The sequence below is a fragment of the Eulemur rufifrons genome, chromosome 29 (assembly GCF_041146395.1).
Source record: "Eulemur rufifrons isolate Redbay chromosome 29, OSU_ERuf_1, whole genome shotgun sequence".
NCBI lineage: Eukaryota > Metazoa > Chordata > Mammalia > Primates > Lemuridae > Eulemur > Eulemur rufifrons.
This window is the reverse complement of record NC_091011.1, coordinates 23,112,367-23,165,205: the sequence shown is the minus strand read 5'-3', so window position 1 is coordinate 23,165,205 and position 52,839 is coordinate 23,112,367. Positions and strand designations below refer to the sequence as shown.

Here is a 52,839-nt window from a genome sequence, read left to right as displayed (position 1 = left end):
AGATAGAGGCTTTGAGAGCATAGCTTATATACAGAGCCTTGCACTAGCATTTTTGCCAATAGTCCAACTATGTTTAAGGTTTTGGCATTTGGTCGACCTCAGAGCGAAAGCTAGTTGAAGATTCAGTAAGTGGCCTGGGCACAGTGGCTCACTCCTGTAACCTGAGCACTTTGGGAGGCCTAGGCAGGAGGATCCCTTGAGCCCAGGAGTTTAAGACCAGCCTGGACAACATAACAAGACCCTGTCTCTTTAAAAAAAAAAAAAAAAATTCAGTAAGTGAATAGATGAATAATTATGTTGTGCCTCAAAATTCACCTCTGGTTATTGGGCTGCCTCTAAGCAATAATTGTGTTAAGACCATGTGGATGGAATGAATGTCTCCTCCAGAAATTGGGATATGATTTGGGAGAGTCACCAAGGATTGCCTGAGAGCAGCAGCCTGCAGCCCTGCCCTCCAGCCTAAGGGCCCCTTCACTTGTGCTGGTGACATGCTCCCCTCTCAGCTGGCCAGGTTATCTTCCTCGCATGTTAAAGGACACACCTTTTTAAACCGCTAGCCTCAGTGGAAGATGTTGGAACAGCGGTTCTCAGCCCTGGCTGCCCATTAGAATCATTTGAGCCTTGGAGATTATTCAAGTCTGGGCCCCACCTCAAACCAATGGAAGGAGTTTCTCTAGGGTAGGGCCTGGGCGTCAGTATTTTAAGTCCCTGAGGAGAACCGCTGCTACTGCTTTGCACCTTGTGAACTTTCTTGCCATGTGAAAGACTGGACTCATTGCTCCCTCCCAAAAGCGGTTTCCTCTGAGAAAATGAATTTGTGAGACCTTGTCCAGTGAGACCATTAGGGAAGCAGATTGTGGCGGTGGGGAAGTGAGCAGTGTTATTTGCATTTCCCGTGGTAATCTTGCAGAGCCACATTGTTGCTGGAGGCCGAGGTGTGGTGGGGATGAAGAGCAGAGGGGTGCTGTGAGCTCTGGGCTGGCCACAAAGCAAGCCAGCTTCTAGTCCTGTGGCTTCTAACATCTAGCTGGGCTAGCTGCGCTAACCCTCCAAGCCTCCGTCCCTGGGCCTGAACCTAATGGCAGTCTCAGGATTGTGAGGCTGGGAAGAGGAAGCCCTTCTCTCTTTGGGAGCCAAAGCTCTCTGCCCTGCTTTTTATAATGTGCAAGACGTAGTGTAGAAGTGAGCGGGCACAGAATTTTTGCCAGCCTGTGCCTGCTTTTGTTAGGTCTTGAAACTCACATCACCAACAATTAGCACTTAGCAGTTAGCAGTTATGCTAACTAAAACAATTTGGGCTAATTAAAACCTTTCTTGGCTCATCAAAACTCACTGTTCTGCATCTGAGTGTGAATTAATTGACAGTGAGATTAAGTACAATGAAATTGTGAGGAAGAAAAAACCCACTGACAAACTTTTAAAAATCTTTATTAACATTTAAAAAAAAACAAGAACCCAGACTTTCCATTTCTGGAAAGGAACTGAGGCAAGCGTGCAAATACGCTCCACTGACCTGTTCCCTCGGTGACAGCTCCTGGGTGCCAGGTTGCTCCTCTGCCTCTCCCATGCCACGTCCAGGCCAGCAGCGCCATCTGCACTCTGTGTCCAGGATTGGGCCACTTCTCACCACCTGCATGGCCGCCACCTCGGGCCGAGCCACATCGTCACCCACCTGGTTTATTGCAAAAGACTCATCCGGGCTCCCTGCTTGAACCCTCACGCCTTCACGTTCTCTTTCTGTCTAGCGCCAGAGTGGCCCCTCTCGTCCTCGAATGGAGTGGCTTTCTTCTTACTCAAGAGTAGCATCTTCTTGGTGACAGGATAAGCACTGTCCAAATTAAAAAAATAAAATAAAAAGAGTAGCACTTGCACGGCCTACATACACACCCCCTGCCACCCGGCCAGCCACACTCACTCTGGCCCTTTCCCCACGGCCCCAGCGTGCCCAGGGCAGGACCGTGGCACCCGCCACTCTATCTGCCTGCAGTGCTCCTCTCGCAACCTGTCACCTCCTCAGGACTTTATTCCACAGTCGCCTCAGTGAGGCCTTCCTTGGCCACGTCACTTAAACTTTCAACATGGTGCTGCCCCCACCTGCAGGCACATACGCCTCATGTATCCTTTGTTTCCTTTTCTTCTTTAGCACTAACCACTTGATAACCTCTTTTATTTTTGTTTAATTTTCAGCCTCTTCATTAGAATGTCCCATGGGGACAAAGATTTGGGTCTGTTTTGTTCTTATTGCCTAGAGAAGTGCCTGGCACTTAATAGATGCTCAGTAAATAATTGAATGACTTAGTGAATGAACGAATCCTGTCCTGCAGGGCAGCTCCCACATTCCGTAGTTTGATGTGAAAACTGGCTTGTTTCTAAACGACTACCCGTGACGTATGTACGTACTAACGTGCACCTCAGCCCTTGGCTCGAAACCCAGGTGTCCACTCTGCGCAAGGCCCACAGCCACTGCGTGCTTGGGTACCAAGCGGGGCCCACACTCAGCACAGTGCCGCCCTTGTTGAAGGAAACAACCTCAAAGCCCCCTGGAGTACACCAGGAATCCCCCTTTTGAGGAACTTTAACTAACGTTGTGTACTTACTGTAAAACCATCTTTCCACTTGACACTATGAAAAAGATGTTTTGTAACTAGTGAGCTTTTTTAAGATTATCACTAAAATAAAAGTAGTGAATTTAAAAATCCTTTCCAAACCTGTAGACTCTGGGAAGAGGTTCCAGGCAGAGAAACTGTAAGGCTTCATGGTCTTTTAGGGACAAGAGTTCTGGGGCTGGGTGAGGCCCCCTGAAGGGAACAGCGACGCCGGCTTCCTGGTGTTTATAATTCCAACCTGAACCAGGCACAACCCTGCCCGCCAGCCCCTCACGAGCTGACGGTGGAGGCCTAAGCTTGCACACAGTGAGTGTGGCCACCGAGGGGCGCTTGGCCCGAGCCAGAAAGGTGGAGTCGCCCATGCAGAGAGGAGGTGGGCACAGGGCCAGTGAAGGGCCTTGAGAGCCGCTCCTGCAGCCTGGTCAGAGTGCGAGTCCGCACCTCCCGAGACGTGTTTCAGGAGGTCTGGGGTGGGGCTCAGAAGCCAGTGTGGTCTGAAGTTCTCTGGTGCTTCTCATACACAGCTAGGCCCGAGCACCACCAGCTTAGGGAATTATTAGCTAAATTAGAGCATCACAATTTTCCCTTGAGGTCAGGGGCTTGTAAGTTTGGGTCCCTTAAATGTCATGCATTATTTTATATAAATTTGCATTTTTCTAGGGAAATGGATCTATGGCATTTCTGAGGGGCCAGCTACCCAAATGAATCCAGGTCTGGCTGCAGGCCGTGGGAGGGCCTCTTTCTCCTGATGGAATCCCTTATGGGGAACCCCCCAGCATCGTCACCCCATTCCTTCAGACATGAAGACCTTCACATTCAAGTCTGCCATTAAGGGGGCCTGGGGGATGGCCCAGAATTTGTTCCAAGCTGAGGAATGAGATGGAGACACCACGGTTGAGGCTGGTCATTTGCTTGGGAACTGGGCCACGGCCGCCACAGAGCACGCTGGAAAGCCCTGAACGGGCAGGTGGGACTACGGCCTCTCCTTGCAAGTCGAAGGCACAGTATTTGGGCAGGCCGGGAAGAACAGGGAAAGGAGGCAGCTGCCGGGCTGCTCCCGGGGCCCCCCACTGGCCTTCCCCAGGGGACACAGGGACTGGAACTGGGGTTGGAAGGAGAAATGATGTCTTCGGGCCTCTGTGGGGATCCGAGATGCTGTATTGTTTATTATGGTCGGGCCTCGGGGAGCCAGAGGGGGCCTTACTCGGTGCCCTGCAGAGCTAATTAAGAGGCACAATTAATTACTTTGTTATATTCGCTGCAGAGGCTGAGGGACAGTTTTCTTCCAGAGCTATAATCTAGCTCCTACCTGCCCCTGCTCACTCCCTTGCCCAACAAGCAGATACTGAGATGGAACTTGGGATTCAGCCTCGGAAGGTCCCTTCTACCGGTTTCTCTCTCCCGAGTGCAGTAGCTACACTGAGAATGTTCCGCGGGTCTGGCTTTCATCATTTATTCAAGCAGCATTTGTGGCCCTTACTGTGTAGTCAAATATGGGGTTTAAGTAGGGTGATCATACAGTTTATTGTCCAAACCAGGGCTCTTCTGAGAGGGAAAGGTATGCTGCTAATGACACCAGGACAGCAGGAGGAAGCCGGGACTAGCTGGGCCAGACCATGTCGTCCCACACTGAGGGCTGGTGAAGGACAGGCTGCGTCGCTGGCCAGTGGGAAGTCGAGACCCATCGAGGCCGGGGGCCCCTCGGAGTGGGGTAATCTGGGGACACCGGCAGGAGGGTCCGCAGGATGTGGCGAGGGCTCTCCTCCTCCCGTCCGCTGTCTTATGTCTGAAGTGGAGTGGGGGGCTCAGTCTGCGCTGGCCCTTGGGCTCAGGTGGGGCAGGGTGGGGTACGGAGGCCGAGAATGGCATCTCTCTCTCTCAGGCCTGGGTGGCACAGCCCCCTCAGGAAAATTCGTGGTGGCTTCGGGGCAGCGCCCAGAACCCCACGGGGCATGCTGATGAGTAAATTCACATGTTTTAAATGCGTCTCCTCCTCTCCTGCTGTAGCTGCCTTCCCTTAGAGGTTTCCAGAAGGGCAAGTCACTCACCTTTACTTTCCGCAGCACACCTTCCGCACTGTGAGCGGGAAGAAGAGGCGGGATGTCTGCTCGCCCACCGGCTCCCTCACCACGGCACTCCCAGCCCTGGGGACGGGGGCTGGTTAGAAGTGTAGACTCCTGGGCCCCACCTAGCCTGACGCCCCAAGCCTGCCTTCCGGCACCTCCCAGTTGGTGCCAATGAGAGGCCCAGGAGTGCTCTCAGCAGTGGCCCCTGGCCAGACCCCCTGCCAGAGGGAACCCCCTCCTGTGCCCACTGCCACCCCCAGCCACCAGTTCCACTGAGGGACAGCTCTTAACCACCAGACTCCTCCAGTGGCTGAAATGTCACTCTAGGAAAGGTCTCACAGACCCAGGCCTGGTCCCCCAGGCCCCACGACATGTGCAGGGGATGCCTTGTCCTCCTGAGTGTGCCCTTTTCCCTCCTAGGACAGCCCGGCCCCCTTCCCATCTGTGTCCCCCACCGCACGTGCCCCCACCGGCCATGGGCCTGGGAAGACCCCCGGGGAAGCAGGAGCGGCACAGCCGGGCTTCTCCCCCACCTCTCCCTCTGCCGCCATGCGGGAGCCCCAGGCCTGGATGATGGGATGGAGGAAAGAAGTGGGGAGAGCAGCTGAGGCCCTTGTGCCCAGCGCCTTGTCTGGCTTGAGGCCGCCATGGGTGTGGGCTGGAGACGGACAGAGCAGGGGCCTGAGGACAGGTGCAGGCCACCGGGCCCACCTGCTCCTCCCCTCCGTGGTGTACAGACATGAACGCGGACAGGCCCAGCCAGGCGGAGGCGCAGAGGCACCAGTCCTGCGCTGCGTGTTCCTCGCGCTGTTCCCAGGGCCCTTACTTCTCAACTAGATTTTGAGTTGCTTGGAACAAGAACGCTGTCATAGTCCTGTCATCTCCACACCTGGCGCAGCGTGGCGTTTTGTAAACGGGGAATGAATGACGGAGGGATGTGTGTGCGTTTCCGTCTCTGGGGCTACTCGTGTGTTCCTACGGGTCTCTCTCTGTTCACGCACTTGAGTCATGTCCATCTGGGCCTTCCTCTCTGTGGCCCAGGGTGTGCCTCCATCTCTGCGGAAGTCTGTGTGCTGGTGGCTTCTGCGGGTGTCTTGGCCGCACCACAAGTCCCCTCCTGGCTGCCACCCTCCACGGGGCCTGGGCTTCAGGCCCTCGGGCAGCACCTGCACTGTGGCCCCCGGGAGGGAAACGCCATCCTCACCTTTGGCTTCACCCCGCAGATGCTCCATCACCTGCCAGTCCTGCTGCCATCTGTGTCGTGGACCCGCCCGCAGCCCAGCAGGCACTTTCTTGCCCTGCCCCGATGCTGGCCCAGGGCGCGGGGTGTGCTGGGGGCAGGGCCCTGCCGTGGTCTCTCACTGGGAGTGGGCCCGGGAGGCTGGTGTGCGGGATCCCCCAGGGGGCCCACGTCTTCAGCTTTGTGAATCAGGGTGGGTGGCAGGGTTCAACACGAGGGCCTGAGCGCCCGCGGGGCCTGGGTGCTGGAACTTGCCCGCTGCGGAGAAGGACAGTCTGCTAATGAGGCTGCTTTCCAGGAAGGGCAGCTCAGGGAAGGGCTGCCAACGCCGAGGCCGACGCTAATGAGCACTGGCTTGGTGGCAAGGAACAAGTGCCTGAGTTAACGAGGGGGGACCCAGAGAGATGGCCTAATGGCTCCAGTGGCATTTCAAGGACAGAGCTCGGCCAGGGCCATGACCAGGAGCCCGGGGAGTGAGGGGATCCAGGGTGGGACCAAGGAGGAGCCTCCTGGGAACTGGAGCTGGAGCAGGTCACACTGCCTGCTGGACAAAGGTTAGCGACTCTGACCCCTGGGCATGCCCCGGGCCTGGCCAGGGAGCAGAGGGCAGGCGGGATAATGAGCCAAGGGCTGCATCTGAGGAGCAGCGATGAGTGGCCGGGCATGGCACCAAGGCCCTGTGGTGTCTGCTCTGATGAGCGCCCACTCAGCCTCTCCTGACAGCTCTCCAAGTGGCCTCTCGGGGCCAGGCCATTTGCAGCTCCCTGCTCTGTTCGAGTCCCCATGATGCTCGTGGATGTGGCCATCACTCTGCCACTGCGTGCACAGGAAGACTTTCTAAGACACGCCTGCGTCTTGCCTCCTGAGAAAACAAAATCAGGGAGCCCCCACCCGCCCCCCTGACAGGAGAAGCAGAGGCGCACGCAGCCCACCGTGCTCTGGCTGGGGCCAGTGGGGAGAAATGGGACGAGCTGAAGTCATGGGCAGCCAAGCCGCCCGAAAGTCTGATCATTTTCACTTTTTTTCATCCAAATTTAAAGAGGACTTAATCAAACGGCCAGCTGACAGATCATTTTTGAGGACAGATCACTGCAATTTGGGTCATACATCTCAGAAGTACAGAGTGACACTGACATTGCTGGACCATCTACTTATTTATCTGCAAAGGCTTCTCAGCACATGGAGTATAAACAATGAAAAAAGGAAAAGAATTGATGCAGAGTCCTGATTCATCCTAGCAATCAATATTCACCCATAGATTCAGGAACAATTAAATGCCTCTCCATTTCATTCAGAGGTGTTTTCACGAAATTTTCCTTTTCAGGTTTAACGGTTAATTACTTATAAAAACGTTCAGTATCTATGTTTTAATCAATTGTTCATTACATTTTCATATTAAAAAATAGGTATAATAACTCAATCCAGAAGACTCTTTAAAAAACCCTTAGAACCTCTAGTCACAGGAAATGAAATATTTTAATTTCAATTTGTAAATGTATTTTGTGGCAGAGAAGTATGATAGGTAAGCAATAAAAGATTTTCAACCACAAAAATACTGCATTAGTATAAAATTCTACAGGGGCAATGGGATAAAGAGACAATAAAAAGAAAGAGAACAATGTAAAATTTCCAATCGTCAAAGAAGAGCTGAGTCACGTGTTTTTAAAACAGATGAGGGTGGGTGTTAAATGACTGTGTTTAGATTCCATTTGTTATAGTTTGAAGTGTTGTGGCAGTTTTGTTTCAAAATGTAAATATCTACCAAATGCCAGAAATCACATCCTTTACACCTTTTAAAACTTAAGTGAAAAACATTAGATGTCAACTTAAAAATGTGCAAGATGTGGTACATCATTTTTCAAAATTTATTTTTGTAGGGGTACCTAGAGCAGAAGCCCCCTTGGAAGCTTGCTGGCTTCTCCCCAGCTGGCCTCCTGACGCTCTGCTGGGGCACGGGGAGGGAAGCCAGGCCCGGAAGCTGCCCTGTTGGTTGCTGCTCACGGAGACCGAGGGGCTCGGCTGCCCTTCCCACCAGCTTCCAGCACCTGGGCCTTGGGGACAAGCGCTGGCGCTGGGTGAGCTGCTGCCCTTGGCTGGGGGCTGGGGCCAGATGTTAGCCTGGGGGGCGTGATAGGGACAGACCTGCCTGCAGGCACTTTGACCATAAAGACCCAACCCTACCAGGTCAGAGAGGGAGACCAGGCCCCAGGCCAGGGCAGAGTCTCTGCTAAGCAGGAAGGATGTGGCCCGCAGACCCAGCCCCGGTCCTGGGCCCACACCACCCTTCCCATGCCTAGCTGACTTGACCTGCGGAGAGGCCACTTCCAAGATGGGTGGTTTATTTCACAGAGAGCAGAGATGTTTCTGGAGAGGAGGCTGCAGCCGGTCTGGGGGAGGGGCGCTGGGGCATTGGTTCCAATCTCCAAAGATATACTGTGGGTTTTGTTTTCCGCAACCCCCCCCCCCCCCGCCCCTGCCAGCTTCTGTTCATTTTGTCCTGCCCTATGTGTTCTGCTGGCCTAAGCATGTGGCTGCCCTGACCTACCATGTCTTCTTCCTCACCCGCACCTCCCCATGCCTCAGTTAGTGGACCAGGCAGAGAGGTCTCCCAGGACGGGCACCCAGGCCCGGAAGCCAGCATCCTTCACAGAGCCCCCCAGGGGCAGGAGGATGGCCGGGGAAGGGATGGAGGGACAGCCTGGTTGGGGTGGGGTACACGTGAGGCTTCCTTAGGTGAGAGCCCTGGGAGGAGGCCGGCCTTTGGGCCTGTGGGCGCACCTCCACCCGACTGCAGAGGGCAGGGCCAAGGCCCCACCCAGCTGCCGGCAGTCTGCCCTTCCCTGCTCTGGGCCTCGGCTTCCTCATCCTTGGATGGGGTATGGGAGGCTCTGGCGAGAGGAGCTGGGATAGGCAACACCTGAAGACATCCGACTCGCTCTGCTCGGGGGCTCCTGTGACTCCCTTGCTCCTGTCGCACACAGCCTGTGGCCCTCCCGGCTGGCCCTGGTCCCACGGAGTCCCCTTTTGCTGCTCTGCCACCTGTTCCCTGCCAGGCTGGAGCCCTGGTGGCTGCCCTGCCTGCCCCTGCCCCACCAGAGCCTGCACAGCAAGGACAGCCCAGAGGGCGGCGGAGGACGGGGAGCAGTGATGGGACAGGCGGCCAAGGAGTCACACGGTGGCCGTCTGCTTGATGCTATGGAAGCTGATCCGCGTGGGTGACGTGGGGATGGACATGGCCCGAGCCACGGGGACTCGGAGGGAGTGATGGTCCTGCCAGCGGTGCCACCTCTTCCTAATGGCCGAGCGCACCTGTGGGAGGGAGAGGCTCAGCGGGCCGTGGGGGCCAACCCTGGGCTTCTGGGACTGTCCCTTTTCCTGCCCCCTGCCCTGTACCCTTGCATCAAGAAGTTGACAGCTCCCAAACCGAGGTCCTTTCCCCTGGCCTGCTGCCTCTCTCCGGGGCTCCCCTTCCTCTCCCCTCTCCTGGAGGAGGCTGCCCCCCGGCTTCCTTTGCTCCCACTGACCCTGAATTATCCAGTGCCCTTTGGACACGTTATCTTCCCTTCCCTGACTCACTCTGCCACCTTGCATTTAGCACCTTGGGACCAGAATCGGCGTGTTCAGCCCACGCAGCTGGCGGCCTCCCTCTCCCCCTCCCCACAGACCGTCCTGTCCCCTCTGAGCCCTCTGAGAGTCCCGCCTGCCCCGCTCAGCACTCGCTGCCCGAGAGGGACAGCTAACAGTTCTGTCATTTCTAAACCCGATCCTGCCTGGTGCCACCTTATTCTCCTTTGTACTGTAATTGAAGGATTTTTCTGGAAAATGGATGCTGTCCCCTGCATTCTAGCCTAGCACGTGGCTTGGACAGAATAAACGTGCCATGGACATTCGTTGTGGGGTTGCTTTAGTGGCTCCTCCTCTTCCTGTCTCCAGCCCACAGAGCCAGTCTCCACTGACGGGCTTAGCATCGGGGGCGAGCTTCCATGGACAGAGACCCAGGCCTGTGTAGACGCCTCGCCACTGCCCTGTGCAGATGCAGGCAGTGTGGCCTGGGGGGCATCGCACTCTTCTGGAGTGTTTGGAAGCTCCCAGGCCCTGGGGGCTGTGTCTGCTCCTTGTCCCATGTCCTCACATCTCTCCTGAGTCGGCCGCGCTGGGATCCTGGGCCCTGCGAGCTAACCAGGCTTCACCGGCTGCCTCATTCCCCAGAGCCCACCCTGTGGTGGCTGGGGGAACATGCTGGTCTCGTTTCTGTTTCCTGAGTCCATAAAGACCTGATTGCATGGCACACACCTCACCTCTTTCTGGAAGCTTCCTCCTGTCACCACCTCTGTTCTGGCTGGCTTCTCCCTTCCATGAGGACCTACAGCCTGGGCTCCCCTGCTCACCCAGCTCTCCGAGCGCATGTAGGGCGCTGGCATGTTATCTTAGGCCCGCACTGTTGACCTTCCAAACTGGCTCCAGCCCCTGCAGGGAGGATTCCTGGTCCCCTAAGCTGGGGTGCTTTCTCAGGCCTTCCCCCTCCCTCCTCCAGGGCAGAGTGGGCAGGGCCAGGGACCCTGGCACTCCTGAAACCTGGGAGCTTGACCGGAACCACCCTGGAGTGGGGTCTGGGGGCCTTGAGAGCCTAGACCACCCTGAGGCCCGGCTCGTACCTCTCCGTTGAAGAAGCAGTAGAAGACAGACACAAAGAAACCCTGGAAAGGAAGGGGGAGTGGTCAGAGACCTGCCTGGGGAGCCGCCGTGCCTGGAGGGCTGGAGCCGGGGACAGGATGGTGGGGACGCTCTGACTCAGAGCCGGTGGGGCCCCAGCCCTCATAGTCCAGATATTCCAGGGTCCGCTCAAGCGGGAAGGGGTCTCAGGCCTAGGACTGGGACCCCAGCCTCCTCAACGCTGTGTGGCCTGGCCCAGGGCACTCAGGGCCGGGGCTGTCTGAATCCTCAGAACAGGGGCCAGGACAGCAGTAAGTGCCGGCCAGAGGGACCCAGGCCCAGTCGGGGTGGGGTGACGGGGCCAGGCGCAGCCCAGGGTGGCTCAGCAGTGACGAAGCCAGGCTCAGGTTCTATCTCGTGTGCACGACACTGAGCCATGGGTGCACCACGCCCACGTGGCCGTCTTAGTGAGGTCAGGACGGCTCACGAAGGTGGGGGCCCACCTGGAACGACTGCAGGAAGGAGTTGAAGTAGATGAACACGATCTGCGACAGGTCGTCCTCCCCGGGATTGACGAAGAACAGCATGTAGGTGACGCCCAGGAGGGGCAGGAGGACCAGGGTGGCCTTCACCGCCTTCCTGGGGGAAGAGGCGACCACACAGGCCTGAGCCCGCGCTGCAGGCAGCCCACTCGGGCGGGGCTGTCAGCAGGTGCTCTGGTGGGGCTTCTTCTCAGGACCTGAGCCAGCTCCCTGGTGAGGACGGGGGCTGAGGGCTCTGCCCAGAGGCAGGGGGATGGCCCAAATGGCCTCTTCATTTCTCCCTGGCCGGGGGTCAAGGCGCCCATCCACGCACCTGTACTGGATCGTCTCGGATGTGCTGGAGGCTCGTAATTTTGTCATTAGTATCCTGACGATGTTGAACAGAAATACAAAGTTGATCTGGCAGGAGGGAGGAGGATGGAAAAGGAGCAGCCGTGAGTGGGGATGAGCTGAGAGGCAGCCGCCTCCCCTGGCCCCTGAAAGCCTGCCCCATGCACACACCCCTCCCACCTGTCCCCGCCCCTTCCCTCGCCAGGATGGGGAGACACCCTCGCTCCCTCCCGGGCCTGCTTCCCACCCAGACCAGAGGGGAAAGCAGCCTCCAAAGACAGTGACCGAGAGCACAAGGGCTGCTCTTCCTGAGCCCAGTCCTCAGAAGGTCCCCGGCCCTCTTCCCCACTCAGGGACCCTACGGGAGCCACTTCCCCTCTCTGCTGTAGGGTCCCCATTTGTTGCCTGAGGGTCTCTCTGAGGCCCTGGCACTGTCACCGGCTCTAGGTCAGCCTGAGGTCCTTTTGCCTGAGGACAGCCCAGCGCAGGGGCAGACTAGGCCAGATGGAGCGATTGACAACTCAGTTCCCGACTAGTGATTAATCTCTCCCGGCCCTGCCCGTGCGCAGGAACTCCAGACACCCCGAGGCAGGGAAGACAAATGGGGCTGCGGCACTGGCTCTGAGCTCGGGAAGGGCCTCGTTCATCTTCATTCGGAGTCTTCCCCCAGCGTCAGAGCCGCCCCTCCCACCCTGGCCCTGGAACCTGCCTGTGAGCTCCTGAGCAGCTCCCTGCTGTGTGTGGGTCCCTGTGGACTTGTGGGCTTGGGTCCTGTCCCTCTGTGGCTCTGTGGTGGGCCTGTGCTCTGTGCACGTGTGCGGGTGTGAGTGTGTATCTGGGGACACAGCAGGGCTGCGTTTCTCCTCAACTGCCTCCAGTGTGAGCAGGCAGGAATGGCGTGTGCTGGCCTCCCACACCGGGACCACTTGCTAAGAAAGTGCTCACGGGCCAGGCAGAAACACATATTAGCCCAGGGATGTCTGCGGGCCCACATGTGTGTGCACATACACACACACCCCTCCGAGTCTCTATGTAGAAAATCCATTGCTTCTTAGGCTTGAGCTAGGCCCTCCTAAGTTCTAAATCCCAGGCTGGGAGTTGGGGGACACAGGCAGACAGACATCACAGGATTTTCATGGAGAGCTCAGACCCTCCTGAGCCACGGCCTGCTCTCACAGCACGGTGCTGTGGCCTGGGGCCCAGCAAAGGGCTGGGGGTGGGACGCCTTCGGTGGGGCTGCCATGACCCGCCACACACTGCCTTCTCTTAAGGCTCCCCTTATTTCTAGCTCCTGTGTTTCTGGCATATTCCCTGGGATCACGGGGCACAGTTCACCTTAACACATAGGGCAATCCTAATTTTTTCATACAAGTAATACAAAGGACTTGACCTTTTCCCATTCTTTCTGACTTCTCTGAGAGTAGAGACTGTTAGGATAAAAATATATTCTCATTTCTACCACATTTCCTTGCATTAAATATTCACCCAGCACCTATCAACCCCCTAACCAATTCATGCAATTATCCACCCGCTTTTATTCATCCATCCAACCATCTATCCATCTATCAATCCATCTACCCACCAACCAATGCATTCAATTGTCCACCCACTCTTTTATCCATCATCCATCCATCCATCCATCCAAACATCCAACCATCCGTCCACCCACCTACCCACCAACCAGTTCATTCAATTGTCTACCCACTCTTTTAACTGTCCATCCATCCACCCATCCATCCATCCATCTAGCCATCCAGTCAACAAGTGTTTGCTGAACACCTCTTGTCTACAGGGCCCTGTTCCTTGTGCTGAGGTAAGGGCAGGAACAGGGTCGAGTGTGGAGCATCTGAGAGACAAGGCCTTTTCCGCCTCCTCACACTAGGCAAGCATTTAGTGATGCTGTCCACCCATCTCAGCCTGGCTCTACGCACTCTGAAAGTCATTCTTTCCTCTGAGCTTGTGACCCAGTCCCCCCTTCTCCACACCACAGATACCTTCCTCTCTCTCCAGGGAGACTTCTGGCCACCCTGCCCACACTGAGCTGTCCAGCTCTCCTCCTCCCCCAACCCAAGAAAACACCCCAGGTCTTCAGTGAGCCCCTAACCTTGTGCAGCCGGGTCTCTGGTTTCATTTAATCATTCTCTCATTCAGTGAATCAGTTCAATGCACCTGGCTCTGAGCCAGGCACCAGAGATGGGGAAGTGGACAGGCAGACACAAGCCTCTGCTTGCAGAGGGCTTACAGCCTAGTTGGGGGTGACACTGCATCTTTCCTAAGGGGTCAGGAAGACCTGGGGAAATGGCGCACGAGCTGAGAACTGAAGATGAGGACCACCTCCCAAATGGACCACAGGCACCGAGTCCCGGTCTCATAGCTCAGATCTTGCTATTGAGTTTGCATCTGTGTGGCCTTAGGTAAGCTGCTTCCCCTCTGTGAGCTTCCGCTTTCTCACCCGCTCCAAGGGGGATAACCACAGGGCTTGCCTTGGAAGATCAGCACAGGTTGAAACACTCCCGGAGAGCACTAAGCCTCATGTCTGGCATAATGACTGCCACATCCTTTCCCATGACAACAACAGTGACTACAACCAGCAAGAAGCCAGGCTTCCTGCAAACTCAACCACTTCTCAGAACCCAGAAATAAGTGAGTGTCTCTTAGCAGCAGAAACGTAGCTGTGAACCGCTGGGAGGGCGGGGGTGGCAGGGACACGTATCCAACAGAGAGGACAGCAGCTGGTGGCGGGGACCAGGCAGGAGACCTGCCTGAGTCTCGGCTACATTAGCTAGCAGCGGTGACCTTGGGCAAGCCATTTCACGTCCCTCCGCTTCTTCGTCTGGAAAATGGGGAGCAACTCCCTACCTCTTTCAGGCATCGGGGACGTGAGGATTGGAAGTCATGTACAGGGAGCTTCTGGAGGGTTTAGCTTGGAACCTGGAAGCCCTTGTTGGTGCAAAGAGCTGGGCCCAAAGGAAAGACAAGCAAAGGGCTCTTGAGCAGAGAAGGGTGTGGAAGGGAAGGCGGTGGGGTGGGGACAGGTCTTGGCACTGGACCCTCCCTCGTGTTCCTTGTCTCCCCTCCTCTCATTTCCTCACCACGTGCCGCCATCCGTACAGTCAGGGCACACTCCCAGCCATCACTGGGTGGGCCAGCCTTCCTGCAGGGGGTGTCCTAGGCTCGCCAAGGGGCCATCCCTCCCGCGTGGCTGGGCTCTGGCAGCTGGCTGGGAGAGGACGGATCTCACAGGGTTTCCGTTCACTCAGAGGGGTCAGTGACTCACTGCAGCTGCGAGTCCAAGGACAATCCCTCCCCCCACTAACTGCTACGGAGGCCTGGCTTCTGCCTCTGAAGGGAATGAAGCCCTGAGGGGGGAATTTCAGGCAGCGAGTGACAACCCTCCTCCTCATTGGTTCACACACAGCAAGGCCGCTCCAAAGACAGGTTGAATGAAGCCCGAAGTCCAAAGAAGAGAGAGTAAGGAAATAAAAGATAAACAGCAAATGTCCCCAAGGCAGACAAAAGAGCGTCCCATTAGGCACCTGCAAGAGGAGGACAGTTCTCCGAGCTTCCCAGAGGGAGTCTTGGCCCTTTAAGGAAACTGGTACATACAGAAGCCTGAAATTACCGAGCCTGAAATAAGTCTTACGTAAATGCCAATTTCTTAAGGGGCTTTTTTGTATGTCGTTTTTTTTTTTTTTAAATGTATGATATATAATGGGTTCTTTTTGCAGAATGCAGCCTCTACTTAAACTCTATCTTAATTAAAGCTTGTTGTGGATTAAAGACGTGGCAGCAATTATACCTTAGACGCGAATACATTTGGCAAAGGGCGGGGAGCTGGGCAAGGAACAATCGCTCATCACGCTTCATTCTGGTGTCGGCGCTCCAGGCTGGGGGCGGGGGGCTGCCCCAGGGAGGGTCGCTGTGGGCAGAGGGGAATGTAGGTCTGGACGGAAGAGAAGCCTGCACACTTTGCTCTTGCCACCAGCTGCCTGCTCACCTGGCCGTCTCAGTGTTGTACCCAGCAAGGGGACGTCAGATCTGGGACGGCACTACAAATCCACCCAGAGGAAGAGCCCGAGGTCCAGAGTGGCGGGGTCTACACCAGGGCACTGAGCATGAGGAAGGGAGAGTCGGGTGCTGCTGGCAAATGGGGCAGCACGTGCAGGGTCCAGGGAGTGGGTGAGAGGGTGAGGAGGGCTGTCCCCGCCACATCTTTCCCAGCCTCTCTGTCTAGGTGGGTCCTCTGCTGTCTCCTGGCACCCAGCCTCGTCCCAGTCCCCACTGAGAACCTACCAGGAGCACGAGGATGATGGGGCCCTGGTAGATGTAGTCCACCAGGTCGCCAGGCTCCTTGCCAAACCAGCACCTGCAAAGATGGGGTGGCTGTAGGGGGCCTGCTGAGCTGGAGCAGGGGGCAGGGGACCACTCCAGACTCGGGCCCAGGGTCCTCCAGCTTGACCCTTCCTGAGACCCGACCTCTAGGGCCGAAAGCCTCCGTGGACAGCCCCAACCCCAGCCACCACCCTGGCCCACCCCAGGGCTGTCGTTTGTTCTCCATGATGAGTCTGATCGCCCCAGCCAGACTGCAGGCCCTGGGTCTCCTCTTCCTCCTCTCTCTCCAGCCCCATTCCAGACTGCAGGCCCTGGGTCTCCTCTTCCTCCTCTCTCTCCCGCCCCATCCCAGACTGCCGGGCACAGGGCTGCGTGTGCTGGAGGCAAGGAATGAAGGGAGAGCTGGGCTCCCCCTTGCTGGCCCAGGGGAGTTGGCCCTGGGCCACCTGTTCCCGCATTGCTGGGAGCCCGCCGCTCCGTGTGCCAGGCTCACAGCTGCACAAGCCCCAGGTGTGGAGGTGGAGCCTTCTCCCACCCAGCCCGGATCCCAGGTCTTTGAGCTCAGCCTCCTGCAGCCGGGGAAGGGAGCCACTGCCTGGCTAGCTGGCCTCGCTGGCTGCCAGGGGGTGGGGGAGCAGCTTTGGGGGCAGGGGAAGGGCTGGGCCAGCACCCAGTCTGCCTGGCCACGGGCCACTGGACATCAGGAGGCACCAGCAACTTCAGGGAACTCTGTGTCCTCTGGGACAGCAGAGATCGTCCAGTGCACACCTGCCTTACACAGGAGTCTCCCCAGCTGCCTCTCAGCACCAGGCTTTCTGGTCTCTGCTTGAATGCCACCGCAGACAGGACGCTCACTATCTACCTTACTGAGGCAGCCCTCTTATTCTTGGGCAGCTTTCCCCCTTTACGACCTCTTCCTAACGCCGAGTTCCTAGAACTCCCCCAGTGCTTGCCCCCACTCCCCAAATCCCACCTGCTCCCTGCAGCTTCTGAGACCCCTGGAGTCTGCACACAGAGACCCGTGTTCCCCAGTCCCCGCTTCTCTCAGCTGGTGGCACCTGACCTTCTGGCCACTCCTTGGCTGGCCCATAGCCAGAGTTGCTGCCGTTGGGGCCACGGCTCAGCGTGTCACAGTCTCTGGTGCAGGGAGGACCCCAGCATGGGACACTGCACCAGGCAGAGACTGGGATGGCAGCACAAACGAGCTCTGCGTGGTCGGACTCTGTTGAACGCTCACAGACACAGCCTTGGGTGCGCATGGACTGAGAGCCCCAAGACCTTGGCCTCTTTCCGTATGTCCCAGGCCGGACCTGCCACACCCAGCTCCGAGGAGGTGGCCGTATCAGAGACCACAGGGGTCATGCGTGTGGGCACTTCAGGGAACCACGTTCCTAACTGAATTCAACAAGCAGAGTTGCCTTGATACCTACCACGAGAGTACCTCTGGGTGCCGGGGAATTTTTCCCAATTTAAGGACAAGAGGGAAGCGAACCTGCCCAGGCATGGCTGCCATTCCCGCCCCAGGCTTGGCTGGAGCCCCAGGCTGACCTGTCCCACCCACCTGCCCAGGAGCCCCCACGCTGGTCTGTCCCACTTACTGTTCATTCTCATAGTAGAGTTTGCCGATGGCCCAGGCGACGATGATGGGGCAGGGGACGCCTGCAAGGACATACGTGGGCTGCGGTGGACAGATGGGCAGGCCTCTCGCAGAACACACGGTGGGGCCCACAGGCCACCCGTGACTCCAGAGGTGCCCTGTCCCTAGACCCTGCCCTCCAAGCCCCTCCACTTGCAGCCCTCTCTCCAAGCAGGGACAGTGTGATTGCCTGAGACGTGGTGTTAGGAAGTAGAGCCAGCTAGTTTCTCTTTTGAAGTCAGAGACAAAGGTCTCTGGGTTGGTCGTCCGGGCAGGGGAGGGGGATGTTTGTGGGGTATCCCTGGAGGGATTCTCCGCTTCTTCCCCACCAGCAAGGGGGGAAGCGGCTGCCTCCTTGGGACTGTGCTGGGCGTGACGGGCAGGGCTGGGCTCTGGGCCTCGGACCCAGGATGAAGGGAAATGACCTTGTCACCCCCCCAACACTAGGCCCTGCTGCCCCTGGGAGCCTCACACCATCCGATGAGGAGGAAGAGCCACTTGGGCAGGCGCTCGGTGGAGTAGGTCATGACGATGGCCGTGTGCAGGTAGCAGCCCTCGACGAACATCCAGAAGAAGTTGGTCACCACGAAGTAGTTGAAGACAGTGGTGATGCAGCGGCACCACACCTGTGCAGGGCAGGCTGTCAGGACGGCGCCTGGGGACGCTGCCACCCCAGGCCGGGCCGAGAACAGGGCCGAGAACAGGGCTTCCCAAAGGGGCTCCAAGTGCCACTGAATCTCACCCTGAGATTCCAGATGCTCTTTCACTCTTTTGGATTGAGTAAAGGAGCCATTCTCCGTTTTTAACTTCTTCCCAACTCTTTCTAATTTCTCTTTTTGAAAAAGAAAGAAGGAGTCTGGCTCTGAGCTTTCTGCAGGCAGAGGCTGGAATTGAATAACCTCGTTGTGCTTTCATTGTCATTTTTTTTTGTCACTTTCAATCCATAGCAAGTCAGACGGGTTTCCATTTAGGGAGGGAATGTGAAATTTCATTTAGAAGAAATGAAAAAAAAAGTGAGTGAAGCGAGTCACGGGTACGTGAAGGGGGGCTGCGCCGTGAGGTGGCTCTCCAGCCCCCGCTTTGGGGAATTCGGGACTTGGCCCGGTCACCGCCGGCCCTGCAGGGAGACTCGCCAACTGCTCGGAACCTCACTGTAACTAATGCTTTCTCGCGGGTGGTTACAGGAGATGAAGGACGGCAAAGGCGGGCCCCAGGGAGTGTGTGTGGGTGCCCTGGTTGTGGCTGCTGCTGTTACTGCCTTCCCAGGAGAGGGGAATGTGTCCCTGTCCCTCTGAGCAAGGCTGCGGTGCAGGGAGGGCGGAGCCTGCCCAGAGCCACACTGAAGCCCACTGCCCTTCTCAACAGACCCGGCCGGTCATCTTTCCCAGGGTTCAGCCCCGGGGCACCCTCAGAGCCGAGCCTGGGGTGTGGGGAATGAGGGGCTGAGAGCCAAGCCAGCTGGGGGCCAGGGGGACTCTGTGACGGGGGCTCTCTGCCTCTGCAGACAGCCCACCTGCTCTCTGTCTGGTCCGACAGTGCTGAGCTGCTAGCTGCTCCCCGGCTTCGTCCCAGGGGCCCGGCCCCGTCTCGGCCCCACGCTGCTGTCTTTTTGCTCTGAGAAAGTCTTGCAGAGGGGAAGCTAAAGGTCCCTCCCCCGCCCACCCTGCTTGTTCTCCACGTTCAACGATGTCTCACTAGTGCAAGCCCACACTGGGGCTGGAAGGGACCCCAACTTGACTGAATGTGCTTAGTGCCGGAGCAGGGCTCAATGTGGGGCCAAGGGTCAAACCAGGCGGCGGGATGGCCCATGATGTAGAGCCATCATCACAGCATGTGACCTTGGCGAGTCCCTCAGCCTTCCTGAGCCTCAGAGTCCTTGTCTTTGTAATGGGAAAGATAGTCCACTGGTCTCTTGCTGGGATTAAGCGAGGTGAAGTTCAACAGAGGTTAGTTCCAGCCGCCTTTCTCATAGGGGTCTTTGGGGGGACCTGGATTCACAGATGAGGGGTGGAATAGGAGAAACTCAAGTCTACAGCAGGTTTGTGCGGCCCCCAAGTCCTCGGCTTGGCAGCCCCCTGCGCTGGCGGGACAGGGACTGGGGAGGAGGTGAGACAGGCCTGGCTTTGCACCTGAGTGTGGGGCAGAGAGGTGGGTGCCCCCAGAGCCCCCCGGGCCCCCCCCCCCGAGTCTCCCCAGCAGTGACCTCATTGCTCTCGTGCACTTCGTGGTCGATGAGCTGCAGCAGGAACCACATGACATTCCGCAGGATAAAGGTGCTGATGAGGTTCCAGTGAATCACGTTCCGGAGACAGCGGATGCTCCTGTGGGAGGCGCAGGTCAGGGGTCAGCCAGGTTGGGGACCAACTGGGAAAGGTTCCCCCTCCACTTGAGTGAGGGCAGGGCCGCACCAGGAGCCAGTGCCCACCAAGGTGGCCACGCGTGGGCCTCTCAGAGTCCAGCGTCCTGTGCACCCCACATGCCTGCCGGCGGCCTGGGCCCTGGCACCCGGCCCCAACCCCTTCGCCCACTGGCTCCTGGGCCCCTGGAGAGGAGGTGAGACTGTCTGGGAGAGGTCAGGGGGTCGCCGTGGGAGGAGGGACAAGTGGAAAGCAGGGTGGGAGGGTGGACTCACCGCAGGGCCAGGAACAGCAGGAAGGCGGCCACCAGGGCTGCCACGGAAACACAGTGGCCCAGGTAGTTGACGACGAGGGCGATGCGGTAGTGCAGGTCATACTTCCTCTGCTGGAGGGACACACAGACGGGCAGGGGGAGGCATGGGCACGTGGGGTGGGGCTGGCACTCCAGGCATCGCCACCCTGTGTGTCCTGGCCTTGGGGACAGAAGGGGCTCCTAGAGCTCGCTCCTATTACCCTGGGCAGCTCTTGTTATTGCAAATGGCTGTGGTCAGGCCTCCCAACAGGCTTTTTATTTTATTTTAAGAGATGAGGCCTCACTCTGTCACCCAGGCTGGAGTGCAGTGGCCACTCACAGGCGTGATCACAGCTCACTGCATGGCCTCAAGCGATCCCCCTGCCTCAGCCTCCCAAGTAGCTGGAACTACAGGTGTGTGCCACCACACCTGCACCAGCATGCATTTGGGGGGCCAGCTCTGGAGAGGTGTGGATGCAGACTTACAAATTCTAGGCTCTACAAGGCCACCCTTGGGTTTAGTGCCAGCTCAGACCCCAGCTGGCTAAGCAACGGAGGGTGAGTTGATTTATATTTCTGGGCCTCAGTTTTGAGGTCTGTACAATGGGGACAACTTGCCCTCCTGCCTCAGAAGCAGCAAGCTATGGGAGGCCTGGGGGGTGCCTGGAGATCGGTCTGCCCTTGGTACGGTAGTGAGGGGTGCGGTCTGTAGAGGATTTAGGATACTATTCAAACCAAAGTCCATATACTATTTATTATCACCACGAGCTGGCGACTCTAAACAAAGTCAGTGATAAAATACTCCTTCCTGCCAGGGAGGGCCACCCCCTCGCCCCCCACTTTGGCTCTCTGCTGCTGGGGTGCCGTAGGAAGGGAGACGTGAGGACAGAGGGCTGGAGGGAGCCTCTTTCTCTCCAACCTTCTGTCCCGTCCTGCCTGCCCTGTCGGGGCTTCACTGCACGACCCCTTTGGCTCACGTTTGGCAGAATCACTCTCTCAGAGCAAGCAGATGTTTTCCCCTCTGGATCTGAACTTCATTTGGGGAAAAGTTCCAGCCCCACTGAGGACTGTGTTGGGTAAATAAGGAGGGGGAGGGGGCTTGGACGCATCATTTTGGGTCAGGAATGAGGCGTAGCTTTAAAGGGAAGAGGCTGGCACGTTGGCAGCACAGAATCCAGTGCAGAGCAAGAGCCCGGGTAGGGACGGGAGGTCCGAGCAGGACCCAGCTCCCCGGGAGCACTGTCCTTGTGTGGCTGCACGTGTTTTCACACGGAGTCACAGAATCAGAATGCCAGATGGGGACACTGAGGCCCAGGGGAGGAGGAAGGTGTGTGGTCACACAGCCTTCTCCAGCCCCACCACTGTGTCACTGCGCACAGGGCACAATACTGAGGGCAAGGGCAGGAGGTACAAAAAGGAGTGGTTGGGTGACACAACCCAAGGTGGTTCTGCCACCTTGGGATCCTCTGTGCTCAACGCGAGTCCTAATATCTGTATGAGGACCGGGATCAGGCAGGAGGAGGCCGCTTACCTTGTCATCCAGAATGGGCTCACACTGTGAGTAGTTGATCCTTGAGGCCCATGTCCCATTCTCCAAGCATTCTCGGTAGGCGTTCCCTGCAAAAGATGCCAACCGCCAAAAGTCAAGTCACTCCCCTCCTCAAGAACCCTCCCTGGCTCCCTGGTGCCCATGGGATAAAGGTCCATATTCCTCTGCTCCCTTGGGCCCGGAAACACAATGTGTGTCTGAAAGTTTACGTGAAAGTCATTTCATGTGAAAATAGCACAGAAGGTTTATCTCACACTGTAGCTAAAAGGCATGCTAAAACCCATTTTAGATACAATCTTTGAGTAGTTTTCTTATATTTTGTTCCTCTGTTTCAAAACTGAACCGAATGGCGAGCACTGGGTTGTGGCTGAAGATTCACTGCTTTCGGCATGCCGAATAATTCCCATCCTTATCTCAATCATTTTCTATTTATGAGACCCATACTTCTCTTCACCAATATCACACTTCCATTTTAATAATAGCTACCATTTACATAGCCTGTGTTTGCTACATACCAGGTGCTCTGCTAACTGCTTCAGATACGCTTGCCCATTCAATCCACATGGCAACCCTGTGAGGTAGGCACTAATATCAACCCATTTCACAGAGGAGGAAATTGAGGCACACAGCGAGTAAGCGACTTGCCAAAAACGCAAAGATGACAAACAGATGATTCAAACCCAAAAGGTCTTAACCTTTAGGCCTCAAGTCATGGTAAACAGGAAGGAAGGAAATTGGTCTCAAGGGCTGAGCTGCTGCCCTGGAGGTGCCACTGCCTGGGAGCCCACCAGGTGACATCTCTCAGTGTGCGAGAACCAGCCTCCGTGTTAGAGTTGGAATGTGATGTGTGAAAACGCATTGCAGAGCATCAATGTTGGAAGCACAAAAGTGCAGGTTTTCTCAAAGGGGAATGCGTGGAGGTTGAAAAATGCTCACACCTGCCGTTCTAGCGCTGACCGTCGAGGTCTGCCTCCTGAGCCACCCCCTCCAGGCCCCCGCCCAGCCTCTGCCAGGAGGAAGCCCTTCCTGAGAAGGCCCAAAGCTCTGGCTGCCTCTGCTCTGCCTCGGTTGTTGGCACGGCTCTGTCCTCCCCCACTGGATTACAAACTCTGAACGGCCCACTGTCTGGGGGGATTTGTACCAGGGTTCTGTTGTCTGGCTAATGGGCAGTTGTTTGTGGACTTTTCTTTTTGGCTTATGTTAGATATAAAATATAAAGCTAATGATAGTAAATAGCTCACAGAGCACAGAGTCGCAGCTCTGGAGGGGAAACCTTAGATTGTTTTTGGAAGCAGTGAGTTCAGAAATAATTAAGTTACTTAAAAATCTACTTCCGTTGAGCCGGTGAGTTAAAAGCAATGGAATTATTAAGCAGCACTTGCTGAAGAACAAAAACAAGGGGGAGATTCTATTAGCTTAATTGTTTTTTAATTTGGTGCTTGGAGCTCATAGATTTTTCAAACTCAGTCCCTGGAGGCCCATCTCTGGCAGGGCCCTGCCCTCCCCCACACACGCCCTCCTGCCCCCATGTGAGTCGGACAGGGGACCGCCCTGGCCTGGCACTGATTCCGACCCAGCATGAGGAGACCTCCTCCTCACCCCTGCCCAGGTGCGCAGTTCCCCAGGTGGGCTCTGAGAATTTGACGCCTAGGATCATCTTTCCTTACCAACACTCCTGCTCCTGAAAGGGAGGGGCTACCTCAACAGGTGAGGGTTGGTGATGTCACTGAACTACAGGAGTAAAGGTATTTTGGGAGGGGGAGTACTATTGTAATACAAACAATCCCTCCCTGAAGGGAGTTTAAGGGCCCTCTAAACAGGTCTGTGGGAGGTGACTCAGCCCCTGACACTGGGTGTGGTTCATCTACCATGTGTTCATAGGTGAAGTTCATAGCTAGGCTCCTTCCTCCAGGGAGGCCTCCTTGATTGCTCTGGTCCCATGGCTCGCGCTCTCTCCTGAGCACCCCTAGGTGCTGATGTCCCGAGCCCCACACTCCAGCCCTGAGTTGTCGAGGTGTGGGTGTCTGGTCTCTCTGATCAGCATGGGGGCTCCCTGAGGTCAGGGCCTCAGAATACTCGTTTCCCAAGCATGGCATTTCACGGTGGCACTGGTCATAGGGTGGGCTTGTAAGGGGTAGGGGGTTCAGGATAGAAACGCTGCCAGTTGGAAACCTTTCCTGTCCCTCACATCAACACCCCTCGGGGCCAAAGTTCTGTGGATTCTGTGTCGTTCTTTTCTTTTTCTGGAATCCACTGTTCTCCCACCCGTCCCTCCAGCCTCTCTAGGTGGTCTTGCCTGGACAGGCACGACAGCCTCCTCTCTCGCCTCCGTGTGTCTTCTCCTGCCCCCTGGACCATGTTGATTCCTGCTCAAAAGCATCAGTGGCTCTTTAGTGCTCTCAAGAATAAAGTCCAACTTTCTTGGCATGATAGCTAAGGCCCTCGACACCCAGGCGCCAGCCCGACTTTCCTCACCCGTCTCCAGCACCGTGTGTGGCAGCTGCTTTGCACTAACAGGCCTGGCACACACCCTCTTTGTGCAGATCCATCTCTGAAGCATCCTCCTCGTTCTCACCCACTGCTCACAGACAACCCCCTCCCTACCTTTCATGCCCTGACTCAATGCTACCTTCTGCCTGAAGCCGTCCCCGGCACCCTAGGTCTGAAGCAATCCCTTGTTGTTTTTCTCTAAAAAAATACCTTCTTTTTTCCTCCCTCCTGTATATCTTCCCATCTCTCCAAACATAGCTTTCACACTTTATTGCCCTTGAACTACAAAACACATACATTTTATATTATAATCCAGGACACACACATACGCACACCACTGAATCCGGTTTCAAAAAGCAAAATTTATCTTGACGACAGCTGCAATATTTTTCTTTCTCTTCCAATGTCTTTGATTCATGTCATAGACAAATGCTGGTCATGACTCACTAAACTGACTTCATAACCCGCTATTGTGCCACAATCCGTAGTTTGAAAAACTAAAGTCTATTTTAGAGCATTTGCCACAATTCACTATGAAATCCATCCCTTTGGACCTAATCCTTCTTTTCTTTGCAGCTGGACTTGAGCTCCCAGGGGACAGACAAGTAGGCAGAGACCACTGCAGTCACTGGATGCCCCCTCGGGATTAGCCATCAAATGCACGTGGGCCGAACAGAACTGACTCAGGTCTGCGGAACCCTGGAAAGCAGGGTCTGAGGTGTGGGATGTGGGGGTGGGAAGGGGCTTCGTTCCAGGGGCGCAGCCCTGTCTGGGGATGAGGTTCTGACTACAGACACCAGGCACAAAGGACTGGAAGACAGACATAACCCGCTCTTTAGGGGAGCCGTCTGCTGCAGCTAATGAGGGTGCCGAGCCCTCAGGCACAGCCTTTTATAGGAAAGAGTAAGAAAGAATCCCCCCCACCCCCGGGAGCCATGGCAGGACGGGCACAGAAAGTCCGAGGGCAGGTGGTCAGGCTGGAATTGCAGGGCTGGATGCAGAGAGGTGGGTGCCTGTTACCACAGCAACATAGGTGCCCTTGCCAAGGATCAATGCTGACGGTGTGTGGTGTGGCCTTCCAGGGGCATTAGGATCTGAACGATGCAGCAGGGTCTTCCCTTGCAGAGCTCTGTGGTCTGGGAAGCCCAGCGCCTATGCCCAGACTGGCAGGGGCTGTTGAAATCCCCCATTATAATGGGCTCTTCGTCTTTCAGATGCCCTAAGAGTCCCTGATTCAGGCAGTGACCTGGGGTGGTCCAGAAGCCTGGCTGCAAAATGGGAGCCTATATTCTCGAGGTAGTTATTTATGTCTCTGGATAGCTAGGTGACCATGGCTAAGTCTCTTCCCTCTTGGTCTCAGTTTCACCTCTCAGAAAAAGTAAATTGGTTCTTAATGATGCTATTGGCATTTCAGGTGGATCAATTCTTTGCTGCATGGGAATTCCCAATCTACTAAATGCCATTAGCACACCCAGGCCATTGTGAAAACCCCAAACACCCCTATATCACTTTCAAATGCTCCCTAGGTTGGCACTTCCATCTCTGATATTCCAACTGGGGAGACCTGGACCATGGGAGACAGGGACCACAAAGGACCTTCGTCAGCAGCAGTTCGGGAGAAAGAGTGCAAGAGGCAGGTTGGGCATGAAGGAGAGAATGGGTGGGATGTGGTGCAGGCACAGAAATGTGGTTGTTGGCTACCTGGACAGAAAATGACAAGAGGTGATGGAGAGAAGGTGATGGCAGAGAGGTGGGAGGGCCAGAAGCAGTACTTACTGAAGGAATGAGGTCACCGCACAACTTTCAGCACCGTGGACAGCAGAACACCGCCATTCCTCATCCCTCCCCGTCTCTGCAGGTGGGGGACCTTGGAGAGCTCCTAAGAACCAGCCTTCTCACCCGGGCATTCAGACCACGGCCCCAGGCCCAGCTCAAGGAGGCTGAGCTAATTCACGCCCCTCTCAAGGCCCAGCTTCAGCCCCAGGTCTTCCAGGTGGCTTCCATGACTGCTCCAGCTCCCCAAGGGTCCTGCTGCTCGCGTCTGCCTGGCTCATCCTGGGCTGGGATTGTTCTCTCACTGACCCCTGTAAAGGGGGTCACGCTTTCCCAACCAGCCCAGGGGCTCCCTGGAGCAAGAGTTTACTTTCTTCCGCACAAGACTGAGAGTGTCTAAGGGCAAAGGCTGGGTCGCCCTCATCTCTGGCCCTTTCTTAAGCACTGCACAGAGCTGAGCACACAGGGTCCTCAGGATGGACGGAAGGTTACTAGGAAACTCACTGGGGGTGAGAGGTTCAGAGCAGGCCAGAAGGACTGTCTGCCAGCTCAGACGCCCAGCCTCCACCAAGCTGCACAGCAAATACAAAACAGCTGCACATCCATGCAGGGAGCATCTAGGTCACACACAAAGCCTGCAGGTAAGCTGACCCTGCTGCCAGAGCTCCTAACACTGATGTCCAACCCCACGTGGAGGAGGATGTGTCAGTCTCAAACAGCAAACTCATGGGCAGCATCCTCCAGATTCCAGGTATGAAAGCCTTGACTGTTTCCAAGTTGGAAACTGAGTCAGCAGGTATCTCCAGAGGGGGAGGCAACTTCTATTGTATTTGGTCTGGTGGAACCCAGAGAGGAAGAGTGACATGGCCAGGGTCACTCAACAATGCAGAGGCAGAACAACATCATTCTCCCCAGGGGCACACTTCCCCATGGGAGATCCTGGAGTCAGTGTTCCTAGCAGGGAGAGGCTCCCTCTGCTACCCTGTGTTTTAGCAGATGCAGCCAGCTGTGTCACCTCTGCAGTGTCTTAGCCACATAGTGTCCAGATCCCCAGAAGAAAATGCCTTAGGGGCCAGACATCCCACCCTTACTGCCTGGAGTTGGGCTGCCCCAGATCCAGCCATCCTCTTCCTGTCTGGCTTGGGGCCTTGTTGGGAAATCTTTGACCTTGACTTTGAGTCACTTTCTTACCTTTCATGGGAAAAATCTCCCAGCAAATCTCACCTCCCAGTCTGGCCTCCACCGCCTGGACTAGATTGCCTCCCAGCCCCAGTTAGGATACCACTGGGGAAGTGAGGCCAGTGCTGGGGGCATCAGGGGTGTAGGCGTGGTGCCAACAGCACAGCCCCCCTGCGTTTTCCAAATGAAGTGCATCTCCCTGAGTTGACACTCCTGCATTGCTGGGATGCTACCGTAGGCTATTAGGGCTGACTGAGTCTGAGGCCCACCCTGCACATTTCTGTCCTGATCTGATCACAGAACATTGATGCGGGGGGAGCAGGCAGCTGGTGATGTCCGCCCAAGCTCACACCCAGCCTGACCTAGGAGGGCTGCTGGGTTGTGAGATTGGGAATCTACCATTGCCAAATCCAGTCATCAGGTGGGAAAGGGTCCTTGGGGCCATCTGCTTGTGACATCTGGGATGCAGGCCAGGGAATTTCTGTTCCATTTCTTCATTGCTTCAGTGTTGTGTGGACACTGCTCTCTGGGTCTCAATGTCCACGCTGGACCTCCAGAAACCTTCAGCTCCCTGCTTTCATGGGACTTTTTACTCATCAAGCTCTGCCATCCGTGAGTAGGTGTGGCAGGAGACAGTGGGGAAACTGAGTCATAGAGGCACCAAGCAGTTTAATGGAGACCACACGTGGGTGTGGTGGAACCCAGCTCACTGTGTGGGATCGCTGCCCACCCCAGCAGAGGTGCAGGGGGAGGAGGCACCTGCCCCATGCCCCAGCCTCTATTGTGCGGGGCTCCCTCCTTCCAGCCATCCCTTAGCAACGCTCAATGGGCTCGTCGCCATGACACCGGCCTGTGGCGGGAGGCGGGCATGAGGTGAACAGGGGACCCCTGAAGCAGAGGCTGCCATGGAACTGAGGTACATCAGGGGAAGGGGGCCACCAGAACTCGTCAAGCCACCCCTCCCACCTAGTGCAGATAAACTGAGGCCCAAATGGGTGAAAACCTGCTTGAAGTGAGAAAAGCAGTCAGTGGCATGGCCACACTTGGAACTGGCTCTCAGCCCATAGTTCCTGTGACCTGTGGGAGAAGACATCTCTGGCTGGCAGAATCCTGTGTCCTCCCGCCAACACCAGCAGCATCCCTTGGGGGCGCCAAGGGATTGCCTCTCTCTAGGGGCCTTGGGGACAGGACTTTCTCAGACTAGACAGACAGACAACCCCTTTCAAGACAATATCCAAAGGCCACAGCATTGGGGGGGCTTCAGAGACAACAGAAGGCCACACCCCCCTGGAATGAGGACAGCCATTCCCATCCCTGGTGCGGGCAGGGCTCTCCCACACCCAAGGACAGCACTGCCCCTCCTTCCAGGCCCCTTCTACTCCCCTTCCCTCCTGCCCCCTTGCTGACAGTACCCTGGCTGCCGCAGGAAGCTTGCCATGGCCCCATGATGTCAGTATATTCTCTGTCCCCTTCACACGGATAAGAAAACTAAGACTTGGATGAGGAGGGCCCGCCAGTCACTCAGTGAATCATGGCAAAGCGGGGACTTGTATCCAGCCCTGCGGAGTCAGGGCCCAGGCTCCTCCCACTCTCCCTCCCGCCACCCCCCCACCCTGCAGGGCTGTGAAGGGGGCTGCCTGCCCAGCGCTGGAGCACCTGGTTGGAGGGTGGGGGGCAGCAGGGCCCGGGTGACTGCACTTGGGGCCCAGCCAAGAAGAAACCCTTTGGGGAGCTCCCTGAAGGTCACTGGGGCTGGGGCTCCTCCTTCGGTAGATCTTTAGGGCTCCAGACTCTGCTGCCATTGCTGGTGGGTGGGGAGTGGACAGGGAAGGACACTGTGGCCTCTGACTTAATGAGCAGGAGGGAGGAGAGGGGAAGGACAAGGTGAAGGTCCTCAGCCAGCCCTGGGTCTAGACTTAGATGGTACATCCGCAAAGGCAAGCGGTATCCTTCCGGGGTATTCTGGCCTGCACCACCGGCTATGGACAAGCAGCCGGGGTCTCTAAAGCCAGCAGAACGGAAGCCTGCGCCCTGGTCTGGGGTGTGGGGCCTCTGTGGGCTGCCTTCTGCTGCCCTTCATCTGCCCTCCTCCCCACTCCGCTCCCCCCTCCCTGCCATCGGACACATCACACACCATTGGCCCAGTTCTTCCAGGTGCTGTTCAACATCACTTTCTCTATGAAGTCTCCCCTACTCTCAGAATCAATTCCTGTCTAGAACGGCAGCCCCTGGAAGGCAGGCTCAGGTCTTCCACATCTCCGAGGAGCTCGTCTCTAAGCTCCGCAATGCTTTCTGGGGGAAAGGGAGACACAGCCACAATGCCACTAAGAGGGGAGCCTGAACTAGACCATGAGTGGCTGGAGGATTCCTGGGGAGGGAGGGGAGATCAAGAGGCCAGACTAGACTTCATGGTCCTCCGCCGCCTGGGCCCACCCATGCAGAGGTGGATGAAAGCTAGAGCCTGGGCCAGGAGCTCCCGGAGCCAGCAGGCCTGTCAGGGCCCACGCTTGCTGTGGGTCCCTGGGCAGGTGTCTTTCTCTTTCTGAGCCAGTCACTTCTTATCCTTACTTAGCAGGGGAGAAGAGGGGAGGGCTGGACGCAGAGCACAGAGGGCTGCCGGGCAGCTCTGGGGTGTGTGGGTGGCCCGAAGGGCATCCGCTTCTGTTCTCTCTCTCTTCCTTCCTTCCTTCTTCTAGCCAAACCTTCCATGTTGGCCGTGCCTGGCCCACCTTCCCTCTCCCCCAGCAGGGAAACAGGTCTCACACCAGGGCAACGTCTGCCCTTGGGAAATGGAATACAGCCAGGGTGGAATCAGGTGTCACCAGGGACTGAGAATACAGACCTGAGATTCTAGATACACAGGTCCACGCCCTCAACCTAGAGGGCAGGCCTACCTGGGGTCCTCCCTGAGGCTCGAACCCCTGCACTGAGCGTGTCCTCAACACGCATGACACCTGCACTGCTCCAAGACCTTCAAGGTCCTCCCCCACCCCTCCAGGAAGCCTGCCAGGAATGCCCCAGTGCCCACCAAGCCCCCTTCCCCATCTCTGACTGTCCACTTGTGCGAGCCTGATCTCTCAGCAGCCAGGGGCTCCCTGAGGGCAGGGCTCAACCTTCCTTCTCACCCCCGCCCCGAAGAGGGGATTCCTGCATAAGCAGGCAGACCCCATGGGAGAGCCCTCTGGCTGGAGACCACTCAGCGTATGTGTTTCCATTTTAACACAACCAAGGCTTCCGCATGTCTCTGGAATGGGGTTCTGGGAAGTGGGACCCGCACTCCTGCCCCCACAGGCAGGTTATGTGGGGTATCCCTTCTTCCCCTGTGCTGGCAGATGCCTCACTGCAGATGGGCGGGTTGTCCCCAGCGGGACACAGTGGACGCCTGAGCTCAAGGAGGCTGGGGCTGAGCCACGCGGTGCTCAGTGGCCCTGCAGGAGGGAAATGGACCACGTCAAGGACAGAGGCAGCAGGACCCTCCTTTGCAGCCGAAAGGACCACAGGGACAGGCAGGAGGAGGGGCCAGAGTAGGGCAGATAGAAGGAGGGACAGGAGCAGGAAGACAGAGGATTCAGGAATGGAGGGAGGGAGGTAGAGGGGGGAATGGAGATGGGGAGGGAGAGACGGAGGGAGAGAGTCGGAAAGGAAAGATGGGGGGACAGAGAGAAAACGAGAAAGATACAGATACATATACACAGAAAGACAGAGAGAAAATACCCCCAGAGACAGACAGAACCACATACAGAGGGAAAAAGACACAGACAGGGAGACAACAGGAGACCCAGAGAAAGACGCGCACAGAGATGGCTCAGAGGAGTGCCTGTGGAATGCGGGGAGGTGGGAGGAAAGCGGAATACAAGTGCCCCCCTCTGGCCAAATTGCTGGTGGGCTAACATACTTCCCTTCTCCTCATCAACAGGGATGAGATTTGCCCCAGATTAAACTGTGCATGGACATTTAGGATTGTTTCTGGCCATCCAGGATCTGAACCTGGGCTTGGGAACCTGTGGGGAGATAGAGGCTACTTCCCCCCTTAGAGCCGAAAAGCCAGATTCTCGCCTTCCCAGGCTGCCTTGCAGCCAGAGCTCGACACGGCCCCCACCCACCAGCTGCACCTACCCGAGGGAAGTAGTAAACTGGGGACCCACAAAGTGGGGACGGGGAGAAGACCTCTCCAGGGACAACTGCAGGGAACTTAAGACCCCAGGGCAGTGGTGGCAGTGAAGCTGTGGCCCATCTGGTGGCCAGGGCTGGTGGCATTGGCAGGGCCGTGCAGGAAGAGTGGGGGTTCCCTCGCTGGGCCAGCTCTGCCCCATGTTCTTGGCTGGGGGCCCCAAGTCTGGCTCTCCAGTCCATGCGGTGATCCCATACGCTCCCCAATGTCCTTTTAACAGAGGTCTTCTCTGCCGAACCCAGCGGAGTTGCTGTCTGAGAGGCAGCAGAGCCTGAACTTGAGTCCTTGTTCTGTTACAAGTCAAGTCACTTAACTGCTTTGTGCGTCAGATTCCCCATGTGTAACATGAGGATAATACTATGTCACTGTCATTAGATGGGTGTAAGGATTAAATGAGTTTAAACAACAGTGCAAACACGTGGAAGCCTGGCCGCTGAGGTGCCAGCACGGGTTGTGTGGAGAACACTAGAGGATACTCGGACACATGGGTGCTTAACTGGGTTCTGCCATGGACTAGCATGTGTGACTGTGCACAAGGTCCTTCCCTTCCCTTGGCCACTGCTGCATCTGGAAATAGCTCTGGGTGAGACGAATCAAGGCTCGGACCCAGCCTCCCAAACTTGCTCCCTGTGGCTGTTCACTAACCCCACATTGAGACCCCTAAATGCCTTATCTCCACCCACGGTGCTCTGCTGGGCTTCTCCCCACCCCGCCTGGACATCTGCCTGCAGGTGTCCTTCCGTTCCTCAAAGCCAACCCATCCCCGACTGTGCTCCACAGTGTCCCGTGCGCCTGGTATCCTCCCTGGCTCCTCTTCCACCAGATCGGGTTGGGTCAAGTTCAGATGTGCACAGCGGCACTTGCATCCCCGCCCTCCTTTGCTCCCAGCCTCCCTCCACCTGGGCTGTGCAGCAGCCTCCTCACTGCTGCTCTCCCTCCAGGGGACTGGGTGCGCCCAAAGCTGAGCTCCTCTGCCCACAATCTCACACCACAGTGAAGCACAGTGAAGCCACCTCCTTAACACCCTGCATCATCTGACCTCCACCCCAGTCTCCGGCTTCATTGTTTCTTTTTCCCACTCCCTGTGCAGCAAACAACACTCACTTGTCCCAAGGCACACAGCCCCACCCGTCTGTACACCTCTGCTCTCTTTCCCCTCCGCCTGGAACAACCCCCCAATACCTATTACACACTCAGCTGCTAAAATCCAGCCTGTCCCCAGAAGTCCAGCTCAGAGGGCTACGTCCTCCCTGATCCTCCAGGCTGGAGGCACGAGTTTTCTTTCTGTCCCTCAAAGCCTTCCTCACCATGTCTCTTGTGGAGGCAGCATTGCCCCACGGTGGAGTGAGGGCTGTGGATTCTCCTGTCTGCACTGAGGCATGGGAGCTGATCAGAACCCGGAACAATATTATGTGTGTGGGCCTCAGTGTTCTCGTCTGCAATATGGGCATAAAAGCAGTATCTTGGAGGGTGTGCGGATGACTGAGACTGTGGCTGCATGGCGCCATGGATGCAAAGCTCTCTTGGTGGTAGCTGGCACCTGGAAAGTGATCAACTTGACAGTTTTATGGCAGATTCTCTGTGATCGGCTGATTTGAAAGATCACAGAGACTAATGCCCAAGCTGCTACTCCCACCCAAGCAATTCCTGCCCTCTAAGGAATGAGGTTTCAGTGGGGATTTGGGCAGGGGAGGAGCTGGACTCTTCCTCTTCTTCCTACTCTTCCCCTAGGCTTCTCACGGGAGTCCCTTTCCCCCTGTGTCCTTCTCTCTAAAGGAAGGATCCCATTGAAAAGGCAAACAGGGGAGGAGGAAGCAGCATTTGTGAAGAAAGGGGAGGAGGGAAATGACTCTCAAATCTCACATTTCCATGGCCATTGGCAGCCTCTGCTCTGCCCACCTGGGCTGGCCTCAGCCCCAGGTACTGGTTAACGGCAGCGGTCCCCGCCCCCACACGCTCCCCTGTCCCCAGCAGTTACAGGGCAGGCAGCACTTCTGTCCAAATGAAGAAAAGTGTTCATTAGGTACCAGGGGCTAACTGGCATCACATTTACCAGCCTCAGTGGTGCCCTGACCTTTTTTCAGCTTCTCATTTAGCATGATTGATATGAGCAGTCGGGCACGTGCGGCCCCACCGCCTTTGGGAAGTCTTTCCTGTGCCCCTGTTCCCATAGTCCTCTTGCTTCCCCCAGCAGGGCATTTATCACTATTCTTTTTGCCTGGGGCAATTTTGAGGGCCTCAGGACAGTGCCAGTGCAGTGGCTGGCACACAGTAGGTGTTCAATAAATTGAATAATACTGTGCTTAGCTGGGCTGTGAAGAAGAGATCCAGGCCCTGCCCCAGGCAGGGGTGGGGTGTCCACGTTGGCTCGTGGTCCCTGGGCTTCACCCTGGATGGCCTTTAATTCTGGATCCCATCTGATTCAGGCACACTGATCTCCATTGCCCCACCCCACACAGCTCACAGAATCCTAAAAATACAGTTGTAAAATGTCAGGACTAGGAAGGCACAGGGAAGTCATTCCTTCCACTTGCATACCTCCTGGGCGGGGACTTTGCTTCCTTCCAGGGAGACCTGTGAGCCGTTTTAATCGTGGAGAGGAGGTGTGTCCTCAGACTAGCAGAAACCTTCCTCAGTCCTACCTCCACCAGCCCCTTCCGTGAGAGGCACCTCTGCTGCTGGACTCCGCGGAGCACGGCTGCTCCCCGGGCCCAGGAGAGCCCTCCGCTGGTGCAGCCAGGGGAGCGCCGCTCGCGTCAGACGCAGGCACCGCTGTCTTGCCTTCTAGCCATCTCTCACCGTCAAGGCCTCAGCTTCTGAGAGCTTGGACAGGCAGGCTCGTGCGCGTGTGTGTATGGGTGGTGATGGTGTAGCTGGGATACCATTCAGACACAGACACGCAGAGAAGGCTGGTTAGGCAGTTTCCAGGATGAGGGGCTTCAGATACAGGGTCTCTTAAGGCGCTCTGCTGGTGGGGTAGGGCTGGAGATGTGAGGGGGTTCAGGGTGGGCCAGTGATTGCTGCACCCACAGCCTCTCACAGACCAAACGCCTGGCTCCCACCAGACCTTCCACAAGGCACAGACATAGGCGCCTACACACACACACACACACACACACACACCGTACTGAACAACCTACCCTGGAGGCTGCCCTTTTCCCCAGAGAGTGCCAAGCCAGTCTGTGATTTGCCAGGAGGTAGGAAGGTGCAGGCTGTTCTCCCTGGGAGGGGGGAGGTGGTCCTGCGTCAAACTCCACTCATTACCTGGGGCGCAGAGGTAATGCTGCCCTGGCCCCTGACTCACTGCCCAGCGGGCCAGCCGCAGGACATCCGGTTAGGGAAGAGACAACACCCCATACCCTCTGATTCCCCAGCGTCTCTGCCCTGCGTGCCCCTGCCCCAACATATGCGCTCACCCCATCTTTCCTGCTCTCCTCTCCTCTCCTCTCCTTTGGTCTCCGGCAGTCAAGAGCCTGATCTCCCTAGGGGGTTGGACACTTAGCATATCTGTCTGAGCTGGGGTGGGGGAAGCATTGTCTAAACAAAGAGAGGAAGCCCTAAGGGAACTTCAGGCACCCAGAGCATACACTGCGGGAGAGAGGTTTACCCTCAGGGGAGGAAGTATTTCCTTCTCCCTTTTTTGCGCTCCAACAGCAAGGAGCAGGGGGGTTGTGGGCAAATCACTGCCTTACTGAGGTTATAGGCTCTGTTGGGGGTAGGGGCAGAAGGCGCTTCCCAGCATTATAAGGGGTCCTTAACGGCAGTGGCAAGACGGTACCGCGGGCCCTCAGCAGGTCTCTGACGCTGGGTCTGGAACCCAGCCCGCTCTCTAAACCGCCTTCCTGGGAAGCTGGCGTAGAGCCGCTGGCGAGGGCGGGGGCTGGGGGGCACTCACGGGTCGTGTTGTATTTGACGCCGTTGAAGTACTCCGGGCACGGCCTCTCCACGAGGGCTCCGGCCGCGCTCTGGGGCCAGCACGTCCCGATCTGGTCCAAGGTCGTGTTGCAGTAGGAATAGGGACCTGGCGACGGGAGAGAGCAGAGCGGGGCTCAGAGGGGTCGCCGGGGGCGTGGGGCGCCGCGGGACGAGGTGCGCAGGGCGCTCGGAGCGCGGGGTCGGGGCGCACGGAGCGCGCAAGGGAAGGAGCCCCGGCCAGCTCTGTCGGCTCGCCTGCCGCCTACCCTCGGGGTCCGGGGGCGGCCCCCAGCCGTCCAGGAGCAGCTCTTCGGCCAGAGCCAGGCTGCAGTTGGCCTCTAGCAGGCTGTGGAGCAGTGCCGCGTCCATCGCGCCCCGGAGCCGCGCGCGGAGAGGCAGAGGGAGTGCGCGCCCCGCGTGGCTGCGAGGGAGTGGCTGCGAGAGTGAGCGACCGGGACGGCGCGGGGTTCTGGCTCCTGCCGGCCCAGTCCCGACCTGCCGGGCAGCCCCCGGGCACCGCGCCGGATCCCAGAGCTGTCAAGTCGGGACCTTCCCGGAGAGAAGCTGCCGAGCGCACTGAGCTGCGGGTCCACCCGCTCCGCCGCGGCCAATGGCGCCGCCAGGGGGCGGGGCCGGCGGCTCCTCCGCGCGGGGCTCGGTCTCCAGCCTCCCGGCCCCCAGCCCTGCCCAGAGCCCGCCTGCTCAGGTCTCGGCTCTGTTCCACCCGCGAGGTCCAGAGGAAGGCGGTGGGCCCGGAGTGACGGAGTGCCTGCCCCATCCGAGGTCACGGGCACCCGGGCTGCAGGGGGCAGCACAGCGCGCCCTCCCTTTGGCCCGCCCCAGGAGCCCCCTGCGGCCTCCCTAACTGAGGGACAGCTGTTAGCGAAAGTTGGGTCTCCCTGAATGACGACACTGGAGGGAGGCAGGGCACCGAGAGTCACCGGCAGATGTGCGCACTTAGAAAAGCCCGTGTAGCCTGGGGAAGGAATGGACTGGGGAGGCCACGGCAGTCTAAGGAGATCAAGTGTCCTGAACGGGCTGAAGACCCGCAGCAGGCATGGGCGCTGGGATGGAGAGAGATTTCGGAGGGAAAACCAGACCGGTGAGGGGAGACTGGGGAGGGAGTGGTGGGTGGCTTTGAGCAGGAGCCAGGTGCTGACATCAGATCTCCCACTTGGGGTGACGTGGGGGAATGGCATTGCCGTTTAACGAAATGGGGGAAGTTTTGGGGAGAAACCGGTTGAAATTATCTGGAAGGCTTTAAACACCCAGGTCTTAGTGCCCTGGGCACAGAAAGAATAAAGTAAGAAATGAGAATGTGTCGCTCTCTGCCAGGCTTGGGCAGGGCCACCTGATGCTGGTTTCCACTCCATTAGAGGGGAAAAACAATCAGGCCCCACAGTAGGTGTGGAGGAGCTGAAAACCTTTATGGGGAGTTTGCTCAGGCCCCCTCAGGACCCGCCTGCTTGGTCATTTGCTGCGGGTGCACCCTCAGAATGCCTAGGGTGGGCTGCTGCCCATGCTTGCTGAGTGGGGGACTCGGGCTCAGGGCACAGGATGCTCCATCTCAGGCTGGGATCTGGTCCTGTCTCTGTCTCCACTCTCCCTGCCATGTTACCCCAGGCTGTACACTTGCCCTCTCTTCTGGGGCTTTCCCTGTCAGTGAAATGTCCTCCAAAGCCCCTCCCAGCTCCGAGAGTCACTGGTTCTGAGTCCTGGATGCAAAGCCTGGGGAGGACGTATGTGTGTGTGTATGTTGTGAGTTTCTATCTTTAGAGGACAGGGGGAGCTGGGACCCAGTTCCAGGACCCTGTCCTGCACCCCCGCCAGCCTCCACTGAAACCAAAGCTCCCAGGGATGGCTGAAACCACCCTGAATTATTACCCTGCCCTGAGCAAGGAGAAGTGAAGAGGAAGGCCAGGCTGCCTTTGTGTGCTCCAGTCTCAACAGCCTCCATATTAATGCTGCTGTCACTGCCCAGGCAAAGCGAGTGAGACAGCGAGCGGAAGAGTGAGAGAGCGGTAAGACCAGGGCTGAGCTCTGGAATGTCTCCAGGGCCTGCTGACTGGCAGGTACACGGTACAGAGCAGCCAGCCAGGTCTGCCCTCTGCCTCCTGAACGGGCACTGAGAGCCCCCGGCTCTGCTCTGGGCAGCTGCAGAGGCAGCGTCCCTTGGTCTTTATAATACCCAGTGCCAGAGCAGAGGAGAATAGTTAGGTCCCAACCCCAGCCCTAGGCGGAGTCCTGCCCAGCAGGGTCCCACACAGGCCAGACTGTGTCTGGCTGTCTGGGTCAGCCCACGTCTTCACCGGGAAATGAGCTCCTTCATGTACCAAGGAGGGCCCTGCTCACACCTCATCACAGCACGGGGAGAGGGAGAAATCAAGCCAAGTTAAGTTATTAACTTTTCTCACTGCCAGAGCCACTGCCTAGGGCAGCGGTCCCCAACATTTTCGGCATCAGGGAGCAGTTTCATAGAAGACAATTTTTCTACAGATGGGGAGAGGGTGGGGGTGAAGCTGGGAGGGGAGGGGGAAATGGGAGGCAGAGGGGGGTGGAATGTGAGGTGGACGGGGGAGGCAGAGCCCAGGCAGTGATGCACGGCCCTGTTTTCCTAGCAGGCCACGGACTGGTTCCGGGCCATGGCCTGGGGGTTGGGGACAGGAGGCCTAGGGGATGCAGCTATCTCAGAAGATGGTGAGCACCTAGTGACTGGAGGCCAAGGACTTCTCATCTCACACGCAGAGCTCTGCAGAGCAGAGGGTTGGCCTGGGAGGCCCGGATTGCTTTTAGCTGGGAGAACACGTAACGGAGGTTTCTCTGGGAGGTGACCATTTTGGTGGCAGAGCCCAAAGGCCATTCTGTATCCTGAATGGTCAGCTGGGGCCTGAGTACAGACCCACAGACCCAAGGTCCCCTGGTTTCCAGGATGAGGGGCATTTCTTCATGGGTCTTCTTATTACAGGCACAGTTGTCTGTTATTCTAGACGTGATGGAGAGAAAATTAGAAAAGGCAGCAGTTTTGGAACAAATTGATTTTACAGCTCACTTTAATGTTTGCGAAAAGGTAAATGAGGAAGAAATGAGGACGCACCAAAACTTTCCTCAATTAGATTAAACCCAACTACAAATAAACAAGATGGGCCTTTTTGCTAACTGAAGAGGCAGAGGTAGATGGGAGACCCCTGGGAGGGAGGTGGGTCCCCAGGGCTGCAGGCCAGCCCTGTCCCAGACTGAGGCCAGGCATGGGGGGAGAAGTATTTGGGACAGTCTGTGTGTCCGTAGGCTGGTGGGGACAGGTTGGGAAATAAGTTCAGGGAAGTGTGACAGGTGCTGCCGAAGACCCCCGTGTGTCATGAGCAGCACGGGGTGAGGCAGGTACTTTAGTGCCGTGCGTCCCACCCCAAGCCCACCTCCAATGTTGGCCATGGTGGCCGTGGGTGGTTCCAGGCCCGCTCAGACACAGCTCTTGCACAGCCTAATACATGGCATCAAATGGGCATGCGGGCACGACAGAATCACACAGCCCTAGTCCCGCATCGTCACCACATCACACGCATTCTCTCTCTCATTCGTCCCCTACCGCTCAAGTGTCAGCTGGAAAACAGGACTCAAGGGGAAAAGTGTGTCTTTGCATCTCTAAGGGGCTGCCCTGGGTTAGGCTACGTAGTCCAGGGGTCTGTGCAGGCGGAGCTGGGAGAGTTGTGGGGTTTCCCGGGAGTTACAGTGGGGCTGCTGAGGGCGTGTGGGCTCGGGGAGGGCCTGAAAGTGCCCCACTCTCACCCTGCGGCACCAGGGACAGGCTCCCTGGCCAGTCATCCCCTCCCCACCCTACCCTGTTCCACCTAGGACACAGGATGTGGCCCGGTGTCCTCATGTCGAACCATGGGACTAGGCTGGGGGGCTGGAGAGGGCCTTCAGTGGCCATGCAATCCCGCACTCTCACGTTACGGATGGGCAGTGGATGCCAGAGAAGGAAAAGCAACTTCCCCCTCCCACCTCTCCCAGGCCATCCTCATCTCTGCAGCAGCCCAGCTGGGTTATTGTCTGCTCCTCACGGTGGGGACAACAACGCTTTACAATTATGATCATGTCACTCTTCCTTATAAGAGTGGCCTCAGAAAGAAGCCCAGCTCTTTCACACTGCAAAGAAGGTTCTTCATGATCGTCCATCCCCTGTCCTCGCCCTCCAGAGCAGCTCGTCACTCCTGTTCCCGTGCTCCACCTCTGCACCTGCACGTGCTTTTCCCGCCGCAGGGAATGCCTGAGCAGCGCCACCCTCACCCCGCACACACGCAGCCCTGCTGCTGCTCCTCCTCGGCGCCCCATCTGCTGGGGGCTGGCCTATGTCACACCAAGGTTGCTGGGTTTTCCATTGTCTTCGCTACCAGCCTGTGACTCCCCAGGGACAGGGCCAGTCCTGTTCACTAACCCGTCCCCATCCCCAGCACCCATTGGAATGCTCCAGGCTTGGGCTCAGCAAGTCACTATGAAAGGACAAATGCCCTGGCAGCAGGGCTGGGGAAAGCCAGGTCCCTGTCTCCTGGGCCAAGTTTCTCTTGCCACTTGCCTGGCCCTGGTGTGTGTGTGTGTGTGTGTGTGTGTGCGCGTGTGTGTGTGTGCTGGACTGGAGAGTTATTTCAAGGGGTCTCCCATTCAGATCCTTCTATTGTCTAAGGACAGAATAAATCATATGCCTCACACTGTATGCCCTATTATTTCTCAAATATACGTGGGGGCTCTGTAATGAATAAGACAGAAATAATCTATTTAAAGCCTGCCTGAAGTCATAATCGCTCTCACGATTGTGTGTGTTTTTCCTTTATTTGCACCTCAGGGGCACACAACGGAATTGATCATCATCTTTGACACATAACTCTTTGTCATCATTAGCTCATGCACAGCCTAACTTTGTTTTATTTTCATCTTTTCTTTTACAGAAGTTTGTATGTAGTGGTAAATGTAATTTACTACTCAGTCGGAAAAACTAGATCGTTACCAATCGTGTATGTATTTATTTCTATACTCCTTCCCCAGAGGAAATATTCCCTTGAATATTGCATTTGTCATTATCTTGCTCTTATTTTTTTCAGTTTTTTCACAGGTATACATATCTAAACAATTAGTGTTTAGTTTTCCTTGGTTTTGAATTTTATGTTAGTCATTATGCACTTTCGCAATCAGGGGACACTAAAAAGGGGACACTACCACGTGGGGACTTGGGAAACAATTTCTGAAGGCCAAGGGGCTTTCTAACAGCCTCTCCATCCACCACGGCGGCCCGGTTAATGAAGGATGATGCGTCCCCACGGTGGCTGCTAGGCAATGTCACCAGCGATGTGGTGGATGAGTATTTAATGACACGAGGAAATGTTCACACTGAGTCTTAAGAGGAGAAAGCGGGTTACAAAACTGTGGACACAGTATCATCCCAGTTTGGTAAAAAAATAAAAATGACAAAACAAAAAACCGACCATGCAGCTCAATAGATCCATAAACTCCTGGACGACATAAGATATTATAAAAATTCCTGGGTTGTAGGAGAATGAGCACCTATTTTCTTTGCTTTAAAAAATTTTTGTCCAAAATTTTATATAAATCATATGGAACCCTTTTGTAAACAGATGCATGCAATTAGAAGTTGCGTTTGGAGACCTGGGACCCTACCCACTGGACCCAGAGGCGGTGGGAGGGAGCACCATTTGCCAAGAAACAGGGAAGGGTCTGTGCCGGCTGGTAGACGGCAGGGGGAGAGGAGGGCAGGGAGGAGGCAGGGGGTCCGCTGACGAGCCAGGGTTGCTGCTGAGGGCAGACAGTCTGGTGGGGGCTGGGTCTGTGCTGGGGGTCCCTGTGGTCTCTTGTTCAAAGCTTCACAGTAAGCCCTCCAGGTAGACTTAGACCCATTTTTAACAGATGAGGAAACTGTCAGATGGTGTTATGGGCTGAATTGTCTCCCCCTACAATTCATGCATTGAAGTCCTAACCTCCAATATCTCAGAATGTGGCTTGTTTGGGTTTAGGGTCTCTGAAGAGGCGATGAAAGCAAAATTAAGGTAATTGGATTAGTGGGCCCTGATCCAATAAGTGTCTTTCTAAGAAGAGGAGATGAGGACACACTCAGAGAGAAGAGGGCCATCCGCAAGCCCAGGAGAGAGGCTCAGAAGGAACCCATCCTGCCGACACCTGGATCTTGGACGTAAAGCCTCCAGGATGGTGAGAAAATACATTTCTGTGGCTTACACCACACAGTCTATGGTCCTTAGTTACAGCAGCCCCAGGAAACTAATACCCATGGGTTAGGTGACTCGTCCAGGGTCACTCGGCCACTAGGTGGAGGAGCTGAGATCCAGACTGGGGTCTCTGTGACCCCAGCACCTGAGCTTTGGCCCACCCCACCATAAGGGGTGGCAGAGGCTTTCTCTCCAGTGCCTGACTCGGGCGGCTGGATGCCAGCACCCTTACCTCCTGGTACCCTGGCAGCGGCCCCAGGCCCAGTGAGGGTTCCTCTCCCCACTCCCCACCTGCCACCCCCCAGGTGGATGCAGACCTGGGGAGGCCAGGACACCGGGTGGGGCCCTGGAGACCTCTCTCTGGTGTCCCTGAGAGTCCAGGGCTCTTGGCAGCTCTGTACGGCTGCCTCTGACTCTGAATCAGCTGCTGGGAAACTCTGATGGTCAGGGCTGGGCTACTGCTTTGCAGGTCCTTCTCAGGAGGTGACACCTGTAGCCACGGCAACCGGAGACTGTTTCACACCTTCTGCTGGTCTCCCCAAGTTTGAAAGCAGAGGGGTCGCCCCCTCCTTGGACTCCTGACTTCCTTAGAGTAGCGATGCAGGGAACTGGGAGGGGGAGGCAGGCTCCCAGCCACGCCCTTCATCATCAGGGGCGAGCCTGAGCCTTGAATGGGGAAGGGGCCTGCCCAGGGACCCCCAGCAAGGCAGAAACCAAAGCAGGACGAGAAGCCAGTGCTCCATCCACCACCCCGTTGAGCTTGGGCTGGCCCAGGGAAGCCTCTTCCTTCCCCTAACCCCGGCCCTGTGGCCCACTCTCCTGTCCGGGGTCTGCTGCAGGGTGGTGGTGGGTGTGTTCCTACCTGAGAGGTTGGCGAGGGTCGTGACTGCGTGGCAGTACTGCTCCAGCATTGCCCACAGGGGCTGGTCTTTGGGCGCCTGGCTCGGCCCGGCAGCCTGGGGGACAGCAGGGGATGGGGGACAGAGGTCAGGCCCAGGGTAGCCATTGACAGCACCTGCCTGCCCACCTGCCCTGTTCTGTCGTTCATTCCTTACTCCTCTTTGTACAGAGGGGGAGACCAAGGAGGGACATGCTCACGGCCAGATGGAGCAAGAGCAGCCTGGCCTAGACCCAGGAGAGGCCTCGGCAGCCGGCTGGTGCAGCATCGCCTCCGAGGCAGGAGCCCGCTCTGTGCACCCCTTGGCCCTCAAGGCCGGCTCCTGCTCAGGGTGAGATGTGCCCCTGTGGTGGGGCCCGTGTCCTTCTGTCAGCAAAAGGGTGGGGGTGGGGGCCAACCAGCTGTTCATTCACCCAACAAATATTTGTAGAACACCTCCTGCGTGTCAGGCTCTGGCAGGGGACCCAGTGGCTGTCCTCAGATTAGTCCCAGGCCAGACAGGGACCCCTTAGACTTAGAAGGTGCAGAAGGGAGGGGAAGAGAGTGCATGATTTAACTTGGTTTCCCTGCCACACAGGTAAACAGACACTTACAACCAAGGACACTAGGTTGATACAGGGGACAAACACCTAACCTGGACTCGGGAATACAGGGAAGGCTTCCTGGAAGAGGTGGCATTTTGGGGCAACCAGAGAATGAGAAACGACTACAGTGCCCGTTTGGGCACCCACCAGGGAACAGACATGATTGTTGCAACAATGACAGTTCCATCTAAAAGGTAAAAACCACCCAGGACCACGTCTCCTGAAGAATCATCAGAGTGGGTGCTGGGTGTGCAGGGATCAAGCAGATGTGGTCATGTCCCCCCTTGAGGGGACCATCTTCAGGTAAGAGAAATGAACAGGTGACCAGCTTTACAGCACAGAAGAGGATGTGGGCTGTGAAGGGTGAGTAGGAGTTTGCCCAGCAGGCAAGGGTGGCGCCAGGAAGGGCGCTGGAGCTAGAGAGCACAGCGTGTGCAAGGGCAGAGAGGCAGGAAGACGCAGGGTGCAAGACTGCACGACAGCAACGCACTCGAAAATTCTAACCCTTGTCCCCCATTCCTCCCACGACCGTTGCTTTTCCTGCTCTGTGGCCAGTGTGCGTGTGAGTGCACACATGTGTGCGTGTGATTGCACACACATGTGTGTATGACTTTCGCAACTTCCACCCCCAACCCTGATGTTCCTGATTCTGGGATTCCAGAAGGCACTAATGGGCAGCCCCTCCTCTTTCTCCTGCCTGTCGGATGTTCTCTCCCTGGCAGCTGGGTCAATGTTTGCCCCAGGATGTCCCCGAGGGCCAGAGCCCAACAGCCCTCAAACATCACGTTCTCCACATCAGCCTCAGTCCATTTCCTGTGCTGGGACCGGAGGCTGCGCGCTCAGCCTCACCACGCTGTCCTAGAGCTTCTGATTAATGACCCCATTTGGTCAAATGGGAGCCCAGGGCAGGGCACAGACACCACTGACGGGCACTTAGTGCACCTGTGTTCTGCCAGATTCTCGCCCACAGTGCTGGGTACAGAGGGAAGTGCACGGGGCAGGGGTGTGTGTTGTGCTGTGTGTACATGCTGCGTGTGTGTGTGTGTGTGTGTGTGTGTGTGTCTTGGGACTGTGAGGGCCTCCGGAGCTGTCACTGGGAGCCCTGGCCTCTTGGCCTGCAGGACAAACCCTGGGGACCATGGTCTTGCTGTTCACATGTCCTCCGCACAGACTTCTTGGGCGTCAGGGAGGCCTTGCTGGCCTAGAGAGTCACGTGCTGGGGTTAGGAGGGTGGGGACAGGAGGGAACACTCTTGGGTCTGGGGAGGGTGAGGGCCCTAGGCCTGACCCGTCACTCCCTTCACAGTCCCCACCCCCTTGTTTGAGAAGCACCTGATGATGCCCTCCCTGGAAGGGACAAGTCCCCAGTGAATTCCAGGCTCTGGAGGTCTGGGTGGCGGCAATGCTCAACCCAGAAGCATGCGGTGTCCATGGTGAACCCTCAGGCAGACATAGACTTTTGCATCTCAGACGCCAGCTCCTTCTCTCAAAGCCCCCAGGCTGCGACGCTCATAGCCTCCTCACTCTGAGCCCACAGTGAGCAGGGTCAGGGCGACCTCTCCAGGACTCAGGCAAGGTGGGGCTACCCTTGCCTCCGAGACTGTGGCCTCAGGCTGTGGCCGAGTCTTCACGCTGAGCAAAGCACTTTGTGGGGGCCGGGCACAGGGCTGCCATGCTCAGCACCCATGCATGCTGTTCCGGCCTGCGCAGAATTCGGGATGGGCAGATCGGATTTGGTTTCTGGAGTAACTATCAGATCTTGGCTCCTTCTCCTATAACTTCTTGCTGGTCTCAAAAGCTGGTACAGCCAAAGATATTTGTTTTCTTCAAGGGTTTTATTGGGTGGATTTGACTCAGTTCAAACCCACAAAATGCCCTGCAGGTGCCTATTTTGGGCAGAGCCCTGGTGGTGGTGATGGGTGGGCAGGGCGGAGGGGGAAAGGTTGCCGTTCTCAGAAAGCGCACGGTGTGGGGGCCGGGGAAGGCGGCCTGTGAGATGAGCTCTCAGAGAGGGCAGGGTACAGCCGTCCCTGCGCTCAGCACTGTGGGTGCTGCTTAGCCGTGGCCTTGGCACAGCTACTTCACTTTTCCGAGCCTTAGTCTCCTCATCTTTAGAATGCGTGTAGTACAAACCTATGGGCTTTTTGTGTGCATTAAACAAATTGCTCTATGTCAAGACATGTGCTAAATGGTGGCTCTTGGCAAGGACTTTAGGACGGGTCTGGTTAGAGTTCAGACATGGGGGAGGGCTCAAGGCCCACTGCAGGGGCTCTTAAGGCCCAGCACAAGCCCTTCCCCTCCAGAGAAGCTCCTGGAAACCCTGTGCCCCTCCCTCCCCATCTCTCCAGTGTGGACCTCCCTGGGCCCTCAGCACCCCTGCCATGGACACGGGGCTCCTGAAGACATGGCCTATAGCTCGCTCACCGAGCTCAGCCCTCAGCAGTGCTCAGGGAATGCCTGTTGAGGAGCCTGAAGGCTCCCCGCAGGACTGGGCACTGGGGCTGAGTCCAAATGTGCAGAAGGCCTTGGGCCATGCGCAGGGTGGGTGCCAGGAAGGGGAGAAAGCAGCCCCCGGGGCAGGGGCTGAGTGCGCAAAGCCTCAGAGGCAGGAGAGCCCAGGGCCTGCACGGGAAACAGCAGCATCTGGTTTGGGGCTGCCAATAGACAGGGAGGGAGAGAGGCGGGAAGGGGGCATCTCTTTATGTGAAGACAGCACTTACTATGTGTTACACGTGGCTCTAAATGCCTTAGACAAAATAGCTGATTTAATCCTCACACTAGCTTCTGAGGGAGCTGCGAATAACCCCATTTTACAGATGAGGCAATTGAGGCCCAGGAAGTCACCTGCTGAAGCCACACAGCAGGTAAGGGGCAGGGGCAGAAATCAGGTGCAGACAGTGCAGTGGCAGATGGCCTGGCCAGGTACTCATGGGAAGAGCTGGCCTGGGTGAGTGAGTGGAGGCCTGTGGGCCATGATGCTGAGCGGACCCCAGCCCTGGACAGGGTGTCTCTGGAGCTCGGGGGGCCACTCTAGCGGGAAGCCCCTCTCTTGCCCCAGGGGAGCAGAGAGCTGGTGGTGGAAGGCGAACCCAGCCAGCCTCACAGGGCCTTGCACCAGGGAGATGAGAAATTTGAGTTCTCCAGCCTCTGAGCCCCCTGCAGACCCCACTGTGATGTAATAACATATATTTGGTCTTGGTCCCCAGTTCTTGACACAGAGCTCCTGAAACCCTTGTAATTTCCTGGGTGACAGGAGCACATTTTGTTCTAATGAGGTGACTCTTAGTGGGCTCCGGGATGGGGCTGGGCACCAGCCAGACCAAGCTGGGAGTAGAAGGTTGGAGCCCTCAGCGCCACCCCACACCCTCGGGGAAGGGAGAGGGCTGGAGACTGAATTGGCAATCACTCGAGCCTGAGCCTCCGTAAACACCCTCAAAGGTGGGATTCAGTTGCTTCCCGGTTGGTGAGGACCAGGAGGGGCTGGCAGGGTGGTGCCCAGAAAGGGCATGGAAGCGCCACACCCCTCCCCATGCCGTGCTCCATGTACCTCCTCACCTGCCTGTTCATCTGTATTCTTTAGCACATCCTTTATAATAAACCCGTAAACCCAAGCAAAGCGTTTTCCTGAGTTTTGCAAACCCGAAGAGCAAGTCATGGGAACCGTTGATTTATAGCCTGTCGGCCAGAAGACCCGGGAGCCTGGACCTGTTTGTGATCGGCCCCTGGAATGGGGGTTGTCTTGTGGGACGAGCCCTTACCTGGAGGGTCTGATGCCAACTCCAGGTAGATAGCATCAGAATTGAATTGAATTGGAGGACACCCAGTTGGTGTCCCCAGAGAACTGGCGAACTGGTTGGTGTGGAAAGACTCCGCACATTTGGTGTCAGAGCTGTGTGAGAGTGTGGAGAAGAAACCGATTTCCTTTCATCATTATTCTCTCTCTGGAGGGGGGCATCTTTGACCTCTGTACTGATGGGCTCTTGGCTGTCCCAGGGGCAGAAAGCTGACCCCCACCATGAGACTGACTGTAGGCTGGGAGGGCCCAGGGTCCACATCTGTGTCCCCAATTCCCAGTCCAGAGCCTGGCACATAGCAGGTGCTCAATGAACGTTTGTTGGCTGCCCGATGGGCTGACTGGATGCATGGATGAATGAGACCACGGCCCCTCAGCCAGGCAGAGCTACCGTCCCTCCCCCAAATCTGGGAGCTCGGGTTGTGGGCTTTCTCTGCTTGTCAAATTTCCTTCTCTGAATTTTGCCTGTGTGAGCACCCAGCCTCTATGCGCCTGGCCTGGGAAGCCCTCACCTTAGAGGAGGGCAGGGCAGAGGCCCTGGCTAGGGGAGGAGGCAGCGGGTAGGAGCCAAGACTCCAGCTGCTCTTCCTCCAGCTTGGGCCCTGTCCAGGAAGAACCTGTGCCCCGGGGGCCAGACAGGCCTAAAAGGTGCCACCTCCCTGGAGCCAGGGGGTCTGGCCCAGCCTAGTGTTCCCTCCTAGGCCTGGCGACAAAGCTTCCATCTAAATTTAGCCCTCGGTCTAAGCTGGGGAGATTTACAGGACCACAGGTCCTGGGCCCAGGCTGCCAGCAACCCGAGGAGAGTAGGGGCGAGCTCCCTCCTGCCCCTCCCTCGGCCTCCCAAGGGCAGAGAAGTACTCAGCGCAGGGGAGGGCCTTCCACACGGTGCTTCCATTCAGTGGTTTTCTCAGAACCTGAGCTCAGGCCCTGACCCTCAGGGAGCACTCAGTTAGGGGAAGGAAGAGGAGGAGGAGGAGGAGAAGGAGAGAAGCCAGAGGAGAGGGAGGAGGAATGGAGAGGAGGAAGAAGAGGGAGGGGAGGAAGGAGGACAGGAGAGGAGGAGGAGGGGAGATAATGGGGAGGGGGAGATGGAGAGCAGGGAAGGGGGAGGAAAAGCAAGAGAGAGAACAGGGAGGAGGTAAGGGAGGAGGGTGAGGGGAAGGATGGAGAAGGGGGAGGAGGAGGAAGGGGAGGGGAAGAAGGTGGGATGCGGAGAGGGGGCAGGAGGCAGAGTGGGGGCCCTGCAGGGCTCCCTGTGGGGCGGTAAGGAGAGCCGGGACTGGCCCAGGAGAGGGTGAGGGATCGGAAGCCACATGAAGGAAGCAGGGAGGATTTCCTGGAGTGGCTGGGCAGGTTCCCCGGCAGGGGAGACTTTAGAAACTCAGTTCTAACTTGCGGGATGGTGGACCTCAAGCTAGGACCCCACCCCTGAGTCTTTGCTCCCGCCAGGCCTCTTCCTTCCTGTCCCAGTTCAGCCCCAGCTCCCCGGGGGACATGTCCGGGACCCTCCTCATTCTTTGCTCTCTCTGATGTCCGAAAGCCTATTGCTCCGCTCCCCTAGTCCCTCTCCCCTTACCTGTGCGAAGCCCTGGGCCCTGAGCACAGGGGGAGGGGGAGGAGGAGAGGGCGAAGGGGAGGGCTCTGGGCCAGCAAAGTGGGGGGGCAGCTGGCCAGCACGGGTCCTACAACAGGCTGCTTGGCCTTAAATTATCTCCTTAATTATCAACTCATCTAATGTCCAGTTTGCCCCTTCTGATTTGTTTTGACGTTTGTCTGACTGTTATAAAAATAGCTTGACATTAAAACTAAATAGCATTAAAATTAAATTTTTGTTAAGGGAAGAGAATCTGGAGTCAGGCTACCTGGTTGGAACTCGGGCCCTGCATGACCTTGTGGGCACAGGACCTCACGTCGGCTTCCTCATCTGTAGAAAGCAAGGTCTTAACTCACAGGCAGGCGCGAATCTCACCACAGGTGAGGTATGTCGGCACACACCATAAGCCCTGCGTAGCTGTCGAGCAAGATAAACAAAATAAGCCTATTGAATAACCTAGCCTCTGCCCTTGTGGATTTGAAATGCCGTCTTAAAAAATTAGAATTTTGAGTAAAGTGACTTTATATAAATTGGCTGAGGAATCCTTAAAATTGTTAAAAGGAAATAAAGTAGAAAATGACAGCTAAGAGGATACAGAATAGTCCTGTAATTCACAAAGTGCTGCAAATTTGAGACGAGGAATACAAAATTAAGTAGACAGTGCCCTCAGACAGATTTTTTTTTTTTTTAAATACTTAAACATCAACAAAATGGCAAAAACAGAGAGACTAAATTAGCTGATTAAGCTAGAACACACTCAGAAGGGAAGTGAATTTTTTGGAAAAATCACTAGATGCATTAGCTTCTGGCAAATGGCCCTTGAGCCCCTGGCCCCACGGGCCCTGCAGATTCTGGGGTGTGTGTGCGTGTGTGTGTGTGTGTGTGTGTGTGTGTGTGTTGGGGGCAGGGTGGCCTTGGTCTATGAGGGGTGCTGGGCAGGGATGGCCAGGATCTTCTCTGTGTTCCCTCCTTTCTTTGCTGAGCCTTCTGGGGCAGCTGGCCCCACCAGAAGCCAGGACCTGGGGCAAGAGGGCCTGAGGCCCTGAGACCCTGGGGGAGGGTATCTCGCTGCCCAAAGTTCTAAGGAGCTGGACCCAGCCTGGAGGCGCTGGTGGACTCCTGAGGTCATCACAGAGGGGGAGGCAAGTAGCACCGCTTAGCCTCTCTGAACGTCTGTTTCCTGTCCATACATAAATGTCCCCACCTTCCCAGTGTCTGAGTAAGGCGCACAGCACAGCCGCAGGATGACAGCGCTGCCTCCCAAGCAGCTTCTCAAAGGCCTCCAAGGGGGACCCAGAGCACCAGGGTCAAGGCTTGGTTGCCTCCTCCAGGCTGTCACAGTGTGGCTGGCCCAGGGTGTCCTGCGGCCCGAATCCACCAGCTGGAACTTCCACGACTGCAAATCAGATCAGGCCCCTCTCCGGCTTAGAGAGCTCCCCAAGCCCTTGGGACAAAAATCAGACCCCATGGGGGGGGATGTACTAGAGCTTTGCTCAGGGCCTTTCCCCTCTGGCTGGGCCACCCCAACTCTGTCCCTGCTGTCCTGCCCCCTCCCACCACTCCGCCCATCCTGTCAAGGGCTCTCACACTTGCACACACTTTTTCTGAGTCCCAGTGAACAGAGTTTAAATACACACATTTCTTTCCTGCCAGGTCTCCTGGGCTTTAAACTCCATCAGGGCAGGAGCCCTGGGGTGATGTTCCCAGCCTGAGTCCTCACCGAGGTCCTCAGTAAGCGCTGGTTGAATCGCTGAGAGGGCTGGAAGCCAGGCCCCTCCTGGGCCGCCTTCCCTCCCCACTGTCTGCGCCTGGTCTCATAGTCTCATTTCACAGTGAGTAGAAGTTTCAGGATTGTTGGCCAAGGACCCAGAAATAAATCCCATAACCAGGAAGGCCCAGCGCGAGGCAGGCTGGGCTTTGGGGTCAGAAAGACCAAGGGTTAGTGACTCTCCAGCTGGGGACATGCTGAGTGACTTTGGGCAGTAACTAGTCTCATCTCAGTCTGGGATCCTGCGGAGAGGAGGGGGCAGGGCCTGGGCTGGCTTCGAGGCAAGCTGAGCCCATAGCGTTGCCTCCAGGGAACCCAGGGCCCCTCGCCAGACCCTCCGCCTGGCCCGGCTTGGGAGCAGCAACCAGGACCCTCCCTCCAGCTAGTCTGGGTGGCTGGCAGCACAGCCCCAGAGGGAGGGGCCGAAGGGCAACCCTTGCCTGACACCTGGCTCTCTTGGGAGGCACCCATCCTGGGAATGAGAGGGAGGGGCAAGAGTCCAAAGCCCACGATGTCTGGGGGCGGGGGTGGATGGTGAACCCACCCATGACCTCCACCCAGCCCACATGCAGTCTGCAATGTCATTCGAAGGACCTGGCAGGTCTAGGAGCCATCTGCCCATGGGGACGCTGATTATACCTCAGCATGGTACCCACCTCTCACTCCCTCCTCCACCTGGCCAGGCCCCCAGCAGGGCAGGGCCCCTGGGGTCTTCATGCTCTCTCCGTGGTGCCTGGCTTTTCCCAGTGCTCACTCTGTGCCAGGCATGACGCTGCGCGCTTTGCTTGTATGACCTCACCTGCTCTCATGACAGCTCTATTCAACAAGCACCAATTGTTATCCTCATTTTACTGATGAGAAAACTGAGGCTCAGAAAATTTGAGTAACCTGTCCAAAGTCACAGATTAAGCACCAAAGCGGGGATTTGAATCAGTTCTTTGGGCAAATCTGTTGAATGACTGTTGAATGAATTAGTCCTCCTTACACACATGGGGACGTTGAGGCCCAGAAAATGGTCCACGAAGCTGGCCCGTGGCACAGTCAGGACAGGAATCGGCCTCCTGACTCCCAGCATGGCTCTGTCCTTTGTATTATGAGGACCAGGACAGGTTGTCTTCCCTCTCTGAGCCTCAGTTTCCCCATCTGTAAAATGGAGGGAGGGTTGGAGGTAGATCACTCCCCGACTTCGACAGCCCCCTCTAACCGCTGCTCCCCACTTCACCCGCCTCCCATCTGCAGACCCTGACTCTGCTCAGAGGGTGTGGGTGCAATGGGGAGCCCAGAGTCCTGAGACACCCTTGGAGAGGTTGGTTCTCCCAGTGCGGGCTCTGCGCCCAGGGCTGAGGGGGTCCCGGGGCTGCCTGATTTCGGGCGCTGGGGGGTGGGGACGAGCAGCAGTGGTGGGAGGCAGCTCTCTGCGGTCTGTGGGTGGGAATGGGCCAGAGCTGGGCTGGGTGAGGAAAGGAGTTAAGGGTCCTGCAGGAGAGATGGAGGGGATTGTCGGGGAGGGGAGAATGGACAGGAAACAGGAAACTTGGGGACCTGAGGAGGGCAAGTCCTGGACACCAGGACGTCCCCAGAACCTCTGCTCATCCACAGGGGCCTCCCTGTCCCATCCCAACAGCCTGAGTTTCATCTCCCCTCACCTGCCCCCTCATCCAGGCATGAGATCTCCACCCCATCATCGGACATGGGAGTCCCCAGTTCCAGCCAGGCCCCCAAGCCCTGAGACCCCCCACCGCCGACACCTGTGAGTGCACAGAGCTCCCAGCTCCAGGGGCCCCCACCGTGCCAACTCCCACTGCCGGCACTTACTTGGAGCAGCGGTGAGAGGAGGCAAAGCAGACAGAGGCAGAGGTGTGGGACGCAGAGGAGGCCTGGGGGCCCCGAGGGACCCCCCATGGCAGCGGCAGCAGCTAGGGGCTAGGGTCAGGAGCTTGTGCCCAGCCCAGCACAGTGGCCCCGCCCCTCCGGTCCCTCCCCTCCTGCCCAGGAGGGGAGGCCTAGGTGAGGCCCCAGGCTGGGGGTGTTCTCCACCCGCCTCCCCCAGGGCAGTGGCACCGCCCCACAGCCCGGCCTCCTGGTTATTTATAGCTGTGCTGGGCAGCTGCCTCTGCCCCGAAGTCAAGGGGCCAAGCTGTCTCCAGCCTGCAGCGAAGGGGTTAATGCCTTCTCTCTGCCAGCCAGCTTGGCTGTGGCTCCCAGGTCGGGGAGGGGGAGTAGAGAGAGGGAGGAGGGGGCCTCAGGCTGCGGTCCCTGCCCAGCACAGAGTCGGGCTGCAGGGTCTGGACTGGAGGAGCACTGCCAACTCTTATCTGGGGAGCTTTTAACCAGCCGGCAGGACTCTTGCAAAGGCAAATGCGGTTAAATAACAGCGCTGTGTCAATGCTAAACTCACCAATGTTGGTACTGGACTGTGGGTAGGTGAGAGTGTTCTTGTTCTTAGAAAACACGCATTTAGGATTAAAGGGGCACCGTGTTTCTTACTTTCAAAGGGTTCAGAAATACACTCACGCAGACAGAAACACAGAACAATACAGCAAATGGGGCACAATGTACGTTGCTGGTAAGCGGAGAAAAGGGTATGTGGATGTGCTTTGGACCATTCTCCCAACTTTCCTGTACATTCGAAATTATATCAAATAAAATGCTAAAAACAAAAAACAAGAAAAACGCCCGAACCTCAAAACTGACAACAAATACAGCACTGCCAGAGCCCCCCGGAGACTCTGGTCTCCTAGATTGGGATGGGGCCAGGGTGTCTGTGCATTTCAGTAGACAGCCCAGAGACCCTGACATCAGGCAGGGCCGAGCACCACTGCTCTTGGGGGGACAGGTCCAA

At 56.9% G+C, this 52,839-nt stretch overlaps 1 protein-coding gene across 5 annotated transcripts; it reads right to left on the bottom strand.

The window, feature by feature from the left end:
* Positions 1-8,795: 8,795 nt before the first annotated feature.
* Positions 8,796-51,899, bottom strand: CRHR2 (corticotropin releasing hormone receptor 2). Of its 5 annotated transcripts, none has more exons than XM_069461785.1 (13): positions 35,398-35,674; positions 35,112-35,237; positions 21,586-21,671; positions 20,038-20,147; positions 19,609-19,726; positions 17,878-18,031; positions 17,368-17,428; positions 15,731-15,803; positions 11,421-11,506; positions 11,069-11,204; positions 10,568-10,609; positions 10,187-10,306; positions 8,796-9,221 (listed from the first exon to the last, which is right to left on the bottom strand). In XM_069461785.1, the coding sequence occupies exons 1-13, from the start codon at positions 35,498-35,500 to the stop codon at positions 9,081-9,083; spliced, it is 1,356 nt and encodes a 451-aa protein (XP_069317886.1). In that variant the 5' UTR covers positions 35,501-35,674; the 3' UTR covers positions 8,796-9,080. The 5 variants fall into 5 exon arrangements, with proteins under 5 accessions (XP_069317886.1, XP_069317889.1, XP_069317890.1 ...); XM_069461786.1 differs by lacking the exons at positions 10,187-10,306; positions 35,398-35,674 and adding exons at positions 42,224-42,317; positions 51,807-51,899 and having other exon boundaries at positions 9,081-9,221; positions 20,038-20,144; XM_069461787.1 differs by lacking the exons at positions 10,187-10,306; positions 35,398-35,674 and adding exons at positions 42,224-42,317; positions 51,813-51,899 and having other exon boundaries at positions 9,081-9,221.
* Between the last annotated feature and the right edge of the window lie 940 nt (positions 51,900-52,839).

Coding starts and splice junctions, on each gene's coding strand:
- CRHR2 (XM_069461785.1), bottom strand. CDS start 35,500: ATGGACGCGGCACTGCTCCACAGCCTGCTAGAGGCCAACTGCAGCCTG. Junction 20,148..21,585: donor AGCCCATTCTGGATGACAAG/GTAAGCGGCCTC, acceptor GTGTCCCTCCAG/CAGAGGAAGTATGACCTGCA. Junction 9,222..10,186: donor GGTGTGTGCCATGCAATCAG/GTCTTTATGGAC, acceptor TCCCTCCCACAG/GTGCGCTCGGCCATTAGGAA.